The sequence below is a fragment of the Peromyscus maniculatus genome, chromosome 23, assembly GCF_049852395.1.
Source record: "Peromyscus maniculatus bairdii isolate BWxNUB_F1_BW_parent chromosome 23, HU_Pman_BW_mat_3.1, whole genome shotgun sequence".
In the NCBI taxonomy this organism is placed as follows: Eukaryota; Metazoa; Chordata; class Mammalia; order Rodentia; family Cricetidae; genus Peromyscus; species Peromyscus maniculatus.
This window is the reverse complement of record NC_134874.1, coordinates 12039334-12100281: the sequence shown is the minus strand read 5'-3', so window position 1 is coordinate 12100281 and position 60948 is coordinate 12039334. Positions and strand designations below refer to the sequence as shown.

Below are 60948 nucleotides of genomic sequence, written 5' to 3'. Positions count from 1 at the left end.
TCCAGGACAGCTAGGGCCAGAGACACATGTCTCGTAAAACACAACACAACACAACAAAACAAAACGAACAACAACAATAAAAAAAGAATACGCCAATCCCGGGGAAGGAGGCCAAGCGGGTTTTCGGCACCGATCTGGGAACCTTTAAAGTGGTCCCCGCCCCTTCCGGCTCGCAGATTTCCCCACGCCCACCCCGGAAGCCCGCGCGCAGGCCCCGCCCCGGCCCCGCCTCCGGAGTGACAGTCACGGGGTCCGGCGGAGGCACGCGATGGCTGCCCCCGTGGACGGGAGCCCCGGTGGCCCGGCGGCCCGGGCGCTGAGGCGGGCGCTGGCGCTCGCCTCGCTGGCCTCGCTGGCCTCGCTGGCCGGGCTGTTGCTGAGCGGCCCGGCGGGCGCTCTCCCCGCACCAGGGCCCGGCGGGCGGCGCCAAAGCCTCGACCCGCCCGTCTCCCGAGTCCGCTCGCTGCTGCTGGACGCCGGGTCGGGTCAGCTGCGCCTGGTGGACGGCCTCCATCCCGACGCGGTAGCCTGGGCCAACCTCACCAACGCCATCCGCGACACCGGGTAAGGGTGGGCCTGGTGGATGACAGGGCTCTGGGCTGCCGACCTAGGGAGTCCACCGCCAGGTCCGGGCCCAGAGTTATGGGTGACACATGAACTCCTGTCCCTAACCATAGGCGTTCTCCCCGGGGTCCGGGGGACCGCTGTGACCAGCCTGCCCTCTGCCCACATGGGCAGGCTGGCCTAGAACTCGCTGTGTTAGACCAGGCTGGCCTGGAGCTCACACAGACCCGGCTGAGGCGTGCGCCCGCCACCGCCACCACCACACCAGGCTCTCCAGCCTGAGGGGTAGTGACAGCTGTCCTGGAGGCCAGGCCTTTGCCCTCCTCCAGAGACAGGGTGCCAGGAATGAGCCTAGCTCCAAACCAGAGGGATCGTAGGGCCCCTAAGTTCACAAGCGGAGACAGTATCCTTGTTGCTGCTTCTGCCCATCCAGGGACAAGTTCATGGCCCGATGCTACAGAGCTCATCAATACGATCAGGGTCACTCTTGGGGGACACAGGTTGTCCCTGCGATCTCTTGTCTCTCACTAACTAACTCCCCTGCCAGTCTGGGTCCCCACATCACCACTGTGAACCCAGAACTTAAAGGTGGGTTCTTGTTGGGGCGGGGCGGGGTCTGCACCAGGAATGACGCCTTGTGCTCAGTCATTCTTATTCTGGTGTGTGGTCTCAAGGACCCAGTGCCAAACAAGATTCGGGCACGCGCGCGCGCACTAGCACGCACACACACACACACACACACACACACACACACACACACACACAGACAAGCCCCAGCAATCTGCCTGGAAAACCAGATTCAGGCAATCCTGGGGGAGGCCTCCAGAACCTTGCATGGCCCCCCACCGGGCCTGGATATACTCATGCCCAGAGGACACCGCCTCCTTCCTGCAGCATGGGCTTCCACAGGTTTGGGGGACACAGATAGATGCTAAAGACACCTCCAGTGTTGGTGGTCCTTGGAAGGTTGCTGTAGCAGAGGTGACAGCTAGGTGTGGCCAGTCCAGGAAGGCTTCCAGGGGGAGAAGGCTGCTGACCATTTGAAGGGAACCGCAGCTCTGGCTGGCATCAGGGGTACCCCATGTGACTTGATCTGGTAGCATGTCCTCTGCTGACTCACGCATTGTTGTCCTGGTCTCAGCAGAGCCAAGAGGGAACGAAGAATCCCTGCTTGGATGTGAAGGCACAGGAGTAAGGTGTGCATGGGGAGGAGGTTTTGGACTCAGGAGGACATCTAAGTGGGCTAGGAATGTTTCCAGTTATGGGGCTCATGATAGTGGGGAAGGGTCTTCCTTGATTGTGTTGCACATTTCTTCCAGGCTCAGATCTACTGCTGTGTGACCCAGGGCAAGTGGCTCCCTTTCTCTGAGCCTGTTTTCTTGCCTAAAATGGGGCTGAAGGGGCCCCACAGTCTCACTGGGACTTAGAAAGCACCGCTGTAGCCGGGCACATGCCTTCCATCCCAGCACTCAGGAGGCAGAGTCAGGTGGATCTCTGTGAGTTCGAGGCCAGCCTGGTCTACAGAGCGAGATCCAGGACAGGCACCACAACAACACAGAGAAACCCTGTCTTGAAAAACCAAAAAAAAAAAAAAAAAAAGAACATCGCTGTTGGTTGAAAGGACTAAGGGTCCTTCGGCCATTTTATGACTGACTGGGGAAACCGAGGCCTCTCATGCTGGCACCTTTTCTGCCCTCTACCTCCTCTCCTACGTCATATGCCCCTTCACTCTGAGCCTCCAACAGTACAGGGAGTTCACAGTGGGAGACGCTGATTTATTTATAGGCAGGGAAACAGACCCTTGAGGACTTGTGAGGACTTAGGTCAAATGGAAGACCTCTGGCCTGCCCTGGTCCCCCTGTCAGTGGGAGCTCCAACCTGGGGGGGGTGACTGTCTCACCCCCCCCACCCCCACCCCCACCTGGAGCTGAGGACCAAACCCAGGGCTTGCGCTTGCTAGGCAAGTGCTCTACCACTGAGCGAAATCCCCAACCCCTGTTTCATTTTTTTTGGAGGGCAGAAGTCAGGAGTTAGACTCTCCTAGAACTAGAGTCCACCTTCTTTCTGGAGGTTTCACCGTTGCCAATTCTGGGATTGTTGAGGGTAAATTCTTTCCCCCCTTCTCCTTCCATTCTGCTGTTCTGGGTCTGACTCTTAATTGTTTCATTTCATTTATTTATTTATGAGGCAGGAGGTGAGGGGGCATGTGTACTATGATGTGTGTGGGCAATTCATAGGCCCTGGGGATCGAACTCAGGTCCTTAGGCTTGGTGGCAAGCACCTTTACCCACTGAGCCATCTTGAGGGCCCATGAGTCTGACTTTGAACCAACACCCAACGCAGCCCTGAGACTGTTAGGATTTGGTGTGTTGTGGATGGAGATGTCCCATCGTAGAGCCTGTGCCAGCCTAGCTGTGGCCTCTACCCTGGGGAAGGTAGGCCTCTGACTCCCTTCCTGCTTCTCAACTGGATCCCACCAACCAGAAGGCTGTCTACAGTGGAAAATGGAGGGAGGGAGGGCAAGTTAGGAAAGCAGGAAGCATCTTGACTCTGCTGCAGCCTGGGAGCGGGTCATATGGCGGAGCCATTGGAGAGTGGCTAGAGAGAACCCTGCTGTGTGGGGAGGCAACCAAGGATCCTGTGCACTGCCAAAGGATTGGTGACAGGAGAGAGTGGCCTTAGGAGACATTTGAGACCCCTACCCACCTCAGCAATGGCCTAGCTTTTTAAAACATGCTACGGCTTCCTCTTCCCCTCTTTTTCCTCTCTGTCTCTTCTAGAACTGTGGGCATTAGACCCAGGAGTTCGTGCATGCTGGGCAAGTACTCTATGACAGAACCGAACGCCACAGGCCCTTGTTATTTTTAAAATTTTGAAATAGGTTCTTGTTATGAGGCTAGTGTGGGCTACATAGGAAGATCCTGTCTTTAAAAATTCCATGAATAGAATTTAGAAGTGTGTGTGTGTGTGTGTGTGTGTTCACATGTGTGCAGGTGTCTGCAGAAGCCAGAACATGGGTGTCAGATCCCATGGAGCTGGAGTTATAGGTAATCGTGAGCCACCATGTGGGTGCTGGGTACAGAGCCCAGGTCCTCTGCAAGGGCAGCAAGTGCTCATAACTGCTGAGCCATCCCTCCAGTTTCCTAAATCATTTTGTTGTTGTCGTTAGAAGAGTAGTGTGTGTCTGTGTGAGAAAGTCTGACTGTAGTCCAGGCTGGCCTCAAATTTCTGATCCTCCTGCCTCAGGTGTGCACCATCTTGCCCAACAGTACTTGGTTATTTGGTGGTGAGCATTCTGGCACTTTAGAAGGATCACCCTGTGGGGTTATGGTGTGTTCTCATGTCTCCCCTGGGCTGCTGCTGTTGGAGTGTTTGCCTGCACGTCTGTGTGCCATGTGTATGCAGTGCCTGAGGAGCCAGGAGAGGGCTTCGGATCCCCTGGACCTGGGGTTTCGGAAGGTTGTGAGCCACAGTGGGGATGCTGGGGACCAAATCCTGGTCCTCTGCAGGAGCATCAAGTGCTTCACTGGTGAGCTGCCTCTCCAGCTCCGTCCTGGGCTTCTTTTGTTGTTGTTGTGTGTATTGTTTGTTCTGTGTGTGTGTGTGTGTGTGTGTGTGTGTGTGTGTAGTGTATGTTTTGTTCTGTGTGTATGTGTTGTTTGTTCTCTCTGTGTGTGTGTAGTGTATGTTTTGTTCTGTGTGTGTGTTGTTTGTTCTGTGTGTGTAGTGTATGTTTTGTTCTGTGTGTGTGTGTTGTTTGTTCTCTGTGTGTGTGTGTAGTGTATGTTTTGTTCTGTGTGTGAGTTTTGTTCTGTGTGTGTGTTTTGTTCTGTGTGTGTAGTGTGTGTTTTGTTCTGTGTGTGTGTGTGTGTGTGTGTGTGTGTGTGTGTGTGTGTTGTGTCTGGTGAGTATAGGCCAGAGGTCTACCTTGGGTGTTGTTCCTCAGGTGCTGTCTACCATGTTTTTTGAGACAGGATTTCTTACTAGATAGGGACTCGTTGATTAGGTGAAGCTGGGTGGCCAAGGAGCCTCAAAGATTTGCCTGTGTCCTCCCCCTCCTCAATGCTGGAATCACAAATATGGGCCACCAGCTTTTTATTTATGTGGGTCTCCACATCCAGCTTTGACGTGGCTCTCCATGCTTGGAGAGCCAACAAACACTTCACTGACTCCAGCACACACCTTTTTTTTTGTTGTTGTTGAGAAAGGGTCTCATGTAGCTTAGGCCGTTCTAGATGACTTTGAACTTGTTATCCTCCTGCCACTACCTCCTGAATGCCAAGAATATAGTCATGTGACCAGATGCCCAGTTTATGAAGGGTTGGGGACAGAACCCAGGGCTTGGTGTGTGCTGGGTGAGCATTCTGCCAACCTGGCTGCACCCCACCCCTACCCAATGGAGTTATTTAAGAAAAAAAAAATATTTATCTGTGTGTGTATATGCCTGTGTGAGTTCACGTACCAGGTGGCTGCAGAGGCCTGAGGAAGGGGTTGGAGCTCCTGGAACTGGACTCCCAGGCTCTCGTGAGCTGCCTAATGTTGGTGTTGGGAACTAATCTTGGGTCGTCTGCAAGAGGTCATAATGTCTGAGCTACCTCTCCAGCCTCTGGGAGAACTATTTTAAAGGCAATTCTATTAAGAAAATGAGAACAAGGATCGAGGCGATAATTTATAGCACTCCCATGCTGGGGAGGTGGAGCTTTGGGGGAAATCCAGGTCTCCGTGAGAGACTTCATCTCAAAAATAAACAAGTAAAAATGACGGTGGCGTGACTTGACAGAAGTCCTGCTCTGCCCTTGGCGACCACTGGCCCTGCAAGTGTATCAGTTAGCACTGGGCAGCAGTGCCCCATAACAAACGGCCCCAACAGCTGCTGGCCCTCGTGGACCTGAGCCACTAGGGCCACTGTGTGTGTGTGTGGACCCGCTCTGCTCCGGCTGTTGTCCGCTCCTGGGACCTGTGGGCTGCCTGCGATGTCCTTCCGCAACAGCAGCAGAGGCACAGAGGGCAGTGGGAGTCTGCAGCTTGGCGCCTTTCCTGGAACTCTGTAGCCCAGGCTGGCCTTGAACTCCCAGAGATCCGCCTGCCTCTGCCTCCCGAGTGCTGGGATTAAAGGCGTGTGCCACCACCGCCCGGCCTCTTGATCTTCTTAACAGCGCTCTGTCAGTTCTTCTCTTGTCCCACTGGGCAAAGCAAGCCACCTATGTGCCCAACACAGATGGACGTGTGAGCAGGGCACGTGACCATGGGTGGAGACGTTGCAGAGGCTCACAGTGAAGAGCGAGGATACAGGACATGATACAGGACATGATACAGGACATGCATCACTGATGGCAAACCCTGGGCCTCAGTCCCCTCCTCTCCCATGTAGTGGGACCACCAGCAGTGCCCACTCGAAGGACTGTGGGGTTGCCCCTGGACAAATGGGACGTGGTTGCCAGATACTGCCAGCTTAGAAAGTGCCAGCCAGCATGACTGGGGACATCAGTTGGCATAGGTGGGGGAGGGGGCAGGTAAGTCTCTGGTTGGGATACATCCTGTGACCCGGCACTTCCTGTCTTAGGGATCTGGCCCAGTGGGTGTGCGGGTACAGACCGGCAGGCCGACATCTGTGTGGGCAGTGGGTATGCAGGTACAGACCGGCAGGCCGACATCTGTGTGGGCAGCTCTTGCTCACTAGGCTGTTTTCATGGTCTAACCAGAGGCTGGACAGGCCTGGTATCCCACACCTGGGGTCTCAGCACAGAGGAAGCCGGGCCAGGAGGATTGGAGTTCCAGGCCAGCCTGGGCTCCATAGTGAGATCCCGTCTGAAGAAACAAAAACAGGGCTGGAGCGCATACGCGCACACGAGGCCCTGGATGTCGTCTGTGGTGTAAGGGATGGAAAGTCAAACCCCAGGTGCCCGCCACCACGGGTCTGCTGTGGAGGCTTGTTTTGTAGGTCCCCGATATTGACTGAGTGTCCTCCCTCTCCCCTCCAGGTGGGCCTATCTGGACCTGGGCACAAATGGAAGCTACAATGACAGCCTTCAGGCCTATGCAGCTGGTGTGGTGGAGGCCTCTGTGTCCGAGGAGGTAAGGCCAATGTGGGGAGTCTGGGGTCCTGCCCCCAGCCACGCCAGGACATCCTCAGGGCTTTCAGTGGGGTTGTGTGTGTGTTGTTGTGTGAATGGATCCCTCCTCCTGTCCTCCATGTAGGTGGGGAGGAAAAGAGCCTGTTCTTCAAAACAGCACCTGAATGGACATGGTGGAACAATCTTGTTATTGCATGAGTTGGGAGGCTGAGGCAGGAGGATTGCTGAGTTTGAGGGTGGCCTGAGCTAGAGACAAAGAAACAAAAATTCCTAGGCTATTATTCATGCCTGTTGTCCCAGCAATTGGGGGATGGAGGGACAAGGGTCAGGAGTTCAGGAACAGTCTTGACCACACACCTCCAAAAAAGGGGAGAGGGAGGCTGGAGAGATGGCTCAGAGGTTAAGAGCACTGACTGCTCTTCCAGAGGTCCTGAGTTCAATTCCCAGCAACCACATGGTGGCTCACAACCATCTATAACGAGATCTGGTGCCCTCTTCTGGCCTGCAGTCATATATGCTGTATGCATAATAAATAAATAAATCTTTAAAAAAAAAAAAGTTGGTGGCAGCTAAATTTAAAAAAAAAAGGGGGGAGGGGAGGAAAAACAGTGCAATCTCGTGGTTTTGGGTGCACCTGTCAGGTTGTACAGTTGGACCACTGCCAGGTCTAGAGTGTCTTCATCACCCAGAAGGAACCCATCCAGCTAACACTCCACCCAGCCCCGGGCACCACCAGGGCCAACGGCATGGCTTGCATTTTGTTATTCTAAACACCGCACAGAAGTGTGGTCATACAGTGGAGGTGCCGCCGCCGCCTCCTGGCTTTTGTTTCCGTTGAGATAGTCTCTGTAGCCCTGGCTGGTTGCAGACTCGGTGTGTAGCCGAGGATGTCCCTGAACTCATGGTTCTCCTGCCTCCCATCTCTAGTGCTGGGGTCACAGTAGTGTGTCACCACTTGGTCTGTGCAGTGCTGGGGTGGAACCCCCAGCTCAGGATGCCTGCTGGGAAGTGCAAGCCTTCTTGTAACCTGCTACTCGGCATAATGTTTCCCTTTTCTTTTGTGTTCGTATATCTAAAAAGGTGGTTTCTAGTTAATGTACAAACTAATGGGTTTCTCAGTGACATTGTAAAATCGATTGTCGTAGTTGAATGTATTTGATGTATGTCTGTGTCTGTCTGTGGGTGGGGGGATGCACTTATGTCAGGATGCATATGTAGAGGTCAGAGGACAACTTCCCAGAGTCTGTCCTTCCTTCTCATGGTGTGAGTTCTAGGGACTGAATTCAGGTCATCAGGCTTGGTGGCAAGCACCTGTACCTGCTGAGTCATCTCCATGGCCCCAATGACAGTTTATACATACAAGTTCTGTACTTCACGCGTGTCCCCCAGCTGCTTCCTCTGTTCTTCACACCTCCCAGCAGCCCCTTTCTCACCCTAATGGTCTGTGGTTCCCCATTCTGCCTTCATGTCTTCTGCCCCTTTGGTATTTTTGAAAGATTTATTTATTTATTTATTTATTGGTTTTTGGCAACAGGGCTTCTCTGTTTTAACAGTCCTGGCTGTCCTGGATCTCACTCTATAAACCGGGCTGGCCTCGAACTCACAGAGATCCGCCTGTCCCTGCCTCCTGAGTGCTGGGATTAAAGGCATGGACCACCACCGCCTGGCTAAAGATTTATTTTTATTTATATTGGTGTGTGTGTGTGTGTGTGTGTGTGTGTAGTGTGTGTGTGTGTGTAGTGTGTGTGTAAGAGCATGCCACATGTATGTGGATGTTCAAAGAGACTGAAGAGTGTCAGATCTGGAGCTGGAGTTACAGTGGTGTGGGGAACTGAACTCTGGCCCTCTGCAAGAGAAGCAAGTGCCATGGAGCCATCTGTTCAGCCTCCTTTTAAGGTGTTTAGAGACAGGGTCTTACTGTGTGGTCTAGGTTGACTTCTAACATGAAATCCTCTTGCCTCAGCCTCCTGAGTGCTGGGATTGCAGGGGTGTGCCTTTTCCCCCCTTCCTGATACTGGAGATGAAGCCCAGGAAACCCAGGAGCTCATCATGTATGTTGAGAAAGCACTCTCCCGCTGATCTCCCCGCTCAGGCTTTTTGCACTTTTCAGTTAGACAGTCTCACAAGCTTGCCTAGTCTAATCTTGAGTTCTCTCTGTAGTCCAGGCTGGCCTTGAACTTGTGACACTCCTTTTTAGCTCCTGAGCACTGATACACATCACCTCACGTGGCTCCTACTTTTGTTAACTATCTGTCCTGCATGTGTCGAGTCTCCAAACAGCATAGTCTCTTGCTTACCTGGTATGGAACTGTAGAGATGGCAGTCACTATCAGGGGCCCCACCCTGCAGAAGTCAGCATGGCTGTGGGTGGTAAGTGGACACCCACTTTGAGAATTACTGGGCATCAGTTTACAGAGTATTTGAGTATGGATCCTCTTGGTGACCCAGGGACATGTAAAAGGTGTCCAAAGGCTGGAGGCCCTGTCTTGGTGGAGCTCGATGGAGCAGTGACAGGGAGGGACTGTGGAGAATGTGAGCTGTGCTGTCGGGGCGCAGGGGATCATGGGAGTAGCCTCTGTGGTGATCTTTATAAGCTTAACCACCATCCAGGCCTCTCAGGAGCCTTTGCCTCTAGAAAAGCATGAGATGCAATTCCCTCTCCCAAGGGACACACAGCCTGCTGGGGACACTGAGACAGGGCCACAGGGCTCTTGTGACAGGATCCTGAGGGATGTGCCTGGGACTTTGCCTGTGTCGTCTCACTGGTCTCAGCTCCTGAGGGTGGCCTGGCTGCCTCCACTGGGGAGAGGTTGTAAGTCTTTGGTCCCGAGAGGTGAAGGGGCTTCCTCAAGGCTAAACAGCCATTCAAGCTAAGGAGCAGCATTCGAACCCAGCTCTGTCTGGCCCAGGTCTCCACTGCTTACAGTTAACTCTATTCCTCCTGCAGGGGATTGTCTAGTCCCCAGCTGAGCCCAGCCTGACCCTCAGGTAGGGCAGGCAATGGGCAGTGCTCTGGAGGCTCTGGAAGGCACAAGAGGACAGAGGCCATTGGGAGGGCCTGGGGTGAGCAGGATTTGGTGTGTCACTGTGCTGGCGGCCCTTGTGGTGGAGAGGCTTCCTAGTGGGGTGGGGTGTGGCTGGAAGTTACCTTCAGCAGGTGCCGAGAGTGTGGGGCTTTGGGACTTGGCAAAAGCCCATCTTGACATGGACTCCAATCTTGGCCCCATGATTTAATGTCTCAGTGTTTGGGGACACGGGTATTTGCCCACCTGTGCCTCAGTTTCCCCAGCTGTAAAATGGATGTGTTGGCTTCACTTCACTGTAATGAAATACCCAAGACAGTGAGCTCATAAAGGCAAGGGTTTGTTTTGTTTGGCTCATGGATAGTTCTGCATGGTTCCTGCCCAAAGCCAGGTCGATCGTTACTTTGGGCCTCTGGTAGGTCTCGACAGCAGTGGCAGGGACAGATCCATAGCAGAGCCAGAAGGCAAAAATGGAGGAGGAAGAGAGCAGGGTCCCAGAGTCCTCTTCTAGGACAAGCTCAGAAACCTCACGCTCTCCTCCCAGCAATGCTGCCCAGTGGACCACTGTGTGCGGACAGCGACCACATGCCTAGCTCAGAGCACTGGAGGCTGCAGCATGCCCATCTGTGTGAGGCCACTCACTAGCATGAGCCACAGGCCAGCAGGCCTCCTCCTGGGGAGCATCGGCTCCATGCCCTGGTTATTCTAGGTTGGCTCAGGCTGACCTAGGCTTACTGATGCTATTGTAGTCGGCTGGCGGGGAACTGGGGTATCTGAGTGGCCTGGGATAACCTCATTCACATCTCCAGGAGTTGATGTCCATCAGCTGGGGACAGGGTAGGCTGGCTGCAGTCTCCTCCCCAGTAGGCAAGCCCAAGCTTACCCATACTGCACCTGGGCAGTGCCGACAGCCTGGCGCACTTTTCTGGCCCAGTGAGTCAGCAGGGGTTTTGTCTTGTTCCCTCTGTCCTCCATGCTTGGAACAGAGTAGGGAGCTGCCCAGGCGCACATTTGTCCAGCCAAGAGTGGTGGTATATGCTCACAGTGCCTGGAGTAATCTTAGCAGGCCAGAGGCCGAGGAGTGTGAACCTGTCTAAAAATCCAAACAATAGCTGGAAATGTGGTGGCATTGGTAGATAGCTTGCCTAGCAGGCACAGGCTCCAGAGTCCATCCCCAGCATTGTATAGCCAGGCTTGATAATGCACACTTATAATCCCAGCACTTGGCGGATGGAGGCAGGAAGATCAGGTGTTCAAGGTCAGCCTCATCTACTTAAGACCCCCACTGCCAAACAACCAAACAAAACAACAAAGCCAGACCTGAGGACTGAGTTGTTGTCCAGTGGCCTTGCAGAGCGTTTGCTTGGCCTGCACGAGGCCCTGTGTCCAATTCCCAGTGCTACAAACCCGGCGGAAATGACCCAAGACCCCTGTGTTTGATGGTGGACTACAATGCTCACCCAGGTCCCAGCAACAGAGAAGGCGCGGTCTAGCCTAGACCTTCCATATCACAGGCCCCAGAAGAGGGCGACCTAACAGGCTCTGGGCCCTGAAGGGGGCTGAGAGCCACACAGGCTAGGGGCTGCCTCTGCACTTTGGGGCGAGTCCTAGCGTCCTGTACAGAGAGCAGCAGCCGCCCTGCCTCCTCCCCACAGCTCATCTACATGCACTGGATGAACTCCATGGTCAATTACTGCGGGCCCTTCGAGTATGAAGTCAGCTACTGTGAGAAGCTCAAGAGCTTCCTGGAGGCCAACCTGGAGTGGATGCAGAGGGAGATGGAGCTTAACCAGGACTCTCCGTACTGGCACCAGGTGGGCCAGGCTGCCCTGTTCGAGGGGAGGTGACTCTTTGGGTGTGCCCGTGTCCTGTGCAGTCCTGAGTGAGCCAGACGTCCAGTCCGTTCTCGTATCGGCCAGCATCTGCAGCCTTCCTCCCCCGGCTGCCATCCTTCCATCTGTCCACTTGATGCACCTCCAGCTGCCCATCCTGGCCCGGATGCCCAGCCCTTTCTGCCTTCCTGCTGTCAAAGAGCCTAGATGTAGCTAAGTGGTGGCATGTGGCTCTCACTGCCAGGGAGGTGGCGGAAGGCTGGGTAAGGCAAACACCATTTCAGAAAGGGAGGCAGGAGAAAAATGCCAGCCTTTGCATTCCCTGCCTGGGCTGAGCTTTGACTGACTGGATGCTGAGGGCTAGGCCTGGGTGGCAGGCTCCTTAGCCTTGGGCTGCTGGCTAGGTGGTCAGTGCCAAGGCCATTGAACCTGTGAATTCTCTAGAGACCCGAGGGTTTAGCCGCACAGCACAGGCAGTAGCCTCTGTGGATGACCCTACATCCTCCAGTGCTGACACCATTATCCTCCTATACATAGTTCTCCCTGCCAACTCATCTACTGCCCCTCTGCCTCAGGCTGTCTCCCTCCACATACCCACTCATCCCACCACGCTTATGTCTGCTTACTCACCAACACACATCAACCCATCTACCCTCCAGATCACCCATGTACCCCCTTCTGTCCCATCCATCCACCATCCATGCATGCATCTGCTTACTAAGGTATTCCTTCACCCAGCAATACATCTGCTTAGATACCCACATGCACACATCAACCCATCCATCCTTCTGTCTGTCCACCTGTCTACCCATCCCCTCCTGTCCATCCGTCCCCACCCAGTCTGCCCATCTATCTTGCCTGGACTTAACTTGCCCCGCACCAGCCAAGATCCAGTGAGAGGCACGGTGATGCCTCTAGTCACAGGTGCTGAGGCAGAACTGGCCGTGGGGAGAAGACAGCCTCAGGGCAGGTGCCAGGGTCAGCCACACAGCCAGCATCTAAGACTAGGGTCTGGCCAAACTGGAAGGCTTTGCTGAGGAGGTGGCTTTTGACCTGGGTTCTTAAGTGAGGGGGACTTGGGGTCAGCGTGAGGATTGTGTCATACAGTTAGCTGAGTTACTGAAAGCAGGAAAGGGGTCAGGGCTGGCTGGAGCCTGCTGAGCACCCCTGGGCCAGGTCAGATCCCTGCAGTGGTATAGAAGGGGTGAACTGGGTGGGGGAGGGGCTCATCCTCCCTCTGCCCCTCCCCTAGGTGCGGCTGACCCTCCTGCAGCTGAAAGGCCTGGAGGACAGCTACGAAGGCCATTTGACCTTCCCAACTGGGAAGTTCACCATCAAACCCTTGGGGTTCCTGTAAGTGCCCAGCCCCAGCCTGCGCAGGGTGGGTAAGGAGTCATGAACCTCACAGTCACCCCGGTTCTAGGCCAGCAGCTCATTTCCTGCTCCCAGAACACAGTGGGTCTCCTGACCCCTGGAGCCTGAGCTGTGACATGGGTGCAGAGTAGCCGCTGACCCCCCATCCTGCCTCCTCAGCCTGCTGCAGATCGCCGGAGACCTGGAAGACCTAGAGCCGGCCCTGAATAAGACCAAAACCAAGGCTTCCCTGGGCTCCGGGTCCTGCTCTGCTCTCATCAAGCTGCTGCCAGGTGGGCGTGACCTCCTGGTGGCACACAACACATGGAACTCCTACCAGAACATGCTTCGCATCATCAAGAAGTACCGCCTGCAGTTCCGGGAGGGACCGAGAGGTGAGAAGAGGGAGCAGCAGAGGGTGGTGCACAGGGGTGGGGCCTTGGGCGGGGCTCTGGATTGGAGCCAGGAGTTCTTTTTATGTTTTTAATTTATTTATTTGTCTGGACGGTAGTGGCCGTGTGTGTGTGTGTGTGTGTGTGTGTGTGTGTGTGTGTGTGTGTGTGTGTGTGTGTGTAGGGGGAAAGAAGGAAAGGAGGAGCCTAAAGAGACCAGTATGGTAAAAAAGGAAAAAAACCACTTGAGAAGAAACAAATCTTTTTTTTTTTTTTTCTTAATTTATTATATATACAATGTAATGTCTGCATGTATCCTTGCAGGCCAGAAGAGGGCACCAGATCTCATGACAGATGGCTGTGAGCCACCATGTGGTTGCTGGGAATTGAACTCAGGACCTCTGGAGGTGCATGCCTTTAATCCCAGTACATGGGAGGCAGAGCCAGGAGGATCTCTGTGAGTTCAAGGCCAGCCTGGTCTCCAGAGAGAGATCCAGGACAGGCACCAACGCTACACAGAGAAACCCTGTCTTGAAAAACAAAAACAAAAAAACAAGATATTTATTCATTTATTTTATATATATGAGTGCTCTATCTGCATGTACACCTTTATGCCAGAAGAGGGTATCAGATCCCACTGTAGATGGTTGGGAGCCACCATGTGCTCTTAACAGCTGAGCCATGTCTCTGGCCCTGTGCCAAGAGTTCCTATTTGGCAAGCAAGGTCTGTCAGCTGGCTCCCAAGGTTACCACCACCCACCCCTCTGCCTTCACCCACCCTTCTGCCTTCTTCTGACTATCCTGGGGGGTTGAGCCCTGGGCCTTCTTGCCAGGCAAACGCTGAACCATTCAGCGGCATGCATGTCCCAGCTGGCCTTGAACTCACTCTAGTGTGTGCCCCCCACAGACCTTCCCGGTGAGGCAGGCGGAAGACTGGCAATGGGAAGAGACCAGTTGCACATGGTGGGGCGGCACTGAGCTAGCAGTCCTCCTGCCTCAGCCTCCCGGGTACTGGGACGACAGGCACTCACCACCGTGGTTTCTTACATTTTTAACTCTTTAAAACCTGCTTACGGGCTGGGGATATATCTCCATGGCAGATCGCTCACCTGGCACGAGCAAGCCCCTCCACACAGTACCGCCAATACGTGGAAGCTATGTGCAGGGGAAATCGTGCCAAATAGCGAGGCCCTCTTGCATGTGACGTCCATGGCCCTCGGGACGTTATCCCTGCAGATGGGTTGTTTACTTGTAGCTGTTCCAAGGTCCCTTCTGATTTTTTCGTTGCTTTATCCTCATCTGGTCTCAGTTGTATACAATCACGTTATGTCATGGGTCCAGAGGAGACACCAACCCCACCCTGAGCTCCCCGCTCGCAGATCCTCCTGATGAAGTGAGATCTATCTGCATTTTTAAATGACTTGATTTTATTTGCTCCTTCTAAAACTACGTCACCAGTGTTAAGGAAAGTCTGTTTCCAGCTACAGGAGGAGCAGTCGCAGAGCATCTTGCTGTCATCATATTGCAAGTTTGTCGTGGAATCAGTAGAGACAGCCAGTGGGACTCTTCCCCTTCCCTCTGCTCCTTCTACCCTTCCCTCTTCCTCTTCCTCTCTCTCCTCTTCTTCCTCTCTCTCCTCCTTCTCTCCTCTTCATCCTCTTCCTTATCTTCCTCCTCTGCCTTCCCCGCCTCTTCCTTTTTGAATCAGAGTCTCATCATATAGCTCTGGCTGGCCTGGAACTCACTGTGTAGCCCAGGTAGCTTTGAACTTGGAGCAGTCCTCCTGCCTCAGCCCCCTGGTGTTAGCATTCCAGACAGGTGCCACCCACGTGTTTTATGTGAAGGGCCTCGGTTGCTGTAACAAATGGTTGAAGGGATGAGAGTGGGCTCCCTGAGGACTGCTTGTTCCTCACTTGAGACTCCAGTCTTGTGGGATGGGGTATGGGGTCCCCACAGGGCCTGCCTGACCAGCTCATTCCGCCCCCCCCCCCCCGACAGAGGAGCACCCCTTGATTGCTGGCAACAACTTGGTCTTTTCATCTTACCCGGGCACCATCTTCTCCGGTGATGACTTCTACATCCTGGGCAGTGGGCTGGTGAGTGGCCAAGTCACATGCTCCCTGGGGATACAGCATACAGGCTCTGGGGATGCAGTGAAGGATGAGGTGTGCGGGACCTCTGAGCCACTGTCTTGGAGACTTCGCAAAGCCCTGAAGTGCAGTGACCTTGGTTTGTTTTTCTGAGTTCAGCATAAACACCTCCTTTCAGCCGGTGACCTTGCTCTCTGCTGCCTCCCCCTCCCCATCCCCTAACCTGGCCACACTCTGAAGAGCTGCTGTTTACAGCGCCTTGCTTCCTCTGCTCCCTGGCTGGCATCCAGGCCCCTTTAGAAATCTGTTCCTGGCGCCTGAGATCACAGACCGATGCTGCCAGGAGACGGACTTTGCTGCAGAAAGCGCCTGGGTGCAGCGGATGCGAGGGGCACCAGCAGGCGTGGTGGGGTTCATGGTCATGTTCCTGCTGTTGCTTCTTCCTAGTGTGGGGGAGGCTTGTGGGGCCAGGGGGTGAGAGGCAGCAGGAGCCTCAGGCCAAGAAGCTCCCCCGCTTGTTCCCAGAGGACCCTCTATGTGTGTGCATGCACGTCTGTGTGTCTGTGTCTGTCTGTCTGTGTGCAATGGAACCTTGGGCCTTCTCAATGAGCCATCAGAGGAGGCCATCAACCCCTTTTACAGTGTAGGATACTGGTGACCTTCTCAGACTCTCGTTTTATTTGTTTGTTTCATTCATTCATTTATTTATTTAGGCATAGTCTTACTATGTAGCCCTGGTTGGTTTAGAACTTGCTGTGTAGACCAGGCTGGTCTTGAACTCAGAGAGATCTGCTTGCCTTTGCCTCCCAAGTGCTGGGTTTAAAGGTGTGAGCCACTATACCCAGCTTTTATTTTTTATTTTTATGTTTTTGTTTGTTTGCTCTATTTATTTATTAATTTAGGTTTTTTTAAGACAGTGTATCACTCTGTGGCTCAGGCTGCCCTGGAACTCAGTACGTAGCCCAGGCCAGCAGTCCTCCTTCCTCAGCCTTCCGAGTAGACTGCAGTTACACGCCTGTGCCAGGCCCAGCTTAGATGGTGTCTTTGTTTTTCTTTTCTTTCTATTTTTTATTTTGGTTTTCTGAGACAGGGTCTCATGTAGCCCATGCTGGCCCCAAACTCACTCTGTAGCTGAGATTTCCTTGAGCTCCCCTCCTGCCTCCACCTCCCTAGGACTGGGGTTAAAAAAGTATTTAGCACTGTGCTCAGCTTCAATGTCCTCTTTAAAACACTGGCTTATGCTCACACCTGAATTGCTAGCACTTGAGAGGCAGAGGCAGGAGAATAACCAAGAGTTTGAAGCCAGCCTGGGCTATGACACTGTGAATGCCCCCAAAATAAATAAAACTCTAACACTAAAGCACTCTCCTTATGTGGGTCCCGCCAGCTTTTGGCTCTTTTTAGCTTCCTTGTGTAGAGATAGATACAGGCTAGCACCCTTGGGGCACAGGGCACTAAACTCTGGCTTCGGGCTTGAGGGGCTGGCTGCCAGCCACGACCAGCTGGCAGACTTGTCTCTTAGCTTCTCTGGGTCTCGCACACCTGTCTTCCAGGAGGAGGGTGGCAAGAGCTGACTGGGACTCAGCTGTCGAGATTCTACAGCAGGGCCACCCACCAGCTGCCTGGATGTGGCCATTTGAAAGTCAAGTTTCACAGGCTCCGCTTGGCTGTTGATCCGAGTTCTGTTGTTTGGTCTGAGACGGGGTCTCACTCTGAAGCCTTGGCTCACCTTACACTTCTGACAGTCTTCCTGCCTCTGCCTCTGCCTCCTGAGTCCTGGGTTATAGGCATGTGCCACCACGCCTAGCTAGTTCTGCGTTGGTTTTAACCAGTGAGAACAAGGCATGTTTATGTAGACGCGTGAGGGCCCAGGGAGCAGTGGGGCTTCGTAGGCGGCAGCAGACGGCTTGTGACTCCAGGACAGAGCTGGGTGGGCTAGGGTCTTCCCGATGTCTCTGGCTGCAGGGGGTCAGGTGAGTAGCCTCCCGCCACCAGCTCTCCCCGTGGAGCAGAGCGGAGGGGTGGGATGAAATGCTGCCTCTTAGGGGAGACTTCACCTTCTGACAAGGGAGGCACTGAGGAGTGCCATTCTGGGCTCCTCAGTCTGGTCCCCAAGGCAGAGCTGGGTACAAGATCCTGAGTCTCCCCCAAACCAAGCACTTTTCCAAGGAATCCAAGAGGGGTGTGCACCAGAGCAGCTTAGGGTTGTAAGGAAAGCTTACACACTGACTTCTGAGCCCCGGGACAGGGCAGGGCTGCCATGTGGAGTCAGTCTGCGGCCCACTCCATCTCTCACAGGTCACCCTGGAGACCACCATCGGCAACAAGAACCCCGCCCTGTGGAAGTATGTGCAGCCCCAGGGCTGCGTGCTGGAGTGGATTCGGAACGTCGTGGCCAACCGCCTGGCCGTAGATGGGGCCACCTGGGCAGAGGTCTTCAAGCGATTCAACAGTGGCACGTGCGTGCGTTCCTGGCCTCACAGCCCCTACTTGGGGACCACTGGGGTGCCGGGGCCTTCTACCCAGTCCCTTCTCTTAAATGCTCACTGGAGCACCTCGAGCTCCTTCCTTGTTTTATACTTGGGGAAACTGAGGCTCAAAAAGGAAAGGATTTTCTTTTCTCCTCTCCCGAAAGCGTCCCAGGTTTGATGTAGTTCCTTCCTTGTGCCTGGCAGGTATAATAACCAATGGATGATTGTGGACTACAAGGCATTCATCCCGAAGGAGCGCAGTGCTGGAAGCCGGGTGCTTACCATCCTAGAACAGATCCCGTGAGTCCCTGGGGCAGAGGGAAGAAGGGCAGCCTGGGGGAGGGTGCCCCTGATGGGGGCGGGAGGTCGGGGACTCGGCGCAGTTCCTGCTCAGGGCGCCGAGAGCCCTCACTGGCTGTGCCCTCGGAGCTGGTCTCCTCACGTGCTTTGCCCATCTCTCCGGGCCTCAGGGGCATGGTGGTGGTGGCCGACAAGACTGCAGAGCTCTACAAGACGACCTACTGGGCTAGCTACAACATCCCGTATGTGCTCTTCCTTTTTCCACACTCCCCCCACCCCCAATCTGTCCTCCCTGAGGCAGAGTCCTCCCCAGTGACATTTGAAACATGCAGGACAATGAGGGGAAGCTGTACCTCATGTGTGACCTCCAGTTCTGGTAGCCGCTGCCGGGTGACTTGGGACGGCCACACCTTGGGACTGGGTATTGCCAGGCATTCAGCTGGACCCAACCCTGTCTCCTGAGAGATGGAGATGCCCATGAGGTACCCAGGCTGAAGTTGAGGCTGGCTGGGACAGCCTGAGCCCCAGTAAACCCAGCCTTAGCTGGGTTCCTCAGCGCTACCTTACATCCTGTGCTTTCTCAGGATATAAGGACCTGCCATTGGGTCCTTGTGACCATGATACATGACTGTAGCAGCCTGTTCTCATTCCACAGATGTGGAAACTGAGGCAGGGATCCCTGGCTCACCCCCAGCTCCATGGTCAGAGAACACTGAGGTGGGATTTGACCCAGAGCCCAGGTTTATCCCTTACAGTACAAGAGGGCCTTGCTGCAACCTGATGTGGCCCTGGTCACAGTTCCACTGTGACTGCCCCCCCCCCATTCTGGCTGCAGCCACAGTCAGTTGTGGCTGGTAGGACTCGTGGGTGACCACCCTTGTCCCAGCAGGTTCTTTGAGACTGTATTCAACGCTAGTGGGCTGCAGGCCTTGGTGGCCCAGTATGGAGACTGGTTCTCCTACGCTAAGAATCCTCGAGCCCAGATCTTCCGGAGGGACCAGTCATTGGTGGAGGACTTGGACTCCATGGTCCATCTCATGAGGTGGGTCAGCACACTCCTAGCTTGGTGCAGAGGGCCACCTGTATGTCCTGTCTGTGACAGTGCTGCTGAACCTGGCCACAGGTCTTGGCCTGCAGGTGGCCGGCCTTGCTCCTTGCTCTCTTGGGGAATCCCTTTCTCCTGGGAGATGGAGATGCCTGCCCAGGACCCAGGCTGGAGCTGAAGTGTGGTTGGTCAGCCTGAGTCCCCACGGATGCTGTTGAGGAATAGACTGGGTGTCTGGCCTGCTTGGAGGAGGGGCCTGGAGAACCTCCCCCAGGAAGAGTCAAGTGACAAGGCTGGGGTGACCCCTTGGAGGGGTGAGGGTGGTCCACATCTGACCCTGCCTGAGACGTGGCTGGTGTTAGGAGAAGCCTAGAAAGTTCAGGAAGGCCGGGCATTGGTGGCGCACGCCTTTAGTCCCAGCACTCAGGAGGCAGAGGCAGGCGGATCTCTGTGAGTTCAAGGTCAGCCTGGGCTACCAAGTGAGCTCCAGGAAAGGCGCAAAGCTACACAGAGAAACCCTGCCTCGAAAAAACCAAAAAAAAAAAAAAAAAGTTCAGGAAGGGTCAGGGCCACCCTGTGCCATGAGGAGCTTGGCTTTTCTCAAGGGTGACTAGCATCCTTTCCATCTGCATCCAGGTACAATGACTTCCTTCATGACCCTCTGTCACTGTGTGAAGCCTGCACCCCGAAGCCCAATGCAGAGAACGCCATCTCTGCCCGCTCTGACCTTAACCCCGCCAATGGCTCCTACCCATTTCAGGCCCTGCACCAGCGTGCCCATGGTGGCATTGATGTGAAGGTTCGCCACCCAAGCCAGCTGCCACATGCCCTGGGGAAGGGTGGGTGAAGCAGGTGCAGGGTCAGGGGGCAGACCTGGGATGCAGTTGGGTCAAGGTTAAGGGGATATCTGCTTTGGGGTCAGCTTCAGAATGGTGCTCTGAGAGTCGGGCCCCCAGATTGAGCCCCCTACCACCTCAGTGGCTTGCTCTCTGGCCTCCAGGTGACCAGCTCTTCACTGGCCAAGTTCATGAGCATGCTGGCAGCCAGTGGCCCCACGTGGGACCAGCTACCCCCGTTCCAGTGGAGCAAATCGCCGTTCCACAACACGCTGCACATGGGCCAGCCCGATCTCTGGACATTCTCACCCATCAAGGTCCCGTGGGACTGAGGATCTGCTCCACCCAGTTGCCTTCATTCTGTGTGGCCAGTAGGGTCACACACGTGCCGCCCACCCTCTGGGGCTCTGTCCTCACTGCACTCTGGTCTGGGTGGTCTCCTCTGCAGGGACACAAGCCCAGAGGCTCAGAGCTGGCTCTCCGTCCCCAAGCCTTTTGCCCCTTCGTCGCTCTCTTCTCAGCCCCTGTCCCCGGTAGGCTGGGGCTTATGCGTGGCTGTGGGCCAGGTGGGATCCTGGGCGCCGTTCTCCTAGTGCTGGCCCCTCAGTGTGTCGGGGGGGGGGGGGGACGCTGACGGGGCTCATCATTGCTGTCACTACTAGCCTGCGGGCCGTCACCTCAGGGAGCAGCCCGTGTCCCCTTCTCTGGGCAGCTTTCCTGAGGCTAGAAGCTTGAAAACAAAAACCAAAGTTCCCGGCTGCTTGTAGCTGGAGGGTCTTGAGTGTTCTTTCTGCAGGAGGGGTGCACCATCACCCTATGCTCCTGCCCCCCCGCAGCCCAAGCCCGCCCAGGCCTCCTGGTAGGTGCCCCTGGCTCTGCTGTGGTAAGCAAAGCACAGGCTGTGCTCCCATTAACCGGGAGGGGCCGCGGCCCTGCTGGGTCTGGTGAGGGCAGCAGTGAGGCTCGTGGCCGTCTGGCTCCACACCTGTCCATTGTCCTCACCATCCACCCTTCCCTCCTGTGCCAGCCACCTGCCACCCGGCCACTCACCCATTCACTCTCCCGTGCATGGTGCCATCTACGCACTTGTCCATCCGTCCAGCCTCCTGCCACCCGGCCCTTATCTACCTGTTCACCTGTCCATCCTCACCTGCCCACCCGGCCCTTATCTACCTGTTCACCTATCCATCCTCGCCTGCCCACCCACCCAGAACCACCCACCCCTTTCCTTTTGGTTTTGAGGCACAGCCTTTGCTCTGTAGCTCAGGTTGGTCTTGAACTTGCGATCACTGTGCCTTCACCTCTCGTGTGCTGGATTTACATGTGTGGGCCGCCGTGCCTGTTGTCTGTTTTTCATCCGTCAGTCCACTAATCTGTCTCTGTTCACTTGTCTGTTCCTCCCTATATGTCCACTTATCCCTGTTAGTCCCTCTGTCCATCCACTCTTCTGCTCAGCATCCATCTCATGTGCTGCATTCTGGGTCCTTGTCTGGCCTGCCCCTCTAACCCCCAAGACCCTAAGTTCTGCTGTGAGGCTCAGAGACCCACAAGAAACCTTGTTAGGAAAGTTAGGGAATGCTCTCTGTGGTGAGCACAAAACCGGACTGCACTGAGGTAGACCAGCAATCCAGTGTCCTGGAGCCCTGCCGTGCTGGGGTGGGCAGAGGAGTGAAAGACCTGTTCTCTTAGTGCCCTGGGGTCCTGAGAGGTGTGGGTGGCCCGTCCCAGCCAGCCCAGTGCCTGTCAGGTGTTTTGAGTTTTGTTGGAAGAGGGGATTGTGGGGTTTGTTGTTGTTGTTGTTTTGGTTTTTTGAGACAGGGTTTCTCTGTGTAGCCCTGACTGTCCTGGAACTCGCTCTGTAGACCAGGCTGGCCTTGAACTCACAGGGATCCGCCTGCCTCTGCCTCTCAAGTGCTGGGATTAAAGACGTGCGCCACCACCGCCCGACTGTGAGGTCAAATTCATTTCACCGTCCCTGCCCTGCAGACGAGTATACAGGGTTGGTTTTCCTGCACATGGTGGGGCCGCTGGTGTTTCACGGCTATCCTTGTCAGTAAGGACTTCATGTTAGAATGTGGTGGCCTTGCCTATGCATCCCCCAGCTGCTGTGCCCCTACCCTAGATCTCTCTGCAGCTTAGCTGTGGTCCCCTCTCCAGGTTGATGAATGTGTGGGCCCTACTGTTAACACTAGTCCACTGGGAGACCCGAGCCACCAGCATGTGGGTGGGGAGCATGGCTCCTCTGGGAGCCAGGGCAGGTATGGCAGGGTGACCAATGCACTCTAGAGGCTGAAGTAGGAGGCCTGGGCTGCACACAGACCTCATGTCAAGAACAAACAAAACTCAAATCTTTGCTTTATAAATATATATATTTACTTATTTACAATGAAAAAGTGCATGTTATAAACATGGGTAAAGGAGGGTGGGACCACTGTCAGGTACATCCCCTGCCCGTATTACTCAGGGGGGGGGGGGGCGCTGGTGTCCCTTCTCGGGGAGGCCAGGACATCACTTGGGCAGCCCGTTCAGGCCCAGCTGCACCTTGAGCGCCTGCAGCTGTGCCAGGCTGATGTTGCTGCCACCACACACAATGACGACCAGCGAGGCCAGCGGGGCCGGCAGCCGGCTCTCGCCCTGCAGCCTGGACACCACACCACTGTACACTGCGGCCAGTGCCGCTCCACACGCAGGCTCCACCAGGATCTTCTCGTCATCTGTGGGGAAGGGCCTGTGGTCAGCTCTCCACACCAGGAAGTCTTGGACCAAACCTCTCCCTGTGGCTGAACCCAGCCTCAGTTTCTTCAGCCTGTGCCAAGCGTTCTCAGGTATCTGAGAGGGTGTCTAGGTGTGTGGCGGTAAGCTGCGGTTATTAATAACTGGCAGTGTGTTATTTTTCATCCTTTTTGGCTTTTTTTTCCCCTCCCCACTGAGACAGGGTTTCTCTGTGTAGCCCTGGCTGTCCTGGAACTTGCTCTGTAGACCAGGCTGGCTTTGAGCTCTCAGAGATCCACCTGCCTCTGGAGTGCTGGGATTAAAAGCGTGCATTACCACTACCCAGGTTCTTTTTTTTTTTTTGGTTTTTCGAGACAGGGTTTCTCTGTGTAGCTTTGCGCCTTTCCTGGAACTCACTTGGTAGCCCAGGCTGGCCTCGAACTCACAGAGATCCGCCTGGCTCTGCCTCCCAAGTGCTGGGATTAAAGGCGTGCATCACCACTACCCAGGTTCTTTTTTTTTTTTTTTTTTTTTTTTTTTATAAAAGATTTTTATTTATTATGTGGTGTTCTGTCTGCATGTGTGCCTGCAGGCCAGAAGAGGGCACCAGATCTCTTTACAGATGGTTGTGAGCCACCATGTGGTTGCTGGGAATTGAACTCAGGACCTCTGGAAGAGCAGCCAGTGCTCTTAACCTTTGAGCTATCTCTCCAGCTCCTCCCCCTCCCCCCGGTTTCTTTTTGACCATCTTGTTCCAGACTGAACCAAGAGAGTTCCATTACAGACCACCTCCAGTCCAGCCCACCTCAATCCTTTCCCTGTGGCCCTGACTACCGGGGAGCTCAAAACGGGCGCTTGTCTTCTCTGCTGCCATGACTACCAGGCTCACTCTTTTTGAATTAATTATTTCTTCATTTATTTTACACACTGACCATAGTTTCCCCTCCCTCCTCTCCTCCTCTCCTCCTGTCCCCTCCTCCCCTCATCCACTCATCCACTCCTTCTCCGTCTTCATTCAGAAAGTGGCAGACCTCCCATGGGAGTCAACAAAGCATGCCACATCAAGGTGAGGCAGGATCACGCTCCTGACCCTGCATCAGGGTTGAGCCAGGCAACTCAGCATGGGGATTGGGTTCCCAAAAGCCAGCCCCAGCGCCAGGGACAGGTCCTGATCCCACTGCTAGGGGACCCACACACAGACCAAGCTACACAACTGTCACACACAGGCAGAGGGTCTAGGTCAGTCCCATTCAGGCTCCCTAGCTGTGGTTTCAGAGCTGGTGAGCTCCCAGGAGCTCAAGTCAGGGGTCTCTGTGGATTCCCCTGTCATGACCTGGACCCCCTGGCTCGTACAGTCCTTTCTGTCTTCAATAGGGCTCCTGGAGCTCCGCCCAGTGCTTGGCTCCCAGGAATCCGCAAGGATGACCCCGGCTAAGATTCCTAACAATACCGGAGAGTGTGCCTGAACTGGCCATCTAATGTCATCAGATTGGGGACTATCCTAAGTGTCATCAGAGAGCCTTCATCCGGTCACTGATGGAAGCAGATGCAGGCTCGATATTTCATGAGCAGCTCGGGTGTTTCTTTTTCCCACTGACTTGCTTTAGCTTCCATTCATGAGGCATTCTAGGCCGAGGAGGGAGGAAATTAAGGGCAAAACGGTCCCTTGGTACATACCCACGAACTTCTCGAGGGCGGCCACCGCCTCCTGGTCTGAGATGACCTCGGAGAAAATGGGGTGTTCGTAAAACAGCTTCAGGGCCTGGGCCGCCACAGTGTTCACACCCAGGGCCTTGGCAACGCTGGGAGATGGGAGTGGGAGACAAGGCAGAAGGATGCACGTGAGAGGCGGGAACTACAGGTGAGGGGTGGGAATGGGTAGCCCCTGCCCAGTCCCCAGAACCTGCACAGTGGTGTTGGCCATCAGACCGGCCTGACTCAGACATGCCCTACCCCCAGCTTGTAACCTTCACCTACTTAGCTCACTGGCCTCCTGCCAGGCTCAAGTGAGTGGTGGGACAACAGACTCGAGGAACTCGGTCCCCAGCTTCAAGGAGCTGTCCCTCATTCTCTCTCTCTCTCTCTCTCTCTCTCTCTCTCTCTCTCTCTCTCTCTCTCTCTCTCTCTCTCTCTCTCGTAGGGAGAAACAAAGTTCAATTTTGTTTAATCTGCAAATTTGGGGTTTGGTTATAAATTCCTTGTAGGCAAGAAGTTGGTTTCTTCCCCCGCCCCTTTTCCAGGATCAGCCAGGGTCTTGCACATTTTGGAGGTCAGATAAGCGGCCAGCAAAGAAGCGAGGCATGAGGGCCTCAAGACGTGACTGACATTACCTGCCATTATTCACATAAAGACTCGTGTTCAAGGCCCAGACAGACCACACATGGCTGTGTGACTTTGGACAAACGACCCAAGTCTCATTTTCACTGTGTGTATAACGGAGGAGCCGAGCTCACCTGGTTATCTTGGGCAGGGTGACCAGCTTTCCTTCCTTGGTGGCTGCATGGAAGCTGTGGGCGCCGAAGGTCTCCATGGCAATGATGGGCACATCCTCCCAGCCCACCTCTCGAAGTCCCTGGACGACTCCACACATCAGGCCTCCGCCACCCACTGATAGCACAATGGCCCCGGGCTTGTCACTCAGTGTCTCCTTCAGTTCCTTCACGATGGAAGTGTGGCCTTCCCTGGGCAGGAGAAGGATGGCAGGTCAGGGCTGGGCTTCCTGAAGACACAATGGATGGTTGAAGATGCCAGCTAAGGTCCATATTTGCTTCCATCCCAGGCAGTGGTGAACCTTGGAGCTGGCTTTTGCCCTCTCCCCGCCCAGCCATGGCCTCATAGGACACTGATTGTGTAGGAGATGAAAAACATACCCCCCCTGCTCCCAAGAGGATGGCTGCGGGAGTTGGTGGATAATCCCCCCACTTCTTACCCATCAGTGGACACATTCCTTGGATGTTCATTCCCCACAGGTTCTCAGGGTCCCCAGGGGCTGAGGTTCAGCTGCCCATGGCAGATGCTGGCATATGAAAGCTACCTTCATCAGTGCATCCCCACCTCATTTGTTCCTAGTCACCCCCAGATGAGCTGATCTCCCTGAATCTCTGTATCTGGGGACCCCACCCCCGCCATTGCTGATGTGTGCATCTGGGTGTTTGTGTGTTCTCTCCTGCTTACACTGGGTGTGTGTGCAACATGGAGAACCAGCAGGTGTTGCACATGATGGCAGATATGTGCAGTAAGGAGTGGGGTGGCCCCAACTCACCAGATGAGGGGGTCATCGAAGGGGGAGATGTACACCCAGCCTGGGTTGTTCTTTTCTAGAGCCTTGGCCAGTTGGATGGCCTCATCCAACATCTGCAGGGCGGTGGGAGTAGGAAGAGAATGAAATGAAGGGGGACCTTGTCCAGCTGTCAGGAGCCCTCTCACCCGCCACCTCCCGGTCCGCACTCACCTCTCCCACCACTTCAACGGTGGCGCCTTCGTTCTTGAGCCGCTCGATGGTGAGGGCAGGGGTGGTGTTGGGTACAACGATGGTGGCTGGGATGCCCAGCCTCCTGGCAGCATAGGCAGTTGCCATGCCCGCATTGCCCGCTGTTAGGGTGGCAGGGAGAGGGTGTGTCAGTAGAGAAGGTTCTGGGACCCTAGGTGGGTCTGGTCATCCCTTTCCTGTCAGGCTCTGAACTCCTGTCTCCTCCCAAGTGACCTCTGCCTCATTCTGGAACCCCAAATCTGGACCTCTATGAATGGGTTCATTGCTGCCGAGACCATGGCCCCAGAGAGGTGAAGCGCCTGGCCTCAGAACACACAGTCCAGGATAGGAAGGGAAAGAAAGCCCCCTGGCCACCTACCTGAAGAGCAGACAAAATGTTTACAGCCTTGTTCTGCCCTCTGTGGAGACAAGAGGAGGGGTCAGGCTACCTCTCAGTCCCTGCCTAGGGTCATCCCTCCCATTGGAGCATCCACACTGAACTCACCTCCCTCCTCTTGGTATCTGAACCACCCTCCCCTCAGGCATATCTTTCCCAAGGAGACTGGCTGGGGTAAGGGAGCAGGTGTCAGTCTTGAGAGAATCTCATGAGTGGGCATCCCTTAGTCAGAGGAAATCCTGATATGTGTAGCCTATTCTAAAATTATTTTTAGGAAGATAGTATTTATTTATTTATTTATTTATTTATTTACGTGTATGTGTGCATGTGTTGCCTGCAGAGGGCAGAAGAGAGCATCAGATGCCCTGGAGCTGGAGTTACAGGTGAGCCGCCAACTTGGATGCTGAGGGTGAGCACGGTTCCTCTGAAAGAGCCCAAAGTGTTGCTAACTGCGTAGCTATCTCTCCCGCCCAATATTCATTTCTAATTATGTGCATGTGAGTGTAGTTGCTCTTGGAAATCGGAAGAGGGCGTCAGATTCTCTGGAGCTGGAGTTACAGGTGGTTGTGAGCCACCATGTGGATGCTGGGAACTGAACTCAGGCTCTCTGCAAGAGCAGCCAGTGCTATTAACTGCTGAGCCAGCCCTTATTATGATGATGATGATGATGATGATGATGATGATGATGATGATGAATTTACTTATTTTTTAGAGACAGGGTCTTGCTATGCAGCCTAAGATGCTTCCCACCCTTTTTTCACTTCCCACCATTTTGCCTCAGTGTCCTGGGCGCTGAAATCTTGGGTGGACATCGGCACCCCTGGCTCTAGAACTGTCAGGTAGGAGGGAGTGCCCTTCCTGCCAGGATGCCACCCTGCCCTGTACCGTCTTGCAGAGGTGCCCAATGCCTCGGATCTTGAAGGAACCCGAGGGCTGGGAGCTGTCCATCTTTAGGTACACACTGGTTCCAGCCACTTTGGACAGGGCCATGCTGTCACGCAGCGGCGTCTTCACGTGGAGGGGCTCCTGGGCTGCCATGGCTGGGGGAAGCGGGGAGATGTAAAGAGTCAAGACAGGCCAGGCGCTGGTGGCCCACGCCTTTAATCCCAGCACTCGGGAGGCAGAGGCGGTTGGATCTTTGTGAGTTCAAAGCCAGCCTGGTCTACAGAGCGAGATCCAGGAAAGGTGCAAGGCTACACAGAGAAACCTTATCTTGAAAACAACAACAACAACAAAACAAACAACAACAACAAAAAAGAGTCAAGACAGCTGCCCTCCCGAGCTCTATGACCCCCTTCCTCATAACCACGATTTTCAGGAAAGGGCACAGGATAAAATTTCAGCTGGGCTAAAATCTCGGCTGGGCTATCTACCAGCTAAATTGGTGGCCAAGCCCTCACCTTTGCCCCCCAGATTTGGAAGGTCATAAGTTCAGAAACTTCCTTAGGCTGCAGGGGAAGAGTCTTGCACAAACATCCTTAGGCTGCAGCCTTGGGCAAGTTCAAGGGAAGGGTCTTGCACAAACATCCTTAGGCTGCAGCCTTGGGCAAGTTCAAGGGAAGGGTCTTGCACAAGCTGGTTCAGAATGAGTCACAAAATCAGGGTGTGGATAAAGCAAGGCCAGGGGAAGTCAAGGCCTGTTTCTGGAAAGCCAAGTGGAACCAACCCCAACCCACCTGCTTCCATGAGCTCAGAACATGTCAGCAAACACAAAAGAAGTGAGCCAAGTGGGGTCCTGTGGAGAGTGGCCCGTGGGTCCACAGGACCCCTCCATGGTCAGCACTTTTGTCCTATTGTATATTACTTATTTAAACACACACACACACACACACACACACACACACACACACACGTATCCAAAGGTCAACATCTGCTATCTTTCTCAATTGCTCTCTTTATTTTTTCGAGGCAGGGTCTCTCCCTGAGCCTGGAGCTCACTGATTCGGTTGGACTGGCTGGCCAGCGAGCCCAGAGATCCTCCTCTCTCTTGATCTCCAATGCTGGGATCACAGGTGTTTTTTTTGCTGTGTTTGGCATTTTTTGATGTGAATTCTGGGGATATGGACAAAGGTTCTCATAGGAAGCCCTTTCACAGACTGAGTCCTAACCCAATATATGCTTTAAAAAAATTATGTTCTTACCATGTAGCCTAGGCTAGCTTTGAACTATTTATTTATTTATTTATTTATTTATTTATTTATTTATTTATTTATTTATTTATTTTATTTTACAATACCATTCAGTTCTACATATCAGCCACGGGTTCCCCTATTCTCCCCCCTCTCATCCCCTCCCCTTACCCCCAGCCTACCCCCCATTCTCACCTCCTCTAGGGCAAATCCTTCCCCGAGGACTGCAATCAACCTGGTAGACTCAGTCCAGGCAGGTCCAGTCCCTTCCTCCCAGACTGAGCCAAGTGTCCCTGCATATAGCTTTGAACTTTTGATCCTCCTATCTCAGTCTCCCAATTGCTGGGATCACAGGTGTGCCCCACCATACCTGGTGTTCAGCACATGTATATTTTAAAAAATGAGCCTTTGGGCTTGGTACAGGCCTGTAATCCTGGTTCTTGAAAGGTGAAGGCAAGAGGATTAGGCATTCAGGGACATCCTGGGCTATATAAGACTGTCTCAAAACAAAAGCAAAAAGACCTGGTACCCCAGTATTAAGCTATGAAAGGCTCTCATTCTCATTTCCTTCCTTCCTTCCTTCCTTCCTTCCTTCCTTCCTTCCTTCCTTCCTTCCTTCCTTCCTTCCTTCCTTCCTTCTTCCTTCTCCTCCTCCTCCTCTTCCTTCTCCTCCTTTTTCAGATACAGTTTCTCTGTGTAGCCCTGGCCATCCTGGAACTTGCTCTGTGGACCAGGCTGCCCTCGAACTCAGAGATTCACCTGCCTTTGCCTCCTGATTAAGGTGTGTGCCACCACCACCTGGGGGCTCTTGTTTTTTAAAAAAACAGAATTCTTTTTTCCTGGCATGGGGACCAGAGAGGCTACACAGACCCCTAGTTCACCCTCACCCCACAGTTCCCACATTGAGAGGACTACTCTCGAGGCTACATGACAAGTTCAGGTTTGGCTAATGGTACCATGAGGTCCCTTGGGTAACCCTGATAGTGAGGAAGCCTTTGGGTAAACACCGGCTCAGCCACTGTCACTCTGAAGCTCTGTGAGAAGCCCTAAGAGAGATCCAGGGCCAAGTAGGATCCAGCCTAGGCAGATGGTGACTCTTGGGAGCATCTACATATATGAGCACTTGCGTGTGCATGCGCGTGTGCATTTGTGTATGTGTGTGCACACACACACACACACACACACACACACACACGCTCCTGCGCGCGCGCATGAGAGACTCAAACTTGTGATTCTCTTGCCTCGGTCTCAAGAGAGATGGACTCAAATTCATTGTGATTCTCCTACCTCTCAAGGGTTGAGATAGCGGGCAAAGCCCACTAAGGCCCCCCTTCCTAGTAGACCCCTTGAATGACAGCCAGGGAAGAAGGGCATGGCAAACAAGGGTACCTCCAAACTTGTTAGCTTTAGCCTTCAGCTCCCAGCTAGGCCCCATCCTGACACACCGGGCCTCCTCTAGACCCAAAGGCCCAGCTGATGCAACCTCTGGCTGGTGGGTGGTTCCCACCACCTTGCACACCCCTTCCAGGTGGGTTTGGGGAGCCCCACCTGGTCCCTGCCCCAGGCTGCAACATTGGGGACCTTTGGAGAAAATGGACTGGGTACTCCGTACTGATTCTCACCCCAGAGGCCAGTCCCGCCCGGCTCTATAGATGATGAGACTCACGAGAGGAAAAAAAATGTAGAGTCGGGGTGGGGGGTGGGGGGTCTTGGCAAAGGTGGCTGTTCTGGGGCACGAACTCCAGAGCGGAAGTCCCTCCTCCCCTGTCATTGGGCACTCAGCAAACACAGCCTGCCGCACCTCACCCCTGTGCCATCCTGAGCTGGAGAATCCTAAAACCATCGTCCCATTTTACAGATCAGAACACGGAGACTTGAATGGATGTGCCCCAGCCCCTCTTCCCATCCCTGGGTACCCACCCGACTCTGGCTGTCCCTGGCTGTCAGTTCTGGGGTGCAGCTGAGGCTGGGGGCCACGTACCTGGCACAGAAGGAGCTGGTCACAGAGAGCGAAGGGTAGATTGTGTCTGTGTCCTGGGAGAGTAGAAGGCTGGCAGGACGCTCTGCTCCAGGGCTTTATTCTCCGGAGAAACCTCTGGGCAGCCAATAAGGGCCCAGGCAAGCCACGCCCCCAAAGCCACGCCCCCTGGTCCAGGCTGGGGCGGTGGCTGGGGAGGGCATTCAGGCCTGGTCTCCATCCTGGCCTCCGACTCTGTCACCTCCCCTTTCCTCCTGGTTTCTTCACTTGCAAGTAAGACACTTACCTCCCGAGGGCTTGGGGGTGGGGGTGGGGGTGGCACTAAAGAGCCCTTGCCAGGGGCTCAGGGGGGTTCATCCCACAACTACAGAAAAGCCGGGCCAAGAAACAGCCACAGCTCAGCCACGTGGTGGCTCACACTTGCGACCCCTGAGCAGCAGAGGCGGAGGCAGGAGAACTAAGAGTCCGAGGCCAGCCTGGACTAAAGAGGGAGCTCTTGTCTCAAAATAGAAAGAAGGGGGGAGGGGAGAATGGGACTCAGCCACCGAACCCCAAATTAGTGTCAAACCATAAAAGAGGTTTATGTAGACTGGAAATGGGGCTCGGGTCACAGAGATAGCAAGAGGCGGGACCTGGGCAGGACTCCCAACCCTGTGATTGACAGAGCTGGTTAATGCCATCCTCTAAGGACTCTGCATATAAACGGGCAGATGGGTAAGACCCAGGGGACTGGGTTCAAATCCTGGCTCCACTGTTACTAGATAAGCAGTTCTAGGCAAGAACCTTGCCCTCCCACAGCCTCTGTTTGCTCATCTGCAGATAGGGATGATGCCAGCACCTCCGTGCCAGGCTTTGCAGATGGGGGTGTGGGTTGAGCGACAGACTTGAAACTGGACAGGCAGCCAGTGTGTGTTGGTAGCCTTCATCATCACCATCACTGCAATCACTACTGACATCACCACCACCGTTATCACCATCACTACTATCTTTACAACAATCACCATCATCACCACCACCACCATCATCATCACCATCATCCACACTACCATCACCACCACCATCAACACCACCACCATCATCAACACCATCATCACCACCACCACCACCATCATCACCCCCATCACCACCACCCTCTTTATCAACACCACCATAATTATCACCATCACCATCAACACCACCATCACCACCATGACCTAGAACTGGGAGTTCTTCCATCTAAAAACTCTTCCAGCTTGACTCCAAGCCTCTGGCCTGTTTCTGGCTGTGTGCAGAGTCCTGTGTATCCACAAGGGTACACACACACACACACACACACACACACGAACACACGTGCACAGGCACGTGGCCCGACTGCTTCTTTCTCTGGCCTCCCCAGCCAAGAAAGCTCTCTTGTCCCATTGGCTGGGCCAAGAATACCAGTAAACACAGTGTGACTACGGCACAGTCGGCTTGCCCAGGAACCTCCCTGGGCAGAACAAGCTGCGTGTTTTCATTGGTCTCCCGAATCACCTACAACAGGGATGACCATAGGGTGTGGGTCAAGGACATGAGATAGGCAAGCCGGGATGACATGGAGTCACAAAGCCCTTGTGTAGATACAGTCACCTTGTGTCTCTTTACCAGCGCCTATTGCCAGAGTGTTGGGGTCCTAGTCCCGTGCCATGTATCTCCTGTGTGTGTGTGTGTGGGGGGGGGTTCGTCTCACGTGTGCCAAGACACCCAAGTGTGCCAAGACACACAAGTGTACGGGCTTCCTTTGTCCCATGCTGTAGGGAGGACAGGCCTGGAGGATGGCATTTGCTAAGAGTCATCAAGGAAGAGGATAACTTGGAAAACGCTATCTTGGGGACTCAGAGTCTTTAGGGAACACAGAGCTGATGGAGAGAGTTGAACTAAGGACAGGCGGGTGGGCTGAGCAGTTTGGACACACCTGGAGGGTCTAGATTTCACGTTTTAGATGAAATCTGAGTCAAGAGTCTCACGTAGCCCAGGCTGGCCTCCAACTCACAAAGTAGCTGAAGATAGCCTTCACCTCCTGATTCTCCTGCCTCCACCTTCAGAATGCTGGGGTCATAGGCGAGTGCCAACCGTGCCTACTTTACTTGGTACTTAGGATCAAACTCAGGACCTTCAGATGTCTCAATAGAGACTATGAAAGCTGGAAGGTCCTGGACAAACGTTATGCAGACACTAAGAGACCACGGAGGCCAACCCAGACTATTATACCCAGCACAACTCTCAACCACCATAGCCGGAGTAAATTCAGGACCTCGTACATGCTGGGAAAGCACCCTCCCAGCTCAGCCCTATTCCCAGCCGCGACCCTTACCACCTTTTCCAGCCCTTCACACACGCCTCCTTCCCACACCTTGACAGTACAGCCATTCTCCAGGTGGGGTGTCTTTTGCATCCAGGGGGCTCTGAGCAGTCTCTGGAGATTTTTTTAGTTGTATCAGAGTGAAGAATATCATAGTTCCACACAGTGCCCGGGGCATCTGTCCTAGAAGAGACACCAGCGGCTGCGGCTGAGGAACCGCTCCAGGGAGACATGAACGACACCCTCAACCCTCCTTTGTCTAGCCGTCTCTGTTCCTGCTGCTGTGGCCAGGACGTAAGCTCAAGCGTCCAAAACACGTTCTGTCCATCTGCTCCTGAACCAGAGCCCCGAGAGGCCCCTAACGGGGCTGGCGGCTCACACCTCTCGTCCTAGCTCATGGGAGGCTGAGGCAGGACAGTTGTTACAGGTGTGAGCCGCCAGGCCGAGGTACAGAAGGAGAGTGTGTCTCTAAAGAAAATAAAAAGTGGCCAGGTGTGGTGGCACATACCCGTAAACCTGGCACTTGGGAGACAGAGACAGGAGGCTCAGGGATTTGAGGTCATCCTTGGCTACCTAGTGGGTTCAAAGCCAGCCTGGGATACATGAGACCCTGTCTCAAAAAAACAAAATAATACTTACACACACACACACACACACACACACACACACACACACACACACACACAAAACCCAATAAATAAATGAATAAATCTAAAAACATTTAAAAATGCTAAAAAAAAGAGAAAAGAGTTTGTCTGAACAATGAGCCGCCCTTGTTTTGGATTCTGTGTTCAACCTCTGTGGTCCCAGCTGAGGACTTGGCAGCCGCCGGGCTCTTTACACTGTGGTCACCTGCTACAACCCTCACTGAGTGAGTGGGGAGCTCCCAGAACCCTCCTGGGTTTCCTGGTGACACTGTCCGCTGCTGACTCCCACTGTGCGTCATTCCTAGTGACAAACAGTCTTTGCTGATCCCTGATGTGTGAAAGCAGCCACCAAGCCAAGGTCAGGACCTGGCAATAGCTGGAGCCTCTCCCAGGGGTTATCATCACCGGTGGTGACCCATGCCGGACGTGGGGAGCTGGCCAAATCCAGCACCCTGAGAGACCCTGAGAGAGACGTGGCCGCAGCTCCTTGGCAAGTGAAGAGGTCTGTAGTAAAAACACCTCATACCCCAAGTGCACGTGCAGTGTTTAATTTGAGGGGACAAGGGTGTTTTTTTTTTTTTTTCTTCTTCTATGGGTTGCAGCAAATACAGGAGCCAAAGCCACTTGGGTGGTAACTGCTGAGTTACATGGGAACCTTCTGTACCTCCAGCCCAAGGCATCCCTTCAGGGGCAGTGGACAGCAGTGTCAAGGACTCCCCCACCCAACTCCCCATCTCTGTTACAAGATCTTGCCATTTCTGTGAAGTCCAAGGGGTTTTGTTCTATGAGCCTGACAGGGTCTCACTATGTAGCCCAGGCTGGCCTGGGACTCTTCATTCTCCTGATTCAGCCTTCGGAGTGCTGGGATTAGAGGTATACAGCATCATGCCCAGATTAGCTATGAGTCTGTTTGTTTGTTTGAAGGCAGGTTCTCTTGTATCCCAGGCTGGCCTTGAATTTCCTTTGTAGTCAAGAATGGCCTTTATCTGATGATCCTGCTTCTACCTCCCAAGTGTTGGGATTACAGGCGCTCACCACCATACCCAGTGCTTGGGTATGAATTTTTTTTTTTTAAGGTTTACTTATTTGTTATGTACATAGTATTCTGCCTGCATGTTTGCCTGCACGCCAGAAAAGGGCACCAGATCTCATTAGAGATGGTTGTGAGCCACCATGTGGTTGCTGGGAATTGAACTCAGGACCTCTGGAAGAACAGCCAGTGCTCTTAACCTCTGAGCCACCTCTCCAGTCCAGGTATGAATTTTTAAGCCTCTTGGGAGGTGCACCTGGGTTGAATGTCCCTCAAAGCTTGGTTCCTGGTCTCTGTGCTGGACGGCCTAACTAGTCACATTAGCTTTTTTTTTGTCCCTAACTCTTTCCCTCGTTCTGGGCAGATGAGTTGTGGTGGGGAGTGTCTGCCAGGGTTTCAAACTCAAATACATCCAAGGTTCAGTCATGGCTGCTGGGTGCTGGGGGGGGGGGGGCGGCAACAGAGTGGGAGGATGGGGTGACTGCGGGACTGTGGCCTCCCAGAGAGGGTGGCATAGCTTAGCCTGGCTGGTGGAAATCATGCCGAAAGGCCGGATTCTCAGGTCTGCGATGATCGGACTTCTTGGTCAGGGATGGGGAGTCTTTGAACTTGGCCAAGGAGCCACGGTGTGTGTGTGTGTGTGTGTGTGTGTGTGTGTGTGTGTGTCGGGGGGAGGGGGAATCCAGATGCCTACGCCCTCACTTAGTTGTTGCTCACTGGCTGCGTGTGTGGCTTCACCTGCCAGGTCCCCGGTCCCACCGAGTGGCTCAGAAACTCGTGCAAAGCGAGGCAGAGCGTGAGGGGAGAGGAGTCTGGGTGACGGAGGCTGGTTGGCAAGTGTCGGAGGTTCAGCCGCTAGGTCTCTTTGTCCCGGGAACAGGATGCACACCTGGGGCTGAGGTGGTGAAATGAGGATTAATGAGCAACCCAGAGGACGGGCGTGGTGGCTGTCCTGGCTGTCCGGTGGTGGCCTGAGGTGTCAGGGACAGGGGCTGGCTGACAAACATTGCCTCCCCCCTCCCCCCTCCGTGTTAGCCTTCCAAGCCCATCCTCTCCCTCGTTCCAGCCAGCAACTGTGGAGCCCAGCCCCTCCGCGACTCACCCTCTGCCCCCCACCCCCCACCCCCGTGTCAATGACCTTGCGTCAATGACTCGGTTTCTCCGAACCTGTTTCCTCAGCACAGGGGATCGTTGGAATTTTATTTATTATTTATTTATTTATTTATTTTTGGTCCAGGTAGTCGTACAGCCTGTGATGGAATGACGTCACAGGCTTCTCGGCCCCGGGCGCTGCCTTCTCAGGGGACCACAGGACAGACAACGGAGCACCAGCTGTGCCCCCCCCCCCCCCGCCTCGGTGTCTCACCCACACATCTGCTCCACAGCAGGGCAAACAGGGCACAGAGAGGCTGAGTGACTTGCCTAGGGCTCCTCAGCCTAGGGAAGTGGGGTCACTGCTACTCCGCGTGGCAGAGCCGGGACCCCAGGATCTCTGTCCTAAATACTGAACACACTGCCTCCCCCATAGGAGCCCGCCCTGCGCCTGTTCTGCTTTCTTTCATTTCTCTGTTTTCATTTAAAAAATTAAAAATTACATGGGTTCATTCTCTGTGTGTGTGTGTCTGTGTGTGTGCGTGCGTTGGCGCACATGCGTGCCACAACGGGTACGTGGAGGTCAGAGGTCAATTTTTTTGGCGTCCGTTCTCTTCCTCCTTCCGCCATGTTGGTCCTGGGAACTGAATTCAGGCCGTCAGTTTGGTGACCAGGGTTCTCACCTGGCAGACCATCTCAGCAGCCGTGTGTGTGTGTGTGTGTGTGTGTGTGTGTGTGTGTGTGTGTGTGTGTGTGTGTGTGTGTGTATTTGAGACAGTCTTGCTGTTGAATTCACGGCAATCCTCCTGCTTCAGCCTCTGGAGTGCTGATATAACAGGCATACCAGTACTTGGCTTGTTCTATGGCTTAATAGTTTTCTTAAACAAAAAAAACAAACAAACAAACAAAAAAAAGATTTGGCTCAGCACAGTGGTGCACGCCTTTAATCCCAGCACTCAGGAGGCAGAGGCAGGAGGATCTCTGTGAGTTCCAGGTCAGCCTGGGCTACAGAGTGAGACTCCGTCTCAAAGCACCCAACCAAATCAAAACAAACAAGCAAAAGAAAGGAATTATTATTATTATTAAGTTTGGATCTTTGAAACAGGGTTACTTCATGTAGCCTTGGCTGTCCTGGATCTCACTCTGTAGACCAGCCTGGCCTTCAACTCACAGAGATCTTCCTGCCTCTGCCTCCCGAGTGCTGGGATTAAAGGTGTGTGCCACCACCGCCTGGCTTATTATTTTTAACTGTGTATATGGGGTGTGGGGGGTTACTCACATGTGCATTCGGGTACCTGTGGAGGCCTCAGACCCTCTGGAACTGGACTTACAGGCCATTGTGAACCACTTGATGTAGGTGCTGGGAACTGAACTGTCTTCTTCAAGGGCAGCACATGCTCTTAACCATTTAGCCAGCACCCCCCCCACCTCGTGTGTGTGTGTGTGTGTGTGTGTGTGTGTGTGTGTGTGTGTGTACACTCCCACACATGAGTGTGCATCTGTAATCCTAGCACTTGGATGGTGGAGGTGAGACGATCAGATGTTCAGTCGTCTTCATTTTCATAGCAAGCTTGAGGCTAGCCTGGACTACACACAATCCCATGGCAAGAAAATCTAGAGACTCCATTCCTAGGGGCTTGTGGTAGAGAACTTATCTGACATTGCAAAGCCCCGGGTTCCATCCCCAGCGATGGGGATGAGAGCCTTGAGAATATTCGATTGGTATGCCATAGGCATGCTGTTAATGCAGATCCTTGTCTACGGCTGAAGTATTTATTCCTCTGCCAGGAAGCCTTTCTCCAGATCCCACACTACAGCCACTTTGGAGACCTTCTGCTCTCTGTCCTTTTGGGGTCCCCAGTGCCTCAGGCAAGACTGGGCACTGGACAGTGATGGGGGAGGGGTAATGCGAGGGCAGAAGTGAGTTGGGAGGCTTCCCAGTTGCAGATCGTGGCTAAGCAGTTCCACCTGACCCCAGGTAGCCAAGGGTTAATCATCAATCCTGGGAGGGGAGAGGTCACACTTCCCTAAGGGACACCTATGGTGCCTGATCCTTCCTGAATCTTGCCTCTCATTTTGTATTTAGGGAAACTGAGGTTCAGGATGGTTGAGGCCCAGGGTCTCAGCATTGCTCAGTGAGATGGGGACACAGGAGTCTGAACCCTTCTTCATGGGTGCAGGAGAGCCGACCTTGGGTCTCCACACTTGCGTGGGATGCATTTACCCAGAGCCGTCTCCCCAGACTCTTAGAAGTACTTCTGTGACCCTTTCAATCCCCCTCCCCCGACTCCACACCTGCCTGGGCTCCCGACATCCCACCTGCTCCCACCTCCCACAGCACGGGCACCCCAGGTGCTGGGAGAAAGCAGGGGACACGCTATCTTGTTTGAGGTTAAAGGCCTCAGGACTTGGCAGGCGGTAGGTGTCTGGTAAATATTTATTTATTGAATGCACGAAGCCATTGCTGTGGACAGTCAATAACAGCCAGGCTTCTTCTGCTGGCTGTGAAATAGCAGAGATAGGAATGTGGTGTGAGTCACCCTTCCCATTCAGACAGGGTGGCTACCAGTTCCCCTTGTCTTCTTTCTATCTTCCTTTTACTTATTTATTTTTTTATTTGTAAGACAAGGTCTCTCTATGTAGCCCCACGTGTCCTGGAACTTGCTGTATAGACCAGGCTGGCCTCGAACTCACAGGGATCCACCTGCCTCTGCCTCCTGAGTACTGGCATTAAAGGCGTGCGCCACCATGCCTGGTCTGCATCTTTGTTTTCTCGGCTCAAACCTAAGCTGACTCCCGTGTGGTCCGGGGAACGTGGCCTGACCTAAGGACAGTTCTGGATATGTCAGATCTAGGGTGGCTGTGTTAATGAAGGTGGTCCAAGGTGAGAGGTTCCTTCCGCCTCTTGCTGGCCAGTCCCTGTGGATGTATGCGTTCCTTCCTGAGCCTCCATTTCCCCATCGGCCAGATGAGCCCAGGTCACTCACCATGCAGCCATGAGCTGCATGAGGAAAGAGGGGAGGGTTGACTATCCCCATGAATCCGTCTTGGCTGTTTTTGCTGTTGAGTCTTTATCGGGACCCAGAATCAGGAACTGTCCCTTTAACAGGGAGGAGGGGCCGGGCCTCGGTGGCGGAAGCTGATCTTTGGCCCGTGAGTCCAGGTTGGTCCCGGCTGGGCTGTAGGCTGCTGTGCTGGTCTGGGGACTGTCCTTCGGGAAGGTAAGGGTGGCATTGTGGGAGTGGCTGGGGATTATGGGACAACAAGCCGGAGTGAGGATGGCTACCACTCCGGGAGCATCTGTCCTGTCTTGTCACCCCACAGGAGGCGGGGCCCCGGGGACCCTGAGGGTGGATACCAGATTGTGCAGGGGCAGTCAGCCTGGCTTCCTAGACTTTCTCCTGATTCAGCTGCTGTGCGCCACCCAGATGGCCCCTGGGGAAAGCAGCCCAGAACTGTTGGGGTTGGAGTGAGGGCTGGAGAGAACGGGCAGCCCTTTTAAGTGAGTTCCAGTGAGGGAATCACAGGCCTTTTCTCTCCATCACAGGACAGGGAGGTCCCGCCTCTTGCTGAGGTCTCACCAGCTACCACAGTGGGGAGTGGGTCGGTGGGGTCCCCTCGGCCTTGGCTCAGATGGGTCCCCACCCTGATGGCGATGAGCATCAGGGTGCGGGGGTGTCAGAGAGGCCTGGGGTCAGAGCCAAGAGTTTTAGCTCTTTTTTGTTCTTACTTTTGTTTGTTTGTTTGTTTTCAAGACAGGGTTTCTCTATGTAACCTTGGCTGTCCTGGAACTCACTTTGTAGCTCAGGCTGGCTTCGAACTCACAGAGATCCACCTGCCTCTGCCTCCCGAGTGCTGGGATTAAAGGTGCTCGCCACCATTACTCGGTGAGTTTCTGCTCTTAAGGATAATTGTCAGAGAAGTACCAAACAGCCTCATTTTCAATAAATGATGATGATGATGATGAGGAGGAGGAGGAGGATACGGACAACCCGGTAGTTAAGATGCCACACGGTGGGGAAGCACATACCTGGGTTTGAACTCTGAGCCACAGTTCCTGACCTGTGGCCTTGTGTACCAACCCCTCCGGATCACTAGTTATAAAATGGAGTCACATGCAGGTCTCTGTCGGGGTTTCTCGGTGCATTCTGAGATAATCAGGAAGGTGCTGGGCACGGTGCCCGGCTCCCAGCAAGCCCCACACAACAGTTATCTCTTTATCAAGCCACACCGGGTACAGTGGGCACCCTCACTTCATGGTTGAACCTAATCTTCATGAGGACCTCATGCCGTACAATAATGCATCCAGTGTGTGGCCTGGTCCATGCTTACTTAGCTCATTCATATCTTTCTGGTCCAAGAGGCCTTCCCTGCCTCCAGGCCCAAAGGAGAGCCTTTTGTTCATCTTCAATATTCACAGTTTGCTATTATTTTCTTGGTTTATGGTACATCTCCTCATCAAACTACATCCTGGCTCTGAGGTAGATGTCTGTCTTCTCCACCGTGCCATCCCTGGGTCCCAAGCCCTAGCCTGGACCCTGACCGTGCTCTGTAGACATAGGCATGGCAACTTTGGTAGAAGGGTCCCAGCGAGGGAACCTGTCTAGAGGATTCAGCCTGGAGCCTGGCAGTGGGTGCCAGTGGTTCGTCCACACCACAGCCTGCAAGTTTTTTGGGGTGTGTGTATTTGTTCCCATTTTACAGAAGAGGATATAGGGGCAAGAGTGGTTGAGACACTTGAGGCACATAACTGGTTTTTGACTTTGGTCTCTGGTTAGCAACCAAACCTGTGATCTGGGGCCCGCAAGACTGAGGTGAGCTCCAAGCTGGGCTACGAGGGGTGTCTTGGTCAGGGTTACTATTGCTACGATGAAACACCATGACCGAAAGCAAGTTGGGGAGGAAAGGGTTTATTCGGCTCACACTTACATACACATCATTATTTGTCATCAAAGGAAGTCAGGACAGGAACTCAAGCAGGGCAGGAACCTGGAGGCAGGAGCTGATGCAGAGGCCATGGAGGGGTGCTGCTTACTGGTTTGCTCCCCTTGGCTTGCTCAGCCTGCTTTCTTATAGAACCCAGGACCACCAGCCCAGGGACGGCACCACCCACAGTGGCCTGGCTCCTCCCCCATCAGTCACCCATCAAGAAGACACACAACAGGCTTTCCCAGAGGCCAGTCTGGTAGGGTCATTTTCTCGGCTGAGGTTCCCTCTTCCGAAAAGACTCCAGCTTGTGTCAAGTTGACATAAAAACTAGCCAGCACAGGGAGTTGGGGGACCAGGTACAGCCCATAGGCACCCTTTCCCCGTGAGAGGTGCTGAAAGAGACCAGGTGGGTCTGCTCTGTCTTTACCTTGTCTGGGGAGTTCCAGGGTTAGAGTCACCAACCAGTTCCCTATTTGAGACCCTTGAGTAAGAGTGGATAAGAGGAGGTTCAGGCTGGGGCGTGGGAGGTGGGGAGACCCGACTGGGTTCAACTCGCCTCCTGGTGGCCGACCTTGGTACTGCAAGGGGCCTCACCAATCTTTTCAGCTGTAGAGACGGGAGAGGAGGGTTTTTAATTTTTGTTTTTTGCCTCTTTTCTTCGGTGGTTTGAAACAAGGCCTTCTCAATACGTCGTAGCTGAGGCTATCCTTGAACTCACTTTGTAGCCCAGGCTGGCCTTGAACGGAGGCAGGAGGATTGCCTCAGTTTCCTGAGTTTGAGTGCAGGGATTATAGGTGTGAGCAACCACCCGGCTTGTTCCTTTTCCCTCATTTCTCATTTGTTCGTTTTGTTTGTTTATTTATTTTTTTTATAGACAAGGTCTTTCTTTCTTTCTTTCTTTCTTTCTTTCTTTCTTTCTTTCTTTCTTTTTTTTTTTTTTTGGTTTTCTGAGACAGGGTTTCTCTGTGTAGCTTTGCGTCTTTCCTGGAACTCACTTGGTAGCCCAGGCTGGCCTCGAACTCACAGAGATCCTCCTGGCTCTGCCTCCCAAGTGCTGAGATTAAAGGCGTGCGCCACCACCGCCCGGCCAAACTTCTTATGTAGCCGACATAAAGTCACCATCCCACTGGGTTTGGACAGATGTAGACCATTGTAAAGCTACATATGTACATCAAAAAAAAAACAAAACAAACAAACAAAAAAAGACTGGCCAGTGTGACGTCATAGCATTATACTCCCAATGCTGAGCAGGGGGAGGCAGGAGGATGGTGAGTGGGTTCCAGGCCAGCCTGGGCTACACACACTGGAGACCCTCTCTCTCAATGGCACCTACAACAAAAGCATCTTTGCTTTTTAGAGACAATACAGGCTGTGGCTGGGTAACTGGGAACTGATAACCAGGAAGAGGGCAAAAGACTGCCAACGGGAAAGGTAAGAAGGTAAAGGAAGAGCCCTGCCTCCCTGGCACCTGTTTAACCAGTGTTTTATATGGAAAAATTATGAATGAATGAATGAATGAATGAATGAATGAATGAATTTTATGATTCTTTGGTCACACTCTGTGTCCCCAGCACTATGGACAAGCCACAGACAAGCCACTGTTACCCCAGACAATCTGTCTTATTCAGATGGGGAAACCAAGGTCCAGAGAGAGGCAGACACCTGCCTGGACCTTGAAGCCTGGAAGCTGGATTGGATTTGGGGTGGCCAGGCTCAGGGGCCTTGGCCTCCCTTCTCTTGATGGAGTTAAGGAATCTAAACCGTGCATGCCCCCCTTGCAGGTCATCTCTGTGCCACAGGAATGGAGGGAGCCTCGGCAGAGCGTGTCAGGGTGGAGCCTTTCCACAGGGTCACCCCCCTGCTGGAGAGCTGGGCACTGTCTCGGGTGGCAGGCATGCCCGTCTTCCTCAAATATGAGAATGTGCAGCCAGCCGGCTCCTTTAAGATCCGGGGCATCGGACATTTCTGTCAGCAGGTGAAGGAGGGTGGGCGCAGGGCTGGGGAGGGGAGTGAGGTCCACACAGGGCTGTGGAGGAGGTGAGGGCAGGATAGAGGGGGAGGAGTGTTGGGCATGGATGGAGCACCCCGCCACATCCCATGAAGGCCTCCATGACTGGAGTGACCCCCAACTCCATCCTTTCTCTCTCCAGATGGCTGGGAGGGGATGCAGACATCTGGTGTGTTCCTCAGGTGACCCCACGCCTCTCTGTTTTACTAGGAGTCCTCAGGACCGGGGTGGGGGCTGGGGGGCAGCTAGAGCGTCTGTCAATGTCCAGGGCTTGGCTTGACTTTCTTCCTTCCTTCCTTCCTTCCTTCCTTCCTTCCTTCCTCCCTCCCTCCCTCCCTCCCTCCCTCCCTCCCTCCCTCCCTTCCTTCCTCCCTCCCTTCCTTCCTTTGTAAAGTCTACAGGACTCCTGATCCTCTTGTCTCTACCTCCTGAGTGCTGGGATTACAGGTTTGCATCACCACAGCCCAGTTTAGCTTCGTTTTAAGGAGTAGCTCATCCGGACCACAGTCTCAGACAGCCGCATCATCTGTTTTCAGTCCCTTCTCCATAATCCTACATTTGTGGAGGTCACAAGTGACAGAGACCCATCTCACAGAGGTTTAAGCTGCAGGCTCCAAGTTCCGAACATGCTCAGGATATATGGCTTTCAGGCATGGCTGGATCCAGCCGCTCTCTTCGGTCCCTCTCCGTCTCTTGCTTTTTCTTCTCCTTTGCCTCTTTGTCCAGGCCACACGGTAGCCTGAGCAACAAACATGCTCACCCCTAAAAGCAGTAATGAGTGAGGAGGTTGCGTTCTCTGATTGGCTCGATGTAGATCAGGTGTCTTCCTCTGCCCGGGGTGACTTACAGGGAGAGGGCGGCATGAGCAGCCTGAGGAACTCCTCTCTCCACTGCCCCCAGGGGGCAATGCAGGTATTGCAGCCGCATACTCGGCTCGGAAGCTGGGCATCCCTGCCACCATCGTGCTCCCAGAGACCACTTCCACGCAGGTGGTGAGGCGGCTGGAGGGGGAGGGGGCCGAGGTCCAGCTGACTGGGAAGGTAAGGAGCGGAAAGCAAGGACAGAGAGCGGGGTGAGTGGGTGGGTGGGTGGGGTGCTGTGTCCTCCCCCACCGCACTCCAGGGCATCGCCTCTGTTTATTTTGGACGGACACTGGCCAGCACCAGCACCAGCGTTTTGGTCTTCAGCCTTCTCTCGGGAGGGTGGAGGGAAGAGAGAACGGGTGGGACAAGGGGTTAGCACTGTAAGCGCTGGGACCTCTGGACCTGCTGTCGCACCCCGAGAAGACTCCTGTCAGCGGGCTGGAGAGTGTTCCCCATCCTCACGGACTCTTGGAACTGGGACCTGAAAGGCTGGCAGTTTGATAAGACAAAGTCTTCGGTGATGGCTTTTGGATTTGGGGTGTCATTTCTTGCTCTGAGACCCCAATGAGAAAGGAATGGGAACATCAGAAGAACTGCCCCCTTCCCCCACTGAACCTGCCCCCATCACCATGGTGCCCAAGCTGCCTCTAAATACCATACTGTGGAGCCTCTCTCTTTCCTCCTGGCCCTTCCTTCTTCCCTTACCCTCTGCTTTTTTTTTTTTTTTGTTTGTTTGTTTTTGTTTTTGAGACAAGGTTTTTCTGGGTAGCTCTGGCTGTCCTGGAGCTCACCATGTACCCCGGGCTGGCCTCGAACTTACAGAGATCCACTTGCTTCTGCCTCCCGGGTGCTAGGAGTAAAGGTGTGCGCCACCACCGCCCGCTAATTTCTAACGTCTCTTCTTCCTTTCCTGTAGCATCCACTCACCCATCCATCTATCCCTGAATGGGGGGGGGGTAGTGGAATGGGAAGCCCACCCTGCGGGGCGGGGCATGTCTGTACCACCTGGGGTTTCCTCAGAGCTCAGGAGGGTTGTGCCACTGAGTGGGACAATAACAGCTGCCACCCACAACTCTCAATCCTTATTGGTGGAGTCTGCCCCAAGCGCATGCTCCCTGTATCTGCAGCCCACTTTGCCTACGACCCAGACAAGCTCTAGGATCAGGGGACCCCCAGAAGGTGAGCTCTGGGTGACCTGTGGTGGGCACAGGTGTCAGGGGCCAGCTCTGCTTCAGTTCACCTCGGGCCATCATTGGGTGACGGAGGCTCTCACGGGTAGGCTGCAGGGACCCAGACGATATGTGAGGGACTTGTCCCCTCCTGTGGGGCCCAAAGTGGGCTCCATGTCACCAGTCCCGGAGTTCATTGGCTCTGTACACCCTGAGCGGTACTGGCCCTGCTCTCAGGCATTTGGGTCCCTTTGAGTTTGAGGGACGCACGTGGGGTCCTTTGGCCGCTGCAGAGGTTGCGGTCCTCATCCTGGGAGGTAGGGTCTCCCTCAGGGGAGACCTCCTCCACCCCTGCAGGAGACTCCAGTCTCTGCCATAGTCCCCGTGGAGTCTGCACCCCAGCTTTTTCCAGGGCCTCGACTTCTCTTTAGGTCTGGGATGAAGCCAACACAAGGGCGCAAGAATTGGCCACGAGGGACGGCTGGGTGAATGTCTCGCCGTTTGACCATCCCCTGATATGGTGAGGCTTGTGGCTTTGTTCCCAGGGTGTCAGAACGAGGGACCCTCATTGAATCAGGGCCCGAGGCACCGGAGGCCCAGAGAAGAACCTTCAAAGCCAGGCAGACATGGGTTCAGACCTTGCGTCTTGGGAATTACGTTTTTTGTTTTTTTTTTTTTTTTTTTTTTTTTTTTGTGCAAAGCACCTCGCTGCCCATGCCTCAGTTTCTTCATCGAGCCAATGGAAATTGTAATATAAAATAGTCTTTATCACACATGTGCCTTGGGGCTGGGTGCAGGCTACTGGCGTTCCCTCACTGGCTACTCATCTATGAGGTAGCTACTGGGAAGCCCACTGCGGCACAGAGAGGTCAAGACACTGGCCCGAGGGCACACAGCTGATGGGGTTAAGAGACAGGGTTCTACTTCCAGAACCACAGCTGGTCCCACATCACAGGCTGGTCCCTCTTAACCCTCCCTGATGAGGGTCTTTCTTTCCAAAGTGGGGGAAGGATTGAATGAGAAAAGGCAAGAAAGAGCCTGGGAGACTGACGAGGAGACGGGTGTGTGGATGAAGGGATGAGTGGATGGAGAGGACAAGGCTGAAGCTGAGGGGACCCTGCTGCACCATCTCACCTCTTTCAGCGGCCAAGGAGGGGGGCCGCCTATCATTTGTTCCACTCCCACCCCCCAGGGAAGGCCATGCCAGCCTAGTGCGGGAGCTCAAAGAGTCTCTGGGGACCCCGCCGGGGGCAGTGGTGCTGTCTGTCGGGGGCGGAGGGCTCCTAGCCGGAGTGACTGCGGGCCTGCTGGAGGTGGGCTGGCCGCAGGTGCCCATCGTTGCCATGGAGACCCGAGGGGCGCACAGTTTCAACGCGGCCTTGCAGGCAGGCAGGCTGGTCACCCTGCCAGACATCACCAGGTGGGTCTGGGTGGAGCCTCTGAGGGGGTGGAGGGTGGGGTGTCTCTGTCCCATGGTCTGTTTGTCCAAGCTAGTGGGGGTGGGTGGAGGCACCCCAAATGTCTGCTTGTCCTGAAATTCCAACCCCTGTCACGAAGTTATAGGGTGTGAAAAAAGGCCGGGTCCATGGGTACACGTGTTTGTTTTTTTGGCTCTTTTGGGGGGCCCACCACTCAGCTCCCAAATAAATCCACACATGGAGGCTTTTTCTTAATTATGAGTGCCCGGCCTTAGCTTGGCTTAGTTTCTAGATGGCTTTCCTTAACTTTAAATTATCCCCGTCTATCTTTTTTGCCTCTGGGCTTTTCCTGTTCTCTTACTTCTGTAAATCTTACTCCGTGGCTGGCCCCTGGAGTCCTCCTCCTCCTTCTCTAGTTCCTCCTTTTCAATTCTTTTTTTTCACCTGGCTCCTCCCTACCACTTCCTGTCAGCTAGTTGCTGAGGCAGCCTCCTGACCGCAGGTGAATTTTATTTCATCAAACACATCTTTGCACCATTAAGCAAACGTTCCAGAGCATAAACCAAAGTAACGCACCTTGAAATAATATTCTACAACACACGCCCCCGTCATTCCGACGCTTAAAAAAGCTGAGGCAGGAGGCTTGAGAGTGAAGGTCCAGCCTGAGCTTGCATAGAGAGATCCTGTCTCAAAGTAAAGGTGCTGGAGAGGCCCAGTGGGTAATGTGCTTGCCTTGGATGTGGGAAGACCTGAGTTCAGATTCTCAGCACCGACACAAAATCTGGTGCCGTGGTAGCATCTGTGACCTCAGAGCTGGGAGAGTGAAATCCCAGAACCTTGCTGGCCACTCAGCCTAGCAGAAGAGGTGAGCAGGAGAGACTCCTCCTTAGAAACATGTAACACAAGCTGGTCAGCTTCCCAGAAGTGCCGTAAGAAATGACCGCAAGTGGTGATGCACGCCTTTAATCCCAGCATTCTGGAGGCAGAGCCAGGCAGATCTTTGTGAGTTCAAGGCCAGCCTGGGCTACAGCGTGAGACCCAGGATAGGCATCAAAACTACACAGAGAAACCCTGTCTTGAAAAAAAAAAATGACGGCAAACTACACCAGGGAGACAGACACGGAGGATTGGTAAAGTTCCTGCCTTGAGAGTGTGAGGACCAGAGTTCAGTCCCCGGTGTCTGTGGGAAACAGTGGAGTGTGGTAGTGTGTGCTTGAAATCTAGTCCCGGGGAAGCAGAGGCAGGTGGAGCCGGCATAGCTACTTGGCAAATGTCAGGCTAATGAGAGCCTGCGTCAATAGAAGGGGGTGGGGCTTACTCCAGAGTGGCAGCCCAGCTGTTTAAGCCCTAAGGTAGGTACATGCTCCCCAGCCTGGCACAGCAGAAGCATCCTGTAATATCCACAGGTTGCTGTTTCTACAGACAGAAGCATTCCACACAGGTGGAGTGACCTAGGAGCCTCCCTCTCCCCCCTTAACTTTGGAGGTTACATCTGTCCTATTCCTAGACCCCGGTTTCCTTCTCAGCCTTGTCCCCACACCTACTTAGTCAGGGTTTCCATTGCTGTGAAGAGACACCGTGACCATGGCAACTCCTAGGAAGGAAAACATTTCATTGGGGCTGGCTTACAGTTCAGAGATTTAGTCCATTATCATCATGGCGGGGAGCACAGCAGACATGGTGCTGGAGAAGGAGCTGAGAGTCCTACAACTCACAGGCAACAGGAAGTTGACTGAGACACTGGGTGGTAACCTGAGCATAGGAAACCTCAAAGCCCGCCCCCACAGTGACATACTTCCTCCAACAAGGCCACACCCACTCCAACAAAGCCACGCCTCCTAACAGTGCCACTCCCTATGAGATTATGGGGGCCAGTTACATTCAAACCACTACAGTCAATGATCCCTGGTGTGGGGCAACAGTCTCCCCTGTCCTCTAGACCAGCCTTGTGGCCATTTTTTTTGGGGGGGAGGGTAACATCTACATGAAGACGTGGTACAAGTCCACACTCTTCACTTATTCAAACTGAACTCAGTGGTCTTTTTAAAAATTTTTGAGACAGGATCTCAGGTAGCCCAGGTTAGCCTTGAACTCACTATATAGCTGAGGACGACCTTGAACTCCTGATCCTCCTCCTAAGTGCTGGGATTATAGGCATCCAGTTTATGGGGTGCTGGTGATGGAACCCAGGGTCTCCTGCATGCTAGGCGAGCAGTCGACCCACTGATCTGGAATCTTCCTTCAGTGCTGGGAGCGGAGCCCTACTGAGAGAGTTCAGGGCCAGCCTAGATTCTGGGGCTCTGCCACTGAGCCCCACTTCCTTTGTTGCCCAGGCTGGCCTTGAATTCTCTCTGTAGCTCACTGAGCCACACTCCTCTACAAGACTCACCAGCCTCGACTTAGGCCCATCCTTGCTCCTCCCCCAAACCTGCAGCCAAACTCCAGACTCTCCCCCCCACCCCCACTCTGCTGAGGTCTGTCTTTCCGTCCTTGTAATGGCTGAAAGCTTGTCCTCTAGGCCCTCTTTGCACATGTTGTCCCTATGCCCGGAACACTCCTCACCTGTCTTGCTTGTCTCCCCTCGGCTCTGGCAGCTTAGCTTAGATGTCACCATATAGAACCCCCACAGCTGTCTCCTGGGGTGTGCCATGTGGGCATTTATTCACCTGTACCCTCTGTCCTGTGCTGGGTATGGGACCAGGGCCTCACATATGCCCGGCAAGTGTTCCAGCCCTGAGCTGTAACCCGACCCTCTTTTTACTTTTTATTGAGACAGTGTTCCACTAAGTTGTCCAGGCTGGCCTTGAACTCTCTCTGTAGCCCAGGCTGGCCCTAAACTCACTCTGTATCCCAGGCTGGCCCTAAACTCATTCACACATCATCTCACACACAACATCTGAGCATGTCTGGACCTCTGTAGCCCAGGCTGGCCTTGAACTTGCCACCCTCCCGTCTCAGCCTTCCCAGTGTGGGGATGACAGGTCTGTACTATCGCACCTAGCTCATTACCTTGCTCATCACCTCTGCCCCATCTGTGAACTTAGTCACCCCAGCAACAGTAGTAACCACAACCAACACTTTTCTAAGCGTCCGGCCCTGGATGAAGAAAGCGCCTTACATGTTTCAAGTCACTCGAGCCTTGTGACAACCTCAGAAGTTCCATTATTCAGATGAAGAAACCTAGACCCAGAGAGGTCAAGTGACTTTCCCAAGGCTGCACAGCTAGTACAGAGCCAAGGTCAGAAAGTAGACACTCTGGCTCCAGCCTCAGTGGTCTGGGTTCCTCAGGAATCAGAGGTCCCCAGAGATATCTCTGAGTTCAAAACATGGAGACTCTAGCTCACCATGGATAGTAGCAGGGAGGTGACCTCAGCACTGAGATCAAATGGGTCGGAATCCACGTTCTGGTATAGACTAGTTGTATGTTCCTGATGTAGTTACTTATCATCTCTCAGTCTCCTTTCTTCTCACTCCAAGTGTGTGTGTGTGTGTGTGTGTGTGTGTGTGTGTGTGTGTGTGCGCGTGCGTGTGTGTGTGTGTGTGTGTGTGTGTGTGTGTGTGTGTGTGTGAGAGAGAGAGAGAGAGAGAGAGAGAGAGAGAGTGTGAGGGCTGTGAGGATTAGAACAAGTATGCACACTGGGCGCATTCCCCTCTGGGGAGGGTCACAGGACATCCATCATCAATAGTTATTGGTAAATAAAGTGACTAGATGGCCAATGTCCCCTTCTGCGGTGGGTTTTTTGAGGTCAGCCTCGGGGAGGAGACCAAGCATGCTCGTGAGTTGCTCATGGGATGCACTACATCTGAGCATGTCTGGACCTCCTGATGGGGACTTGTCTGTCACAGGACGTGGGTGACCTGGGGCCTGCAGGGCGGATCTCTGATGTGTCTCCTCTTCCGCCCGCCTCCCCAACAGTGTAGCCAGGAGCCTGGGAGCCAAGACTGTGGCCGCACGGACCTTGGAGTGTGCAAAGGAGTGTGAGATCCTCTCTGAGGTGGTGGAAGATCGGGAGGCTGTGAGCGCTGTGCAGAGGTTCCTGGGTGAGTGAGACCCGGGTCATCCACCTGTCCACCTCAACCATGTCCCCAGCATCTGTGACAGGACTGGCTGAGCAGTGGTGATGTCATGGGGTGTGTCCACTACTGGACATGGGTGGGGGGAGAGGAAGGGAAAGTCTTAGGCAGTCTCAGGACATTTGCACATGCTCTGCCTCTGGACATCCATCCTGGTCCCATCCCCTACTGCTTGTCTATAGTGATGACTAGTAATCCATTATGGTACGTCCTCCAGGAAGCCACCCTGATTTCCCCACACCACCTCACTAACTAGAGACTTCCAATACACTAAGTCCTCTGCTCACAGCTGTCTGGTTTTTATCTGTTGTTGGGGTGTAACTGGGTAGGGGGTTGGTTTTTGCATTTTAGCCACTGTTATGTCCCTAGGGTCTTCCAAACACAGAGCCAGGCAGAGAGTGAGGTATTTGTTGAATGAATGAATGGATGAGTTTATGAGTGAGTGGGAAAGATGAGTAATGGATGGATGGGCAGTGGAGGGAGAGAAGAATGAATGGGTGTGTGGGATAGGTGGGTAGGGATGAATAGGATGGATGGATGGATAGGTGGGGTGGATGAGTGGATAGATGGGTGGGTGGGTGGATGGGTGGGTGGGTGGATAGTTGGGTAGATGGGAGGATGGATGAATGGGTGATGGATGGATAGATGGATGGATGGATAGATGGATGGATGGATGTGTGGGTGGATGGGTGGGTGGATAGTTGGGTAGATGGAAGGATGGATGAATGGATGATGGATGGATGGATAGATGGATGGATGGGTGTGTGGGTGGATGAGTGGATGGGTGGGTGGATCGATTGGTGGGTAGACAGTGGGTAGATGGACAAGTTGATGAGCAGGCTGATGAATGAGCAATCACACGATGGGTAGGAGATGGATAGTTGGCTCCTGGATGGATGGCTAGCTTCACAGACGAAGGCTACACTGATGGATGGACAGAGAGACAGCGAGTGGAGTAAGGAGTAGATCTGTAGAGAGTCAGACCTGTGACGGCAGAAGGGATGGGTGGGTGGGTGGGTGGATGAATTGGCGGAATGGGCCCCTCCTGCTGAGCATTGACTGACAGCCCTCCCTCTTCCTCCCCACAGACGATGAACGAATGCTGGTGGAACCTGCCTGCGGGGCTGCCCTGGCCGCTGTATACTCAGGCATCCTGGGGAGGCTCCAGGCTGAGGGCCGCCTGAGGCTGGCCCACGCTTCCATTGTGGTCATCGTGTGTGGTGGCAACAACATCAGCAACCAACAGCTCCAGGAGCTGAAAACCCAGCTGGGCTGCAGCTGAGGACTTCCGGGGATCCCAGAGAGGCCCCTGGACACCTTCATGGCCACCCAGGGGGCCTCAGTTCCAGCTGATGCTTCAGGTAGCCCATCTCCTTCAGGTGGTCCTCTTGGATTGCTCCCACGGGCTCCCTGCAGTTCAGTGAATAAACCTTCCTGAGCTGAGTGTGTGGCTTCCACGGATTCTGTGTTCTTACCCCTTGAGCTTACACAGTCCTGAAGCAGGTTCTGAGACAGCGACTCACTCCATATTACAGCGTGGATGGCCGCACTGAGCCTTGAAACACGTCCCTCCCTGGAGGAGATGATGTCACTTGTTTAACTGCTAGTAACTTTTCTAAGAGCTCTTCTCTACATCAACAGTCACCAAGGCCCTGCCAGCAAGTCCCTGGCACAGTGCACGTGTGCGTGGGCATGTGTAAGTGCGTGCGTGCATGTGTGCGTGCGTGCGTGTGTGTGTGTGTGTGTGTGTGTGTGTGTGTGTGTGTAAATGACAGAATGCACCAAGGTCACGAAGTTGGCATATGACCCAGCCAGGTGCAGACAGTACTCCTCAACATCACTAAGTTATGCCAGCATGAGTACTAGAGGTGGCAGGGTTAGGGGGAGAGTGGTAGGAGTCATGTAGCGTGTCCCTTGCCTTCTTCCCAGGGGGGTCAGGGCCTTCAGCCCTAGAAAAAAAATCTCTTGGGAAACAAGATGACATCAACTCCATTGAAGCCACAAGGGGGCAGCAGAGTGTCTCCTATGGGCAAAGGCATCTCAGGGTGGTCTTGTGTCCCCGGCAACCCTGGGCTCTCTCCCAATCTGGGGGTTCTCAGACCCCAGAGGGGTCTGGGATGCACCTTGTCTTTGTCTGGGGTCTTCTGATTCTCCTCACAGCCTGCCGGTTACAGAGCTCATCTTGGAGAATCACAGCTCAGGGTAAAATTCATTTCCCTGTGGCATGTGGGCCGTGTGGCCTCAGACAAATAAGTGTCTTTCTTTCTCTGGGCCTGCAGTCTACAGACCATGACTCACCTCCTTCCTCAATGGCAGGATTCAGGCATCAGTGACTTCCACTCTCAAATCTGCTGCCTACACTGTCTCCCCCCGCCCCCCCTCCTGGAACCCCAGACCTGGCCCTCACTTGCCAAGAATCCCCTACCAGACACCTGGGAACCAGTTCCCGGTTCCTTGGAGCCACAGTCTGTGAATCTGCCAGGATAGAGACTTTGGAGCCGTGAGTCCTGGAGCTGGATGCAGCCAGACCTGAGTCCATCATTATTCTTGCTAATGATCCAGGGCGTCCTGAGCAGACGCTCCCTCGCTCTCTCTGTCCCAGTCTGGGCTGTGACATGGGCCGATGGGGAAGGCACATGTGTGACCTGCCATGTGTCTCAGGGCTTTGGACCCTTTTGTCTCATAATCACCCATGCCGCACGGACAATTGCTACCTGCATTCAAGTGAGGAAACTGAGTCAGAAGCGTTGAACCACTTGGGCTGGGCCGCACAGTTTATGCACAGACTCTTCCTTGTGCTCACTTTCTCAGCCTCTCTCCCCGGCCTGCCTTGCTCTCTAGGCTTCTGACTCTTACACATCCTTCAAGCCTGGCATGAGGACTGCCTCCTCCCTGAAGCCTCCTGGGACTGCCCAGGTTGGCAATGTTCCTCCCTTCTCCTGTCCCTGCACCTGAGTGGCAGAGGCTGTCTCTGGTGCAGGTGCTGGGGATCCCAGGCAGCCCTGACCTGGCCTCCGCCCCATGGCTGTCCCTCCTGGGAGACTTGTCAGCTGCTGTTTGCTCCTTGCCCGGTCTCTGGAGCTTCAGATAACAGCCCCAGAGGACTGTTGACACACTCAAATAACGTGTGTGTGTCCCTGAGCTCAGTTTAAACCCTCTGCATGACACCCAAGGCATTTGAAAGCAGGGAGGGTGGAGATAGTCGGGGGACAAAGGAACTGGGACATTGCAGACTTGCAGTGGCAGGACCTTGTTCAGTGGGTGGACACTGACTCTGCCATCTCTGGGCTCTCTGTTGGGAGAGTGGAGCCTGGGAGAGGGCTGAAATCAGAACGCATTTGCTTGGGGCTGCACAGGGTCACTGCGACCCGTGTTTGTGGTGTGTGTTCCTGCTCACATGCAGCCTGCTGGCCTTGCCGTGACTCCCACTGCCCCTTCTTCTCAGCTACTGGGGTTCACCCAGACCCTCTGTCTCATCTTTAAGCTTTGGCTGGCAAAAAGGGCTGTTATCACCCTGGAGCAGGTGGGAGGAGGGAGGGAGGCAGTCAGGTGGCAGCTGCTTGGGCCCTTCCAGCTGGGATGGCATCATTGAGAAATAGCACTTGAGGTGTTAACCTCTGGTTTCCACAGGCACACGCACACACACATGTGTGCTCACCTGCATGCAACACACATACAATGTATAGCTGGTGGGGGGTTTAAAGAGAGGTGAGGCCGGGTGGTTGGTGGCGCACGCCTTTAATCCCAGCACTCGGGAGGCAGAGGCAGGCAGATCTCTGTGAGTTCGAGGCCAGCCTGGGCTACAGAGTGAGTTCCAGGACAGCAAGGACTGTTGCACAAAGAAACCCTGTCTTGGAAAACCAAACCAAACCAAACCAAACCAAACCAAACCAAACCAAACCAAACCAAACCAAAAAACAAAAACAAAAACATAAACAGAAAAAAGAACAGAGAGAGAGAGAGAGAGAGAGAGAGAGAGAGAGAGAGAGAGAGAGAGAGAGATGGTGAGAAGACAGGAGAGTGTGTGTTGGAGAAACCACACAGGCTGTTTTATTAGGATGGACTATTTAAAAGAGTCCTGGCTCATAACTACATCAATATGACAAGTCTTGAACAGATAAGAGGGGAAGCTGCTTTGGATTTTTTTTTGACAGCACTAGGAGCCAAAGCCAAGCCTTTACACATTCTAGGCAAGCATCCTACGACGGAGCCACACCCACAGCTCAGAAAAGGTTAATTTTGCACTGAGGCCCAAAAGCAACCAAGAGGAGGAAGGGGAAGGGCCCCAGTAGCAGCACATGCAAAGGTCCTGGGGCAGGATTATAGTCCCACGGCATGTGTCCCTCAGCCCCGTGCCCAGATTAGGACTCCCTCTCCATCTTGAGCTAACTTGACCATTGAGTGGACAAGGTGGTGAACTCCCCCGCCCCTCTTAGATTCAGAACCCCTTATAGGAGGAGGTTTTCTTGCCTGTGCCTTCCTCGGCCCTCCGGCTACAAATCACAGCCGGGACTCTCCTCCTCTGGCCCCGTGGTCTAAACGGAGCCCTCTCCCAGGTCTCACCTGGCTCTCCCCTCTCCAGTGTTTGTGCTGTTTAAATTCCACCAAAAATGTCACGGGCGGGCTCCGCGCCCGGCTTCCAAATTCCCTGATAAATCCAGCGGTTGGCAACCCCGGGAGAGGCTTTGTGCAGCAGGGAACCCCATAAATCACCCACTGCCACTCCGGCGTGGGCAATATCTTATGTAAAAAGGTGTTTCCTGGGAGCGCCATGGGCAGGAGAATCCTATTACAGGCCGCCCCATTAATTATAGAGAGTCAAGCAGCCCCTTTCCTGCGATTTTTTATCTTAAGTCCGAAAACTGATTGCCGTCCCCAACCCTTCCCCGCCAAAAAGACCGAAAGAATAAAATCAGTGTTTGAAGAACGAATGGCCAAGCTGCTGCTCCCTTTACAGTCGGAGTGGGGTCTCTCTTATTCCTCGGAGGGTGAAAGTGTGGGGGACCTTGCTGGGCCTGGTGCCGTCTAGTGACACCCCAGTCCCTCCCTGGAGGTGGGTTTGATACAGGAGGGGAACTGAGGCTGCGCTCAAGTCGCACAGTGTGGGCGATCCTTCTGAGATGTGGAGGTAGGGTGAGAACACACCAGGCTGGGTGATGGAAGACCTGGGTTCAAATCCTACCTCTATTTCTTTTAGATTTCCTCCCACCTAGTGGGTGGATGAACCCCTCAGAGCCTCGGTTTCTTCTTCTGCCGTGTCGGAAGTAAGATCTGGACGGCTGCCTGGGGGCGGTGGCGCACACCTTTCATCTCAGCACTCAGGAGACAGAGGCAGGCGGGTATCTGAGTTCAAGGCCAGCCTGGTCTACAGAGTGAGTTCCAGGACAGCCAGGGCTACACAGAGAAACCCTGTCTGGAAAAGAAAAAGCAAACAAAACAAAACAAGGCTGGGTGGTGGTGGCACACGCCTTTAATCCCAGCACTTGGGAGGCAGAGGCAGGCGGATCTCTGTGAGTTCGAGGCCAGCCTGGGCTACCAAGTGAGTTCCAGGAAAGGCGCAAAGCTACACAAGAGAAACCCTGTCTCAAAAAAAAAAAAAAAAAAAAAAAAAAAAAAAAAAAGTAAAAGAATGCAAAAACGAATAAAAAATATATCATTGTAACTGGGGCCTGGACTTTTCTCACCCTACCCCAACTCAGGCCAAGCAGCAAGCAGATTCGCCCATTCTTAAAATGTTGCTGGCTTGTTCACTTTTCGTTTCAAAAAATGTATTTTAAAGTTAATTTATCTTGTTCTTTGAGGTTTTTTTTTTTTTTTTTTTTTTTTTGTGTGTGTGTGTGTGTGTGTGTGCGCGTGTGTGTGGCATCCAAAGCTGGCATCCCTAGGCCAGGGCAGGGAGCATCCTCCAATATCTAACCTCCCTGGTGCCCTCCCCTCTCCTTTTAGATAGGGTCTCACTACATCGTGAAGCCTCAAACTCACCATCCCCCTGTCTCAGCCTTCTGAATTCTGAGATTGCAGTTGTGTGCCCACCCCCACACTTGGTGTCACCCTCTTTTTTGGTCACCCGCGGTTATTACCCCTTCCTTCTCATGGTTACAGTGTCTCTCTGCACAGCACAGTATGACCAAATTGTCCAGACTGTATCCCCATCCAGGGGACTGTCCTGTGCACACACGGTGGGCAGATCCCTGGTGAGCAGTTGAATGAATGAATGAATGAATGAATGGAGAGAAGGCTGGGGGTGGGGCTGGTGGAGGTCTCCAGGATTTGCAGCTGTGACCAGAGAGGGTGAGTGACCTAGATACATACAACACAGCACAACTGTGCCAAAGTCAGTCCCAAATTGAAATGTCACAGGCCAGATATGTCTCCAGTTCTGCACGGTGGGACACCCAAGGGCCAGCTCTCTGGGCAGACACATTCTCGAAATGCCATCCCTGGCCTATGTTATCTCCCATGGGCTTGCCCATCCATGCAACATCTAAAGATTCTTTGGAAAGGTTTTAGGTGTATGAGTGTTTGCCTGCCTATGTGTCTGTGTACAACACGCATGCAGTATCCTTGTATTCCAGAAAAGGGCATTGGATCCCCTGGAACTGGAGTTACTGACAGTTGTGAGCTGACATGTGGGTGCTGGGAATCGAACACAGGTCCTCTGCAAGAGCAGCCAGGGCTCTTAATCACTGAGCCATGTCTCCAGCCCCCTACAAAGCATCTCCTATAGTTTCATCCATAGATCAAATCTCCACAGGCTTTGGGAAGAAAGCATCATTTCTACAGAAAACTGGAAACTGGAAATAGACCTTCCCGGAACTAGGCAACCTTGTGATTAGATACAGGGAGTGTTGGGAAGGTTACTTTGTACCTTCGAGACAGTTCCCCAGCTGAGAGCCCTCTGGGTGTTTGGTAAGCAGGTGTTCCTGACACTCTGGACACAGTGTCAACACCAGGGATTTGCTTCAAGCAGCCAGAAGGCTCAGAAAATAGAGAAGTGAGATTTCCCGGAGCAGGCTGCCGGAGCCCAGTTGTCCAAAGACTGGCCTAGAGGCCTCACAGGATACTGATTTTTTTTTTTTTTTTCGAGACAGGCTTTCTCTGTGTAGCTTTGCGCCTTTCCTGGAACTCACTCTGTAGCCCAGGCTGGCCTCGAACTCACAGAGATCCACCTGCTTCTGCCTCCCAAGTGCGGGGATTAAAGGCGTGCGCCACCACCGCCCGGCGATACTGATTTTTAATGTCAAGGATCCAAAGCAGGAGATTGAACAGATGGCAGTTGTCGCATGGTGCTGTAAGTGGAGGTTGTTATCACTACCAGGTCTTGGGGCCATTCATGAAGGCTCTGTGATTAGGCTGTAATATACATGGCCTTGTTGAACCTTGACAATGACATTCATTTGTTTGTTTGTTTATTTGAGACAAGGTATCTCTACACAGCTCTGGATTTCTTAGAACTCACTCTGTAGGCCAGGCTGGCCTCGAACTCACAATGATCCAGCTGCTTCAGCCTCTTGAGTGGTGGGATTGAATGCATGCACCATTACTCCCAGCAATCTCATTCTATATTCTCTCATACTTTTCTTTCTCTCCTATTCTCATCCTGCCCCCCCCCAGTCTTTTCTTTTATGAAGCAGCGTTTCATATACCTCACCCCAGGCTGGCTTCAATCTTGCAGGGTAGCTGAGGATGATCTGGAACTCCTGATCCTCCTGCTTCTGCCGCAGTGTTGGGATTCCAGGGTGTCACAGCAAGCCTGGTTATACAACGCTGGCTATGGAAGCCAGGGCTCTGTGAGCACTCTACCAACTGAGTCCCATCCCCGCCTGGATTCCCAGCTATTTCTGAACCAAGAGAATTCACCTCAGAAGATTTTATTCCCGTGAAAGAGAGATGGTTGGGATTTGGATTTGATGTCGGGATGTGCACGTGTAATCTGATGGCCGTGCCTCCAGTGGCTCTGGACCTCAGAGTCTGCAATGCCCCTCCCCTCACCCCTGAAGCTGTTGCCCTGGATCCTGCCACTCCATGGGTCACGCTTTGAACAGCAAGAGGCTGGCAGATCTGGCCTTTGATCCAAAACCACTGTAAAGTCTTCCTGAGAATTTAGGGCACTCTTTTGTCCTTCCTTGGTTTCAATTTCACCCCTGGCCAAGAGTTAAAGGGGCTCAGAGGTTAAGAGCACTAGCTGCTCTTCCAGAGAACCTGGGTTCGATTCCCAGAACCCACATGGAGACTCACAACCATCTGTAACTCCAGCAGCCGGGGATTTGATGCCCTCTTCTGGCCTCTGTTGGCAACTGCGTCCATGTGACAAATTCAGAGAGAGACACAGAGAGAAATAAAAACAAGAATTAATCTTTAATGAAAATCTTAAAAGTTGGGCAGTGGGGGTACATGAATTTAATCCCAGCACTCAGGAGGTATCAAATATCCCCCTACTGGAAGATTCTATGAAGGGGGGGGGGTGAGATGGCTCAAGGGTTTACTGTATTCGATCCTCACATGAGGAAGGAGAGGGTTACCACTCTGACTACCACACACATGCTATAGCACTTGAGCACACACACACACACACACACACACACACACACACACACACACACTCACACACACATTTAATTAAAAAAATAATAGCATAACTCTTAAATAATAGAAAATTGAGAGGAATTTAAATGAAATGTATAATAAGAACCATACTGGTGCTTTCTACGTCATCAGAAGCCATGGGCACATGATGAGGCAAGGGGTGTCCCTCCAAAGTCCTCAGGATCCCATTCCCCAGCGCTGGGGTGTGGGCAGATGGAGACAGACCAGGCTCCCAGCTTGAACTTAAGCAGGAGGAAGTGTCTGGGGCACGGCTGGAGCCAGGCTGCCTGCGGGGTCGGAGGAGAAGTTTCCGTTCATCACAGTAACGGCCCATTTGCAGTGATCGGCTGCGCAGGTGTTAATAACGCTAATGGCATAGGAAGGGGAACCTGGCCACTCGGCCGAGCAGGAGAAATATGCAGAGGAGCACCCGGGTTCACATAAATCAGCTGTGCGAGGCGCGGTGACTGAGGCGGGACTTAAAATTCCAGTCAGGGGCCTGGCGTTCTCATCATCAGAGCCGGAGAGGGGATTTATCCTGTTTATATGTTTTTACTGCATGACAAGGTTGGAGAGCAGAGCCCTCCACAGCCATTCTGCATTTTAAATATTAGTCCTGAGGATGGGGAGGGGTCAGCGCTAATGCTCTGGGTGGCAGGATGGGGGACAGGGATGGCAGAATTGCTGCATACTGGGATTGGAGCTCATGTGGCTTAACTAATGTCTGGCGTCGGTCAGAATTTAACTGTCCAGGGTCCATGTGTTTCTAAGGACACTGGAGGACAGGTGATGTCTTCTTCTTCCAAAGCTGGGACACAGCCAGAGCTCAGTTCACCTCCTTACCTATAGGTGTCTTAAAAATTATTTGTGGTGGTGGTTGTTCCCTTCTTTCTTTGTTTTTCGAGACAGGGTCTCTCTGTGTAGCTCTGGCTGTCCTGGAACTCACTCTGTAGACCAGATTGGCCTCAAACTTACAAAGATCTGCCTGCTTCTGCCTCCTGAAGCAGCGCTGGGATTAAAGGCGTGCACCCCCACTCCCCGACTTTTAATATTCTCGTTAAAGATTAATTCTTGTTTTTGTTTCTCTCTGTGTCTCTCTCTGTATTTGTCACGTGGACGCAGTTGCCAACAGAGGCCAGAAGAGGGCATCAGATCCCCGGCTGCTGGAGTTACAGACGGTTGTGAGCCTCCATGTGGGTTCTGGGAATCGAACCCAGGTCCTCTGGAAGAACAGCCCGTGCTCTTAACCTCTGAGCCATCTCTCCATCCCCTTTAACTCCTGGAGACTTCATTTTTGAATTCAGGCACTGAAGAGGCAGCTGGACATCGACAGAGAAGACATCAATGGGACGAAACGGGCAGAGGGTGGGTGGTACAGAGGGAGAGGATGAAATGGAGAGGGTTGAGAAGGGGTCGTCCTCGTGACCTTTGGCCTTGGTGACTCCCATATGCTTTGTCCCTTTGGTTAGCTGTGTTGACCCCTGGAGGGGATTTTAAACAAAGTCCAGTCACGTTTCTACCAGCAGTGGCTCTTTCAAGAATCTACCCCACCCCCACGGTGCTGGGCATTGAACCCAGAGCCCCGCATGGGTTAAGCAAGCACTCTATGACGGGGCTCCTTGCTGGTGTCTTTTGTTTGTTTATTTTAGTTTTGAAACAGAGTCTTGAACAGGCTGGCCTTGAACCTGCAACCTTCCAGCCTCGGCTTCCCAATTAGCTGGAATTAGGTGCAAGTAGTTGGGATTATATGCATGTGCCACCATGCCCAGCTAAGAGTCCCTTTTATTGCAGCTGGATTTCATCTGTCCATCTATTTATCAGCATCCACCCATCATCCATCCATTCATTCATCTATCTGTCCCTTTATCTCCATGTATCTACCATCGATCCATTCATCTATCCTTTCCACTGTTCATTCATCCATCTACCAACTGTCTGTCTGTCCTTCCCTCTGTGCATTCATCCACCCATCCACTCATCCCTCTGCCCATCTGTCTCTCCCTCCACCCAGCCATTATCTATCCATCCATCCATCAATCTCAATGTCCATCTGTCTCTCCATGTATCTATCCATCCACCCACTCATCAATCTGTCCATCCATCCATCCATCCATCCATCCATCCATCCATCCATCCATCCATCAATCCCA

The 60948-nt window shown here is 53.5% G+C and overlaps 3 protein-coding genes and 1 long non-coding RNA gene across 14 annotated transcripts; 3 read left to right on the top strand and 1 right to left on the bottom strand.

Moving 5' to 3' along the window:
- The first annotated feature begins 240 nt into the window (after positions 1-240).
- Positions 241-21921, top strand: Plbd2 (phospholipase B domain containing 2). The gene is made up of 12 exons (XM_006970791.4): positions 241-564; positions 6546-6639; positions 11317-11475; positions 12746-12846; positions 13027-13241; positions 15237-15334; positions 17627-17787; positions 18004-18099; positions 18270-18341; positions 18989-19141; positions 19781-19943; positions 20145-21921. The coding sequence occupies exons 1-12, from the start codon at positions 269-271 to the stop codon at positions 20310-20312; spliced, it is 1776 nt and encodes a 591-aa protein (XP_006970853.1). The 5' UTR covers positions 241-268; the 3' UTR covers positions 20313-21921.
- A 409-nt stretch (positions 21922-22330) lies between these two features.
- On the bottom strand, positions 22331-30823 carry Sds (serine dehydratase). Its single transcript, XM_006970792.4, has 8 exons — positions 30669-30823; positions 27444-27598; positions 26541-26580; positions 26144-26283; positions 25955-26046; positions 25146-25373; positions 24370-24494; positions 22331-22694 (listed from the first exon to the last, which is right to left on the bottom strand). Exons 2-8 carry the CDS (start codon positions 27594-27596, stop codon positions 22489-22491), a joined length of 984 nt encoding a protein of 327 aa, XP_006970854.1. The 5' UTR covers positions 27597-27598; positions 30669-30823; the 3' UTR covers positions 22331-22488.
- Positions 30824-33744: 2921 nt separating this feature from the next.
- On the top strand, positions 33745-36268 carry LOC121825417 (uncharacterized). Its single transcript, XR_006067673.2, has 2 exons — positions 33745-34131; positions 35897-36268. It is a non-coding gene; the product is annotated as an uncharacterized LOC121825417 (long non-coding RNA).
- Positions 36269-38331: 2063 nt separating this feature from the next.
- Positions 38332-51656, top strand: Sdsl (serine dehydratase like). 11 transcript variants are annotated; one of them, XM_076560511.1, is made up of 10 exons: positions 38958-38972; positions 39507-39638; positions 42038-42111; positions 42480-42655; positions 42831-42870; positions 43589-43728; positions 45152-45240; positions 45913-46140; positions 50055-50179; positions 51301-51656. In XM_076560511.1, exons 4-10 carry the CDS (start codon positions 42482-42484, stop codon positions 51492-51494), a joined length of 990 nt encoding a protein of 329 aa, XP_076416626.1. In that variant the 5' UTR covers positions 38958-38972; positions 39507-39638; positions 42038-42111; positions 42480-42481; the 3' UTR covers positions 51495-51656. The 11 variants fall into 11 exon arrangements, with proteins under 11 accessions (XP_076416627.1, XP_042124211.1, XP_076416621.1 ...); XM_076560508.1 differs by having other exon boundaries at positions 42038-42119; positions 42462-42655; XM_076560512.1 differs by lacking the exons at positions 38958-38972; positions 39507-39638 and adding an exon at positions 38332-38635.
- Positions 51657-60948: the final 9292 nt, after the last annotated feature.

What these genes read in the sequence shown, in the direction of transcription:
- Plbd2 (XM_006970791.4), top strand. Translation starts at nt 269, where the DNA reads ATGGCTGCCCCCGTGGACGGGAGCCCCGGTGGCCCGGCGGCCCGGGCG. An exon ending in ATCAAACCCTTGGGGTTCCT is followed by an intron (nt 12,847 to 13,026) that starts GTAAGTGCCCAG and finishes CTGCCTCCTCAG; the next exon opens with CCTGCTGCAGATCGCCGGAG. An exon ending in ATGGTGGCATTGATGTGAAG is followed by an intron (nt 19,944 to 20,144) that starts GTTCGCCACCCA and finishes TCTGGCCTCCAG; the next exon opens with GTGACCAGCTCTTCACTGGC.
- Sds (XM_006970792.4), bottom strand. Translation starts at nt 27,596, where the DNA reads ATGGCAGCCCAGGAGCCCCTCCACGTGAAGACGCCGCTGCGTGACAGC. An exon ending in TTGGGCACCTCTGCAAGACG is followed by an intron (nt 26,581 to 27,443) that starts GTACAGGGCAGG and finishes TTGTCTCCACAG; the next exon opens with AGGGCAGAACAAGGCTGTAA. An exon ending in CCGTTGAAGTGGTGGGAGAG is followed by an intron (nt 26,047 to 26,143) that starts GTGAGTGCGGAC and finishes ACCGCCCTGCAG; the next exon opens with ATGTTGGATGAGGCCATCCA.
- Sdsl (XM_076560512.1), top strand. Translation starts at nt 42,482, where the DNA reads ATGGAGGGAGCCTCGGCAGAGCGTGTCAGGGTGGAGCCTTTCCACAGG. An exon ending in TTTGACCATCCCCTGATATG is followed by an intron (nt 45,241 to 45,912) that starts GTGAGGCTTGTG and finishes CCCACCCCCCAG; the next exon opens with GGAAGGCCATGCCAGCCTAG. An exon ending in ACCCTGCCAGACATCACCAG is followed by an intron (nt 46,141 to 50,054) that starts GTGGGTCTGGGT and finishes CCTCCCCAACAG; the next exon opens with TGTAGCCAGGAGCCTGGGAG.